The 72,089-nt window shown below is 33.6% G+C and overlaps 4 protein-coding genes across 4 annotated transcripts; 3 read left to right on the forward strand and 1 right to left on the reverse strand.

Annotated features, from left to right (window-relative positions):
• Positions 1-1,987: 1,987 nt before the first annotated feature.
• On the forward strand, positions 1,988-3,475 carry LOC128041709 (uncharacterized). The gene is made up of 3 exons (XM_052632007.1): positions 1,988-2,149; positions 2,207-2,712; positions 2,794-3,475. The coding sequence occupies exons 1-3, from the start codon at positions 1,988-1,990 to the stop codon at positions 3,473-3,475; spliced, it is 1,350 nt and encodes a 449-aa protein (XP_052487967.1).
• Positions 3,476-9,151: 5,676 nt separating this feature from the next.
• LOC105773387 (very-long-chain aldehyde decarbonylase GL1-9) lies at positions 9,152-13,540 on the forward strand. Its single transcript, XM_012595225.2, has 3 exons — positions 9,152-9,321; positions 9,608-9,972; positions 12,661-13,540. The coding sequence occupies exons 2-3, from the start codon at positions 9,742-9,744 to the stop codon at positions 13,201-13,203; spliced, it is 774 nt and encodes a 257-aa protein (XP_012450679.1). The 5' UTR covers positions 9,152-9,321; positions 9,608-9,741; the 3' UTR covers positions 13,204-13,540.
• Positions 13,541-13,673: 133 nt separating this feature from the next.
• On the reverse strand, positions 13,674-15,853 carry LOC105773386 (pentatricopeptide repeat-containing protein At1g34160). The gene has a single exon (XM_012595223.2). It carries the CDS (start codon positions 15,452-15,454, stop codon positions 13,727-13,729), a length of 1,728 nt encoding a protein of 575 aa, XP_012450677.1. The 5' UTR covers positions 15,455-15,853; the 3' UTR covers positions 13,674-13,726.
• Positions 15,854-46,803: 30,950 nt separating this feature from the next.
• On the forward strand, positions 46,804-48,971 carry LOC105772385 (probable WRKY transcription factor 50). Its single transcript, XM_012593656.2, has 3 exons — positions 46,804-47,128; positions 47,217-47,378; positions 48,558-48,971. Exons 1-3 carry the CDS (start codon positions 46,881-46,883, stop codon positions 48,769-48,771), a joined length of 624 nt encoding a protein of 207 aa, XP_012449110.1. The 5' UTR covers positions 46,804-46,880; the 3' UTR covers positions 48,772-48,971.
• The last annotated feature ends 23,118 nt before the right edge of the window (positions 48,972-72,089 follow it).

Here is a 72,089-nt window from a genome sequence, read left to right on the forward strand (position 1 = left end):
TCTTATTTAAGCAAAAGTTTACTATTATCATCATTATATTATTTTAATCCTCCGTTGTTATTTATTTATTCCTTTTTTTTATACTTTCATGTCACATTTATTTATTGTTATCATGCATCTTCCACTTTCTTTATTATTATTTTTATTGATTAATTAACATTAGATTTAATCGATTAGTGCCATTGCTTATTTGTTGTCTCATTATTATAGATATATTGTCATTTCGCTTATTCGTGTTATCATTCCATTGCGTCTTATTCGCTTGAAAATTACGTTTAATATCATTTAAGTTTTGAAATCATTTTATTCAAAAGCTTTCAAGATAACGCAATACTCGGTATTTGGGGTCTGCGAGAAGATTGTGCCCTAACTTATTGGGTTCCAATTTTCCTCGTTCAATCTAAGTAATCGAGTATCCCTTTTTAATCAAAACATATAAATAAAAAGCTCATTCTCGGGGATTCGATACGTTGTGTCCTAACTCATTGGATATGACATTTTGTTTTCTCGAGACGATGATTTTTTAAAAAAAATAAAGGCAATATTCTATATTTAGAATTTTGAGAAATTGTGCCCTAACTTACTGGGTTTCGATTTTTCATCTGACTTAAACATTTGAATATCCTTTTCAAACTTCACTGCATGTGTTTTAAGAATCAAAGGCAAACTTATTCTCGAGGGTTCAACTGTCCTAACTTACGGGATATTGCATATTGTTATCGCAGGACGAGTGAGCCTTTGCTGCATTTCAATTTAATTCAAGCATTTTAAAATTAACATTAATAAAAAAGGTATCGTATTTTAAAATCTTTTCAAATTTTTAACTTTCGACATTAAGACATTAAGTAACCAACTAGGTACCAATTTTGGGCTTATCGAGGGTGCTAATCCTTTCTCGTGCGTAATTGACTCCCGAACCCGTTCTCTGGATTTTGTAGACCGAAAATTATCATTTTAGTAAATTTAACCTTTTATTAAAATGATTAAATTATGAGGTGATCCGATCACACCTAAATAAAAAGGATTGGTGGCGACCCTATTTTCATTTTTTTAAAGTCGACTCTCGTTTTTCAAAATATTAAAAAAATGGTTTCGACAGCTTGACGACTCCGCTGGGAATTGGTTTTGAGAGTCGAGCCATAAATTTGTTATTTTTTGTCTTTTTGTCGAAAAATCAAATCTGTTTTAAATCACGATTTTCCCTTTGCATTCATTGGTTTTTATCATGATATGTTTGCTTGGTTGGTCCATATTTGTTAATAAGTATCTGCATTTTGCATTGCATAAGTTGGTTAATTTTACCCTTCTAAGTAGGAGTGAGAAACTAGTCCTTCGTAAGGTTTTCACCTCCGTATAAGATAGTGGATCGCTTTCAGGATACATCCGTACTTATGCCTTCGTGAGATTTTTATCTCCGTATAGTCATAAGGAAATGTATTCCTCTGAACCAAACTTGGTCCATATGAGCTTATAATAGGTGAGGATCGAGGAATCTGCTGGTTCAGGAACCTTTGCTCTAGAAGCCAAATCTCATATAGTGAACCTTAGGAACTTACCCTAGGTAGAGTTACTCTTGACCCTAGTAGATTCCTGATTAGGAGTTTTTATTTTTCTTTAGTGGTATTGTATGTTTATACATGATACTGACTTTTTGTGTTTTACTCTGATTGCATGACATTACAGTTACATGACATTTCACTATAAAATGCTTTGGTTCGTATTCAGTTACTAGATAGAAAACTTATCATAGAAAAAGGGTTTCTTGATAAATGGAAGATAATGCGGCTGTCCGAACTTGGTCTGAGATGACACAGTGAGGAAAATGTGATAGTTGGGCAAGGGTTATGTATCAGAATTATGGGACTTCACCCGTATTAGCGTAACTCAGAATAGCTTGCAGGAGTTGAAGGAAATTTAGGATTACTGGAATGACGATGTTAGACAGTCATTCTATTCTAATTATGGGGATTTGTCCTATTTGCTTGATATGAAAGTAGACAAGCATCTGTTTCGAGCTCTTGCCCAGTTTTGGAATCCTACCTATAGTTGCTTCACATTCGGGAAAGTTGATTTGGTGTCTATAGTAGAGGAATACATGGCTCTACTTCGGTTTTCGAAGATTCAAGTGGACAGAGTCTACTCGAAAGTTGTAAATATTCTGACCTTTTTGAAGAAGCTGATGAATATAACTGGGATAAGTGAGTAGTGGGTTGCGGCTCGAATCAAGCAAAAGGGGAATAGCAAGTGCATTCCTTGGAAGAATTTGAAAGACCTAATTTTAGCTCAACCAGATACGAAGAAGAGGGTGGATGTCTTTGCTTTGAGTATATATGGTTTGGTTGTCTTCCCTAAAGCTTTGGGTTACATCGATGAAGCAGTCACTGATCTATTCGACCGATTGGATAGAAGTGTTACACCAGTCCCGGTGATTCTGGTAGAAACCTTCAGGTCACTGAATGCATGCCGAAAGGCGGGTGAGGGTAGGTTCATTGGATGTGCGCAGCTCCTACTCACATGGTTTCACCGTCACTTTTGGAAGGTTGATAAGGTTTCATATCGGGTCTTCTCTAAAAATTATTCGCCATTGAAGGAGTTAGCGGCTACACCAATGAGGGACGACGTTTCGGAAGAAAAATGGATGGCAATTCTTCAGAATCTGCAAGAGGATGACATCGAGTGGAGACCTCCATGGCTGCTTCCGGATGAGGTCTTGTATCGATGCAGAGATTTTGATTGGGTTCCTCTGCTAGGAATTTGGGGAGCTGTTGGTTAAGCCCCGTTGCTGGTACTCAGGCAATATAGGTCAAGGAAATTCGTATCTGCAACTCAAGGACTAGCCGAATGTGAGTTCTCATATAAGGATGATGGTTACAAAAAGAAGGTTCGTGAGATGTCCAGTACATGGAATCAGACTCGCCGGATGAAGAGTTTAGCTGTGGGTCTGATGACAACTCACGAGTATAACGAATGGTGGGTTAAGAGAATCAACGATAACGTTCCTAGGCCAAGTTTAGAAAATAGTCAGTCGATAGAGGAACATTTGCATGTCTCTTCTAAGCTGGAGATCATAAAGCAAGATTTTGAAAGAAGAAATGTAGAGTTAGAAAAAAAGATAGAACAAATGGAGGAAGAAAAAATGAATTTGAGATTGGACGTAGATGTTCAGAAACTCGAGGTCGAGAAATTAAGGAAAGGGAAAAATAAGGCCAAAGAAGATTTAGATGACTTGAAGATGGACTATAAGAAGTTGCGTCTGTTAATGAGAACTGATGGGCTTGGAAAGACTTCGGAGCAGTGGCGTGAAGAGACTCGAGAAGAAAGAAACAAGTCAAACAGATGGGAAAGGAAACTCCAAGAGGTTCAAGCACGAAATAAAGTATTAGAAGAAAGCTTGTTAGAGAACCAAATAGAGAAAGGTGAACTAAAAAACAGAGTGGGTGAGTTGGAAAGATCTCTTCGTCAATATAGAAGTTGAAATTTTGTAATAGAGTTGAAAGCAAGTTTAAGAAAGGTTGAAGAGATGAAGAACAGAATAGAGGAGTTAAAAACAGCGTTACGAAATTGTGAGGTTCGAATTGGGTACCTAGAAGTAAATGAGGGTCGTTAGACTGAGCAACTTCATTACTTTCAAAATCAAGTTAGAAACAGGGATCATATTATGGGAGAAGTTGTGGTTCAGATTCGAGAGATAGCTGATTACCTGTAAACTTTGGCAATACAGGCTGATATGTTGAGTGTGAAGTATGAGTTAGAATCAGATCGGGGACAGAAGTTGGCCTTGTTACTTAGAAAGATTAAGGTCTTGAGTATTAGGGCAAAGCTTTATTTGTAGTTCACTTTATGTAAAGAAATTTATTTTCTAATAAAGTTTTTTGAATGAAATTGAGTTAGAATCGACGTCTTTTTGCATTTATTTCATGCATTTGCACTACATTACATCATATGCATTCAAGGCTATTAAAAGATTCTAATTAATTAAAATCATTCCTCAGTTAACCTGGAAACCAACCAGTCAATTAAACACCATTACGGTACACGGGCAAAATCGAAAAATATAGACCAAAGATTGGAAAGGCAAACTTCAATGCATGTGTTTTAAGAATCAAAGGCAAACTTATTCTCAAGGGTTCAACTGTCACATCCTAACTTACGGGATATGGCATATTGTTATGGCAGGACGAGTGGGCTTTTGCTGCATTTCAATTTAATTCAAGCGTTTTAAAATTAACATTAATAAAAAGGGCATCGTATTTTAAAATCTTTTCAAATTTTTAACTTTCGACATTAAGACATTAAGTAACCAACTAGGTACCAATTTTGGGCGTATCGAGGGTGCTAATCCTTCCTCGTATGTGAATCGACTCCGAACCCGCTTCTCGGATTTTGTAGACCAAAATTATCATTTTAGTAAATTTAACCGTTTATTAAAATGATTAAATTATGAGGTGATCCGATCACACCTAAATAAAAAGGATTGGTGGCAACTCCATTTTCATTTTTTTTAAAGTCGACTTTCATTTTTTAAAATATTAAAAAATGGTTTCGACAGTTGCTTCGTATACTAGCTAGCCCATGCCTTAATTTTTGAAGTTTTCAATGTTTTTGTAAAGTGCCATTGATGAATTTTTAAAATTTTAAATATTTGATGATGAAAAATGGATATTTGTTGATAGATTATCATATTTTGTTAAGTGATTTTTGATAAAAATGTCAAATAGGGATTTATTTGTGAAAATGTGAAAATGTGTGGTTAAATGTGTGAATAAATGATAAATATGGGCTGGTATGTGCACTAGGAAAATTCAGCTAGCTTAGGAAGGTATTATTGCATGAATTTTGTGTATTTGTGAAATAGGGACTAAATTGTAAAAATGTGAAACTTTGGGGGGAAAAGTGTAAATGTGCCCAAATGTGTATTTTGGATTAAATTGAATAAAGTAGTGATTGAATAAGCTGAATTTGATATTATATAGATCAAGAAAAATAGAATTCGGACCTAGAGCGGGGAAAACTAAAGTTATCGACTAAACGACTCGATTCGCCATTTTAGCATCCTAGGTAAGTTCTTACGTGACAAACATTGTTACAATTATGCTTTTTAATACTTTGTTATTGCATAAATTGTATATATGAGAATACGATCATGTTTAACGATAAATCGGCTATGTTTAGCACTTAGTATGAAATTTGAGATAGCTTCGGCTATTTATGGCACTTAGTGTGAATTTGAAATAGCTTCGACTATATATGGCACTTAGTGTGCGAGACTGAGATAGCTTCGGCTATGTAAGGCACTTAGTATGCGAGATTATAATAGCTTCAGTTATACGATGGCAAATAGGGTACGAAACATTGAGTGTTCAATAATGTTACGAGAATGTTTAAGTTCGTTATGTATTTGTATAGGTATATACAAGTAAGTAGGAAGTTCAAATAGAAAAGGTTAAGATTTTGCGCATAAGTATATGAATAAGCTTATGGAAGGTTTGATATTATCATGAGTTATACATTAAATTGTTCAAATTGATGATTTTTGTTTTATGAATTGTTGAGTATATTTAGTACGAACTTACTAAGCTTTGTAGATTATCCTATTGCTTTTCTTGTGTTTTATAGATTTTGAAAGCTAGCTCGAGTCCGGGAATCGTTCAGGAACATCGTCACACTATCGATCGCTATTTCAGTACCTTATAAGTTTGTACTTTTGACTTATGGCATGTATAGGCTAGTTTTGATATGGTACATTTCGATTAGTGTATATATATAGCCATGCGAAAATGGCTTAATAACACTGTTAATGTTTGTGAATATTATGCCATGTATGAGCTCATTTTGGAAGTATGTTATATAGTATATAATTGTGTGATAATAAGGATGTCCAAATATGTTTGCCGATTTCTCTTCTTAATGTTCGGATATGGATATTAAGTCATGCTCGAATGTGTTTAAATGCTTAATTATAATTGTCTTAATGGTGACTGATTGATGCTGCCCAATTTGATGTATAAATGTTGTCCAATTTGATGTATAAATGCTGTCCAATTTGATGTATTAATGCTGTCCATTTTGAGCATATTAATGCTGTCCATTTTGCGCATATTAATGTTGTCTAAGTTTGAGGTATAAAGGCTGTCCAAAACAAGGTAGGTTATCTATGTTTGTATTATGTTGCATAGTTAGTAATTTATTAATGAAATATATATACAAAGGGATGTTTTGATATATGCTCGGTATATGATATGTAACGATAAATGTTTGAAAGATGTTTTAAGTATTTGATTGACATAAATTTTTGATTAGATAAAATTAATGAAAAGGTTGAAATTCAAAGCATGAGTTGAAAATGTAATTTTATTAATAAAGTATGATTGATATTTGGTGTGGCTTGTGAATGACCTATGTTTTGACATATAAATTGTTTTGATCATTAGGTGAGATAAATTAGGGTTTAAATATATATATATATATACGTACACATGACGTATATTTATTTTCAGTTATGGTACTTGGTTCATTTTGTTAAGTATGAGATTTTGATATTTAGTAATGCCTCGTAACCCTAATTCGGCGACGAATATGGGTTAGGAGTGTTACATAGGTTATAAGTGGCATGTAGTTAGTGTTTTGATTTCATGTGTATATATTCAAGTTGTGGTATGGTTTTGCTATGTGAATAATGATGTGTTATTTTGCTATGTTGGTACTTTTGGTGATTAAGTATGTACATATTTAATGATGTTTTGTATGTTTTGTTTTGGTATGTGATATGGTGAAATGGTTCAAATATTAGGCATATGTTTTGTGAATGGATCGTAGTTAAATGTGAAATTGAATATGCTTAAATTGAGGTGCCAAATGTGGCATATTGGTTAGACACTTAGGATGTATGAGATAGATGTTGTTTGAGGTATATTTTGATGACTCTTGAACAAGTTTGAGTAATGGTTTAATATTGCTTGTGGAATAAGTGAAATTGAATTAGGTTACTTGTGGAGAAAGTTTTATTTAGGTGCACATGGGCTGATACACAGTTTGACACACAACCGTGTACCATACACGAGTATATAAAACAATTGTATGGTCTGTGTGATTTAAGTTTCAATTGGCACACACGACATCAGTTAGTTACACGGTTTGGGGACACCATCGTGTGCCTCCTTCCACATGGCTTTAGTCCTTACACACGGTTAGTCAACACGGCTATGTCCTATAGCTTCACACGACATTAGGCTGTTACACGACCATGTGACCTATTTTGCATTTTTACCTCACTTTTCTTAAATGTTTCAAATGAGTCCTTACTTTGTTTTAAATTGTCTTATAGCTTCAGTAAACTTGATTTAACACCGTTAGGATATGAATGACATGATTTTGATTGTATGTTTGATAAATAACAATTGTATGGGAATGTATTGCATCGATATAGCATGATTCTGTTTTGTATTGTATAGTAGCATTTCGTAACCCTAATTCGATAATGAAGATGGGTAAGGGGTGTTACATTCATTCTGGAAGGTGTCGTGTGATGTACAAGCAACGTGTTGCAACATAGGGAGCAGTCCACTGACTCCTTGGCTTAAGTTAGGGTCTTACACACTCAACTAGCATGTTAGTCTTCCCTTAGGCTCAAATCAGCCTAAAAGGTCATAAAATACTCCAAATTGCTCACTTTGTTAACAAATTACTCAAAATAGAAACTTAACGAAAACATTACTTATTTGCTAGAAAATGAGCTCACTAAGTATTGAAAATGACCTAATTTACCACAACGAATTATGGCAGATCACTAAGTAATATACTATCTAAAACCCAAAAACAATATCTAAATGAACTTCCCAATCTGTTGTTTTTAACTAATATTTATAGTTTTCATGTATTATGACCTAATTAGGTTGATTACAAACTGATTTACAAATTGAATGAGGTTGTGCGGACGAAAACACCTTTGCAAAATTATTGGGCTCGTCGAGTCAATGTCACGACGTTCCCTAGCCAATGTCACGACTTTGTGGGTAGACTACTCGATCTCTTGGATTCAGGGTGAATGTCATGACTTTGCTATATCGGTGTCGCAACTTTGTGCCTAGTAGCTTGTCCCGTGATTTCTATTGGAAATTTGACTAAGTGTTGAGCCTTGCTTCCAATGTCACAACTTCCCTTTTGAATGTTGCGACATTCATGTCAGTCTACTGACTCCTTCGCTTAGATTGTTGTCTTGCACACTCTATTAACTCGCTAGTTCCTCCTTAGGCCAGAATTGGCTAAAAAATAGCTCAATTTATTCAATTTAAACTAAAAACTAAATTTTTCTAAAAATAAATATAAAAGATATAAAATTACTTAATACAAGCTCCTTAAGTACTGAAAAAAAGCTTAATTTGGCATAATAAATTATGGAATATCATCGTTACCCCAACCCAAATTTCCTTTAAATTTTTTACAAAACCAATGACACGATGCCATGTGTCAAAAAAGTAAAAATTCACTTAAAAATAAAAATAGAATTAAAAATAGTTAAAAATAAAAATCATAAAAATTCAAAAAAACTTAGAAAATTATAAAAAATCTATTTTAAAATTATAAAAATATTTTCAAGATTTTATAAGTATGCAAAATTCCAAAAAATTTTAAAATTTTCATAAAAATTTAAATTTTTTTGTCTAGAATTATATATATTTTAAAAATTACAATTTTATGAAAAATTTTAAGAATTTTAAGGTTTTTTTTTTGGAAATTTTAGGGTTCTTTTGCATTTTATGAAAACTTGAACATATTTTAAAGGAATTTTGAATATTTTTAATAAAAAATACAGTAAAACTCTAGAAAACCTAAAAATTCTAAAATTTTCTAAAAAATTAAAATTAAAAACAAAATTTAAAAATTTTATGAAATTTTTAATTTTTATAATATTAAAAATAAATTATAATTTTCTCCTCGCCTATTCTTTTTTTTTACATAATATCCCTAGAAAATTTAGCATATCTTTGCTATTGTACTTATTACTGTTTAAAAAATTGAAATATCAGTCTATAAAACTAAAATTACTGCGCAATTCGCGTGTAAAAAGATCATGACGTTTCGGAAAAATCATTAAATGATTGATTAATAGTTTATTATAGTGATAAGAACATTTATTTGTTTATACTTTATAGTTGTTTTATACCCATTCTCTCATCATTACTCACAATTATGAGTGTAAAGATGAACTTGTATTCCTACTACAACTCATACTCTTTGGTTGGTTGATTCCATTATTTAGATCTGAATGCATAATCAGCTTTGTTGGAATTTTCAACGCTTCTTGATCAATCTCGATCCCCTGTAAGTCAAAATCATTTCTTTTCTCTTTTTCTCTCTTCAAAATTCTTCACCCTTTCTTCCCATTTTCTGCCCTAATTTTGATTTTTCTTTTTGAAAAACATTAGGGCAATGCAAAGTACTGACCTGGATCACTGGAAAACTTAACATTTTAGAAAATTTGAGTTTTTTTGTGTGAAATTAACTGAAGCAGAATCATGCTAGAAAAGAAAGTTGATTTTTCTAAATTTTGTTTAGTTTCATGTTACAAAATCCTTTTTATTTAAAGGTTTTTGGGTGTTTATTTCAGGGTTGAAACGGTAAATGCAGCTTCAAATTTGTAAAAGTTGAAGTGGGTATTAGCCCAAGGAGAAAAAACAAAAATTATTCGTCCAGAATTTGTTTGGTTTAGTGGATTTGGGATTGACAGAAAAGTAGAAGTAAATGGTGTTTTGGGAAGGATATGTGAGTGATGAAGCAATGGGGACAGTTGCCCCGGTTGTTGTATATTGGTTGTATGCTGGGTTTTATCAACTCTTACCACCTTTGGATAAGTACCGTTTACATACTAGAAAAGAGGAGGAAGAGAAGAATGCCGTGCCTTTCGTTTCAGTTGTTAGGGGTGTTCTATTTCAACAGCTTGTTCAAGCAACTGTTGCTAAATTGCTCTTTCTGGTTAGTCGGAAAATCATGTTATTTTAAATCTTCCTTGACAAACTTTACTCTTCCATATAAGTTTGTCGAATTTATTTCAGAATCAAGAAATCACTTTCTATTCTTGGCTTCTTTGTTATGTAGATGGGGTGGTTTAATTTGTATTACGGTAGATTTTGTGCTTGGCCTTAGCTTTGATGTCAATGTCATAGGAGGAGCCCTTATATCTAGCATGCAGTTATGAGTTAACAATAGCTGTAACATCTTAAAATAGGGAAAAAGAGCTGGTAATTAGTGAATATAATGTCCAAAAAACCAAAAAAGGGTGTATTGTTAAATACTAATTTTGTGAAACATCTTAATATCTGATACGTAATAAACCATAAGACAAAATTCCTGAAGTATCATATTACATGTAACAACATCTTGGTGGTTTTAGAATCAAAATATTCACAAATGCCTCTGCAATAAAAAAGTAAATGGGTAATAAAATCTGTATAGTTTACTTGCAAATTTCACTAATTTTGCCATAGTGTTTGTGGTTCAGAGTAGGCTCAAGCATAGATGCTTCATTTAGTTCAGTCATGACTTTTGCAAATGAAAGTGAGGTGGTGAAAATAGCAGTGCTTCCAAGTAGGTTTGATTGTTCCCTATAGTTTATGAACTCAGTTTATTCCACTCCCCCCTCCTACCTTATGAAATCTACTAGGATAGAGAAGCTTTAGATTTGGTTTTAAGTTTGGAATCAAGTTTGAATACCTTCTTTAGTTGCTTCATTGTTAAAAAGAGTTGGAGGCATGACCAATTGTGGTAAGTGATATTTGACGCAACAAGTCAAATTTGGATAGGATAAAGACCAACGAATTCTATCAGGACTAGGGAAATGAGTACATTGGTCTCAAGGTATCAGAAAAAGACCTAAAAACAGTAGGATTATATATTTTACATGTGGGATTATATATTTTTTAGCGAAGCACATGCAAGGATTGTTAGTCTTTTATTTTTTGAGCGAGTACAATTTGCATTTGCAACGGGTTTGCAGCTGAATAAGGGAAATATTTGAAGCTTGGGTTCATTTCATTTGAGAAATCCATGAGATGTAATGTACAAGGGAAGACAATTTTGTTCACATTGTGTGCTTTTCTTTTCTTTTTTTCCCTTACCCATTTCCCTTCTTCTAGAGGGTAGTGGTAAGGACTGAGTATTTTTTGGGGGGCCTTTATCCTCTAATCTTAGTTCTAGCTTGTCATCCTCAACCTGTTGCGTATAACTACTTTCTAATGACAAAAAAGCTTTTTCTGGTACATGAGGACTTCTCATGGTATCTTATTGCGTGTTTTAATTTAAAATTTAAACATTGAAGTAAAAATTTGTGTATGTTGATGCTATTTCTCCAAATTTGATTCTTGGCTTGTAGAGTTCATGATAATAAGATGTCCTCTAAGTTGCATTTATTTTTCTCCTCATACTGGTGCTGGCATTTTCTTTGAGTTTTAGAATACAATGGAGTTTATATAATTAAGAGGAAAATAGCTAATAACATGATATGTTCCTCTTGCCTTGGTCTTGCTTGTAAACTGTCTAGAATAGCACTTGGCTCAGAGCTCCATCAAGTGTGTCAAATAAGTGGTCATGCATTTTTAATTCACTCATTCGTGATCTGACAGTTTGTTGATTGGATGATTTTTTTTTTTTGGGTAGAGGTGATTGGATGCTTGAAAAGAAAACCATCTCAGTTCCCCTCCATATAACCAACCAAATCTATCTTTTTCTCTCTTGTCCTCATTTTTACTTGCCATATATTTTTCCATTTGTCATGTTCAAGATTTATTAGTAACAACCTGAAACTATCTTTTGCCCTTCTATATTCAGCCATCTTCGTCTCTTCTCTGATCAGCTGAGTAAGCCAAGCTAAAATAGTCAAAATCTAATGTACTGAGTGCCTCTAGTAGCACTGGTCATAGAAGTGGATCCAGGAGACCTTATGTTCCTCCAAGCACCTGGAAAGTCAGAAGGTGGCATGTGTTTGGATTCTTTTGTTTAATAAGTTTGTTAGGTAGTATTATGTCCTAAAAACTGTTTTTTCTTTGTCTCAGTGAGGTTAAGTGAAAAATGTGGCTTATAATCATAATGATCCCCCTTTTTTTTTGTACAATTCTCATTTATTTCATATCACAGTTTTTCAACCAATCACATAGCTGAGCTGGGCTTTAATTTTCTTTTTGAATTCCGACATCTTCGTTTCCTTCCTTGTATTTGAATGTATATTACCTTAGATCTTCTCATATATGTAGTTCCACTGTGTTAGCCGTGAAGTCTATCTATATGGCCTTTTTCTTTGGGAACCAAAGTCTTAACTTCTTTTGTTGCTTTCTCAATGAGATGGGCATCATACATGCTTTCTTCATTTAACTTCTGCCTTGCCTGTAAAATGTTTTTGTTACTGGAAATGTCTGTTTGCTTATAATCTGCAAAAAAAGTAATTTCAGTTGAAAACTATGTTGATTAAATAGCTTTAGCATTTATTAGCGTTTTCTGAGAGGTTGAAGAACCGGTATGACTTAGATAATAGAAGTTTCAATAAGATGATAAGCTTGCTCATGTGTTGAGTACCATTACCTAATTAATATTCTTTTGTTCTTGCAATGGTTATAACTTTTACATGTTGAGTACTTTTACCAGATTAATGTTCTCGTATTCTTGCTGTAGTTGACATCAACGGCAGATGCATCTGGGACCACAATCCAGCCTTCAGTTCCTGTTCAACTTGCGCAATTTATTGTTGCAATGCTTGTCATGGATGCATGGCAGTACTTTGTTCACCGTTTCATGCATCAAAACAAATTTCTGTACCGTCATGTCCACTCCCAACATCATAGGCTGGTTGTTCCCTATGCAATTGGGGCCCTTTACAATCACCCACTTGAGGGTCTCTTGCTCGATACTTTTGGTGGTGCCATCTCTTTCCTTGTCTCTGGAATGACTGCACGAACAGCTGTAGTTTTCTTCTGTTTTGCTGTGATTAAAACTGTGGATGATCATTGTGGGCTATGGTTGCCTGGTAATATTTTCCATATATTTTTCTGGAATAACTCTGCTTATCATGACATCCATCATCAACTCCAAGGCACAAAGTATAACTACTCTCAGCCGTTCTTCGCCAACTGGGATAAGCTACTTGGAACTCATATGCCTTATGATCTTTTGAAGCGACCGGAGGGGGGTTTTGAGGTAAGGCTAAAGAAAGACTAGTCACATTCTGTTGATTTGTCTTGTGTAGTTAGAGGCTCTCGCTTCACACTGTAACAGTTTTTTCCTTGAGGTTGTGCCATTCTTGAGAAGTTGAATTTGTTTTGTTTGAGGCTTTAAGTTCTAGGGATCCGGCATGTCATTGGGTTATTTATTTATTTATAGTTGCTTGACCATGTTCTGTATTGCAATTGTTTCACCAACTAATATTTGCTTTATGTTACCCGGTATTTAAATCTTCATGTTGTGTAATTTGTATGGGACTAGCTGATGAGCTGTTCAAGAGGGCTAGAATTGGTGTATAAGATTATTTTTAAGTACTGATTTCGGGTTGCTCTTAGACTTTATGTTTATTAATGTCCAATTTGATTTGTTTGATATGTGCTTTTGCCTGAGCCAAAGCAAACATGTGATCATTTTCCAGAGAGGTTTAAGCATATGAATGGAACAAACCTTAATTGTTCAAGGCAAGGTGGGAAAAGAAGAATCTGTTAAATTATCAATTAACATTTTGCTAGTGTTGCACTTACCAGTAATCTCGACAAGAACAGAATCCATCTATAAATTTGTGGAACCGAACTCGATCTCTCACGACAATTTGTCGCTTATATAACTTTGATACGAGCTTAATCACAACATGACAATCTCCACATATCCTAAGATTCTTGATCACTCGAATTGGGGTTCCTTCACTCGTACTAATCAAGCCAAAGGCCACTGCCAACTTCTCACTATGATAACACAGTTGGTTCTCCTTCTCCTCCTCCCCTATGTCATGAAGAACAAAACTAGTCTCTGCAACGTAGCCCAACTCTTTAATCTTGAATCTGATCTCATCCAATTTCGCATATATCTCTTTCCACCTGGCATTGCTCTTATCATCGGTGAAAAACTTGTGCCTCAAACCGTCCACCTCTATGTAGCTAAAACCAGGCACCTTTTTCACATCCCTGTTCTTCATAGCATCCCTCACCTTACCAACATCATTCCATCTCTCATGCGCAGCATATATGTTTGATAACAACACAAAATCCCCGCAATTAGTAGACCCCATCTCTACTAGATTCCTCGAAGCAATCTCTGCCATCTCCACATCCTTGTAAATCCGGCAAGCTCCAAGCAAACTCTGCCAAAGCACCACGTCAGGCACCATTGGCATGGAATTGATAATATCATAAGCTTCTTTAAGCCTCCCGGCTCGACCTAGCAAATCAACCATACACCCATAATGCTTTACATTAGGCTCCACTCCATGCTTCCCCATCATATTAAACAATCTCACACCATCCTCCACCAGGCCAGCATGATTACAAGCACATAATACAGTGAGATATGTGACAGCATCTGGTTGCACCCCAGCTCCATCCATTCGCTGAAAAAGTTCCAGCGCTTTACATCCATCTCCGTCCATTGCAAAGGCCATGATCATAGTATTCCATGTAACGAGACACTTTCTACAATCCATGTCATCAAACACACCATACGCCTTATCCACAAATCCGCAATTTGCATACATATCAATAAGCGCATTACAAACTTGCAGGTTCATATCAAACTTTTGGTTCCTTATAAACCCATGAATCTTTAGACCTTCTTTAAAATCTCCCATATGCGAACACGCTGAAAGAACACCAATAACTGTTACCTCATTAGGCTTTAAACCTTCAACTCCCATTCTCTTAAACAAATCTAATGCTTCACTCGCTTGGCTCCCTTGAGCCAACCCGAAAATCAAGGAATTCCACGAGGCGATATCTCTTTGAGGCATTTCATCGAACACTTTCCTAGCATAACTTAGATTGCCAACTTTAGCATACAGATCCAGCAAAGTAGTTCCTAACAAAGCATCCGCCATGAACCCAAAGCGTATGATGTTAGCATGAAGTTGAAGAGACTCCGTAGCAGCCAAGACACGTGCGCAAGCTTTAAGAGTGAAAGAGCAAGTGAGGGCATCCACTCTGAAAGATCCACGTAGCATGGCTCTGTACCATGCGAAAGCGGTGGAGGGTTGAGGGCTTTGCATCAGGCCGCGGATAATGGCATTGAAGTCATTGGTAAAAGGAGTTGGGATTTGGTGGAAAACAGAGATAGCAAAGGAGAGAGAGCCAAAGGGGGCGATGGCACAAAGATCGAGGAGTTTGGAGCGAATGCGGCAGTTGAAGGTGCCGGTTGTGATGAAGTAAGCTTGGAGTTGCTTTATGTGGGAGAAGGACGCGCATCTCTGTACGAGTGACTCAAGAATTGGCCATTCCATGTGGAGTTTGGACCTTCAAATTGTAGTATACTAGTTATCCTGGTATATCTTAGTTGAGAGCTCCTGCTTCTGGAGCGTAGAGTAGAATTTCGGATATTAGTTTCCTTTACCTTGTACAAAGCTATCTTTAACTAGTATAAATATCTTTACTGCTAATAGAAATGCATTGAGGTTTCAATTTCTTTTCCCCTATGGAAAACACAACTCTTGCCCATGATAGCCAGTTGCGGTTTGAATATCACCTTGACCAAAGTGAATCGATTTCTCCGTTGGTGCTCGAAGATGGTACATCAAATCTTATGTTCAGGTCTTGGAAATGATAGGATAAATGGTACTCAGTTGTGAAAAAGTGTTTTGGTTTACTGAATCTTCCAACCAGTTGTTGTAATTAATGATGTAATACAAGTTGGAAGTTGGAACAAGCGAGTATATCAGATTTGAAAAGAGTAGGGCAAAAAAAAAAAAAAACAATATTTGTTAACGAAGTTAAAATTTATTAGTTGTACTTTGTGAATCTTCTATTAAAAAATTATTTTATTTAACAATTAACCTAGTATAATTATTGGCTTAACCCTTATCTTTGCAGCCCAAAATCAAATAATTATTATAAATTACTCTCTCAAATATTTTACTTACAATTAGTGTAAACTGTTCAAAGAATACCTAATACAAGAGTATAAAACTACAAAGTAAACACAACATTTAAAATAAAAAAATTATCCACACAAAATCTCCCTTTTGAATTTCAAAACAAAACCTTCAAGTGAAGCAATATACAAATAAGATATTATCTCTAAGTTAATCTGACGAGCTTATGCTCTAAGAAAAATAAACATAAAAAAAAGACTCCCTTTTTCAAATTCAATAAGGGTTAAAAAATAAATAATTGACATAAATAAAATCAAGTGAAACATGAAACAATGATCATTGATTCGAGTCATAACAAAAACATAAAGCTGAAAAACAAGCTCAAGTTTGAAAGTCCACTCGTGTCGATCCGAATTCGAGAAATTTCGAGCTCGTAATAGATTCGAGCCTAAGAAAGCTTGAGACCAAGAAAATCCAAGCTAGGTAGAACTCAAGCTCGAAAGCTTGAGTCTGTAAGAATTTGAGCTCCAGACCAATCTAGCCCGAGTCCAAAATAAATCCGACCTAAAACCTGAAAAAGCCAAAATATATAACTGAACAAAATGATTAATATAATTATATGATATTACTTAAAATAAAAATAAATGATAATTATAACACCCCAAACTTGACCTAAACGTTATGGTCGAATCTGGAGATGTTATGAACAAAAGTTAGAAATCCGTCTTTTCCTTTAACAATATCGTACCTCTTTGTTTTAAAGAATATGTCGTCATAATCATTACTGAAAACCATTGATCGTATACTCTTTCAAATAAAACAATAATTTATAGTGGAAGTTTAAAAGTCGTTATATTTTGAAAACCAAGTTTATTTTCTCGAAAGCGTTTGATCTCATTAAACAGTTGTTTTTGTAAATTGTTTTGTCAAGCGTCGCAAGGAATCTCAAATCAAATCCAAAAATAAAACCCAAAAGTCTAGACAGTCCCAAAATCACATATCTCTCAAAACCAAACAAAAAAAAAGGTAAACTTTTAAAGTAAATGAAATTTACGGACAAGTGGTCACAACTAAGCCTCCGTTGCACTGACCCGCCTAAGTCTATGGGTTACCTGAATAGAATAGACAGACAGAAAGTGAGTTTTAAAAACTCAGTGTGTAACTCAACGGAAACATAAATTTAGATTTTATCGCATGACAGAACAGATACACACATAAATCCTTAATAGAATCAGATTATCAACAGAATCATATAGATACAGATATACAAAGTTTTACCCCCTTCCTCTACACACCAACTCCGACCATCCCAACACACCACGTGGGGTGTAAAACACCCACCCATCCCTACACACCACATAGTGTCTATATGACACTTTTCAGAATAATCATAGTCGTGCTGCCAGTATATTGGTGAAATATTGCCTCACAGAATACTTCCTCCACATATCCCGCCTCATAGTCAAATACAACAGAGTACCAGATAAATCAGAATTATCAAATACCAAATACTAGAATTATTACATCAAACATGCTCTTATAACATATAATAGACATGTATATACACAACAAATCATAAATTTTGGGCATTACAACACGTACATTTAGGTATTGCATATGATAAATATCATACAAACAGTTTATCAAATCTCATGCTTCAAGGCTTATCTAAGCCCATACCAACCCCACAGTAGGCCCAAAGTCGATCGAAATGACATGTACGACCCTAGAGAAAAATTCTAAAATTTGGGCCCACATGCCCATGTGGGCCCACACGACCTGGGTCACGACCCACACGTCCGAATGGCTTGCCCATGTGGGCTCACACGCCTGTGTGGCCTACACACCCAAATTGGCCAAGCTCGTGTCGCCCACACAGCCACACACACCCGTCACACGGCAGGCACACGCCCGTATGGCGTCAACAGGCCAAATTTTTGGCTTTCGCTAATCGACATTGTCTCGTGTTTTTGTTACACACCTGGTTCGATTTTGATATGGAAACAACTATGAGAGCACTAGTACCTAAAAATCGACAATAAACGTTCCAATTAGCCATGTTTCCTTAATTAACTGAAGTAATATTGTAACACCCCTAACCCGTAACCGTTGCCAAATTAAGGTTACGAGGCATTACTAAATAAGACACAATTCAACACAAACATTTATCACCTTTCATGCACCAATGAATAACTATACATTTGTAACATTAATAAACTCAGATGTCCACGAATAATTTATACTAGATTCGAAAAATATAAATTATTAAAACCAATGCACCTCAAATGTTTAATCAAACTAACTAAACATATTTTACTTATTATAAAATATCATAACAAATTACATGTACATTATAATTCCATTAGTCAAACTTATGATTATATAGTAAAGCATTTGGACATTTACATAAACATCAATCATATGTCACTTTCATATACTCAACTTGCAACAATACATTCATTATATAAAACTTATCCGCTTGTGCATGTTTAAACCACAACTAACCGTATCACTTCATAACATTAACTAATACCAATATAATTTATTTATAAGCTTTGTACATGTACATATTAGTTTAAGTTTAACTATACTACACGGTAAAATGAGCAAAATTTTACAAGTACATACAAGCCTATATGATTACAATTTCTGCACATGTGCATATTAAAACTAATTAAATCATACTACACCACTTAATAAGCCTTCACATATGCGACATTGTAACATTACAGCATAGCCTAACATCCCTTTAATGTTAACCTATTATACGCACCTTACCTTAAAAAAAAGCCATTTCAATACACAAACACCACATTAATACTATCCTATTCCATTTACTAATTAATAATTATACCAATTCACCTGTTATGTACATTAGTATATCAATCTAAATCAAACTACCCCATACGGCTTAATAGACAAAATAATATAACCATAATCATGCATTACCACATGACCGAATTTCAATTGTCTCAATAGCTAATTCATGCACCACTCACTTGACTAACATTAGTCATTTTCTCCATATCAATGCCAAATCAAACATGTTAAATTTGATATACTATGCATCATACTAAAATGTCATTTACAAAGCCAATTTGATTTTCATCTATTTGGCTAGTAAGATAATTATATAAAAAGAAATTTATATCAATTTCATAACCAAATAGTCATAATAACTAAACACATTATACTTGACTATATAACCAACAAATCAACTATAAGTCATGATCATTCTTGTCTCCAAATCCACACCAACAAATTCAATTACACAAGTAACGGTTTATTCATAACTTAACTCATCCAACTAATCTACAACCGAAAACACATTCATCAAATGCAATGACATTAACTCAACTGATTTATAAGTCCATAAAACACAATCAACTTTAACCATTTTCGCATGGCTATGTATACACAAATTCAAAAATACAAACACATTAAAACTAGCCTATACATGCCACATGTTCAAAGTTTCAAACTTCAATAATATCGAAAGATAGTCAACAGTGTGACGATGATCCTTGATAGTCCTCCAGCTCATAACTAGCTTCCAAAATCTATAAAACAACGAAGTACAAAACACACAGTAAACTTGGATAGCTTAGTAAGTCATAAGCAAAAAAACCAGCAATTGAACTATTGCATTATAAATTCAACTTATCCGAATATAGACTATCTCATATACACATAAAAAAACCCCTTTTATCATGCATAATTATATCATTATCTAAAATTCAATACTTACCTTATTTCCAAAAACACATAATTTCACACGTACCTGAACTATTTATCCCGATATCACATTCGATTTTATCTCAACATTTCCTGCTAAACCATTCGGAATCAATAAGGATTCTTAGATGGCTCAAAGAGCTCATACAATGCCTATGTCCTAAACGAGGTCTTATATGTAATCCAATATCGATGCCATTGTCCCAAACAGAGTCTTACACGAAATCTTATACGATGCCAATGTCCCAAACATAGTCTTACACGTAAATCTCAAATCGATGCCAACATCCCAAACGTGGTCTTACACGATATCATATATTAGAATTCTTGAGGTTCGTACGGCTCTCAGATGTCGTAAATTAATCGAATTAAGCTCGTAATTAATCATCCTATGCTAAATTCAATTCGGCATTGTAGGATACATACATATAATTCAATTCAGCTATGTCTATAATAAATACATTCAATTTAACACTGTTTATTCACTTACGAACTTACCTTGGATGAAGACGAACGAAACGGGACAACTATTCGATAACTTTTGATTTCCCCCGTTCCAAATCTGATTTCTTCTTTTCTTGATCTAATTCAATAAAAATTTGACTTGTTTAATCATATATTTATTCAAATTTATTCAAAAACACATAACTGGGCAAATTTCATTTTAGCCCCTAACATTTCACATTTTCTCGATTTAGTCCCTATTTCAAAACAACTTAAAACATTCAAAATTTCAACATACTATAGCTAGGCCGAATCTACCTTAGGTCCCTAGCAACCCAATTCTATCATTTATTTCACATTTTGACCCCCCAATTTACAAAATTCACAATTTAATCCTTAATACACAGTTTTACTAAAAATCACTTAATTAAACATAACAATCTAACAACATATATTTATTTTTCATCATCAAACACAAAAATCATCAAGCTATCAACAATGGCAAATCTCAAATTCATCATCAATTCTGAAAATTAAAGCATAGGCTTGCTAAAACACGAAGCAACGATCTCAAAAACGTAAAAATTATCAAAAATCGATCAAATAACATACCTTAATCAAAGATAGCAATGGCCGAACCTAGCTTACTTCTTTTCTTTCTTTTTCTTTTAAAGTTTCGGCAACAAGGATGAATGAATCATCCATTATCATGTTTTATTTTCTTATCACATATTAATGTACTTTTTTTACTATTTTAACCTTAATAAAATCATAATATAAGTCACATGAATCATGGACATAAATGTCCACTAACCTTATAATGGCATAATAACCTTTTAAGGACTTCCCATAAATCAAATCATAACAAATTAGCATATTAACAATGAGAATGCCATTTTTACTTTTTATGCGATTTAGCCCTTTTCACAAATTAAGCACACAAACGGATAAATTAAATCACGAAAATTTCACACATATCAATTCATATACTATAAGCACGAAAAATAATATTAAAATATTTTTCTGACTAGAATTTGTGGTCCCAAAACCACTATCTGACTAGGGTCTAAACCAGGCTGTTACAAATATACTTAACCACAACGAAAAACTAAAACGTTCTAAAATGATCCTAACGCTGCAAATCTGCAAAGGGGGAGTTTCGATCCTCACGACTCACAGCTGCCAACAACCCAAGAATAGAATCAACAAAAAGATAAAATCAATTCACAACTTCAAAATTATCTCTAACTCGTATGAAACCTCATAAGCTCCACTTACCAAGCCGCACAAAGAAACCGGGGATTCGAAATGCAACAAAAAAACAAAGAATTGTGACAAAACCCAAAGGAAAAGGAAAAGAGGAAAATGGCAGAGATAACAGGAAGGAAACGTTAGAAAGAGAAGAATTTTGGGGAAAAAAATAAAACAATATACCCAACTACCTAACAACCCAATCCCTTAGAATTTGACCCACTAACCCCATCCAACCATTTCAGAGTATCAATTCCATCCAACTTCTACTACATAACCGACACACACTCACAAAAGTAAAAATTATCATCCTTCACTCACACGGGGTTTTAAACACAAGACCCTAATGCAAGCTAACACCTTACCACTTGAACCAGTAGGCTCATTCTGATATGAATTGACCGAAAGTATAATAAAAGCCCAACCACTAGGGACAAGGCTAGGAACACAAAAATAGCAGAATTTTCAAAAGTGAGACTCGAACCCAAGACCTCAAACACACACTCAAATCACTTAACCACTGAAACAGATACTCATTTATGAAAAAATTTAGAAAAAAAAGTTTAATAATTCAGGGCGTTACAACTCTACCCCCTAAAAGAAATTTTGACCTCGAAATTTACCTGATCCAAACAGATAAGGATATTGTTAACGGATCAAGTTCTCAGGTTCCCATGTGGCTTCCTCAATGCCATGATTTTACCATAAAACCTTCACTAATGGAATAGATTTCCTCCTCAAAACTTTCACATCTTGCTCCAGAATCTAAATTGGCTTCTCCTTAAAGGTCAAATCCGATTTAACCTCGATCTCCTTATCGGGAACAATATGATATGAGTTCGATCGATATCGCCTCAACATGGAGACGTGAAACACATCATGGATACGGTCTAACTCTAGTGGCAACTCTAACTGATAAGCAACCGGTCCTACACGCTTTAGAATTTGATACGGCCCAATGAACCTAGGGCTCAACTTGCCTTTACGTCCAAACCGTAAAATTTTCTTCCATGGAGATACCTTAAGGAATACGTAATCACCCACGGAGTACTCAATATCCCTCATTTTTAGATCTGCATAGAACTTCCGTCTACCAGAAGCTACCTTAAGATGATCTCGAATCAATCTAACTTTGTCTTTAGTATTAGAAACCAACTCAAGACCCAAAACCCATTGTTCACCCAACTCAGTCCAACACAGTGGGGTACAACACTTACGACCATATAGAGCCTCATAAGGTGTCATTTAAATGCTAGACTAAAAACTATTATTGTAGGCGAACTCAGCTAACGATAGAAAATCCTCCCAATTACCTCAGAAATTAATTTTGCAACTCCGAAGCATATCCTCCAGTATTTGAATCACCCTCTCAAATTGTCCATCTATCTGAGGATGGAACATATTACTGAAATCTAACCTTGAACCCATAGCCTCATAAAGCTTTCTTTAGAACCGGAAAGTAAAACTAGGATCTCTATATAAAATTATCAAAACCAAAACCCTATGAAGTCTCACAATCTCTGAAATGTATAGCTTGGCCAACTTTTGAAGAGAATAATCTGTCTGAACATAAATGAAGTGGGCAGACTTGGTCAACCGATCTACGATGACCTATACAGAATCCTTCTTAGTAGGTGTTAAGTGCAACCCACTAATGAAGTTCATAGTCACATGTTCGCATTTTCATAAGAGAATCTTAACGGGTTGTAGCAAACCGAAGGCAATTGATGCTCATCCTTAACTTGCTGGTGTGTCAGGCAACGAGAAACAAAATTTGTTACCTCTTGTTTCAACCCCGACCACTAATACAGCTCACGAAGATCTCGATACATCTTATTTCTACCAGGATGCATAACATATGGACTACTGTGCGCTTCTCTCAAAATAGACTGTCTCAGATCAAAGTTGTTCAGCACACAAACCCATCCTCGAAAACACAGAACCCCATCACTATTCAACCCAAATCAGACGTACTACCATCCTCTATCTAATGAAAACGTAGAACCGAAGATTCATCCCATGATTGTTTATCTCTAATCTGATCAATCCAAATCAGCTTAACTTGCAACTCGGCTAGCAGACTCCCATCATCAAACAGATTTAGGCGAGTAAACATCACCCTCAAATCAGACATTGCTTTACGACTAAGAGTGTCGACCACCACATTGGCCTTACCAGGATGATACTCTATAGTGCAGTCGTAATCCTTGAACAGCTCAATCCATCTACGCTGCCTAAAATTCAACTCATTTTGAGTAAAGAGGTACTTAAGGCTTTTGTGATCGGTGTAGATGATACACCTCTCACCATACAAATAGTGCCTCTAAATCTTTAAGTCAAAAACCACGACAGCTAACTCGAGATCATGCGTTGGATAGTTTCCCCCGTGTGACTTAAGCTATCGGGACGCATAAGCCATAACCTTACCATCCTGCATCAGAACACATCCCAAACCAACATGTGCTGCATCACTATATACTATGAACTCCTTACCAGATTCAAGCTATATCAGAACAGGAGCCTGAGTAAAAATAGATTGGAGCTTCTCAAAGCTCGATTGCTGTTCATCAATCCAGAAAAAGGGGCGTTTTTTCGCAATAGCTTAGTCAGAGGAGCTGTAATTAACGAGAACCCCTCGACAAACCTACGGTAGTAGCCCGCAAGACCCAAAAAACTGTGGATCTTAAAAAAGTTCTTAAGCTATTTCCAATCAAGTACAACTTCAATCTTTCTAGGATCAACTCGGATCCCTTTAGTAGAAACCACATGCCCCAGAAACGTTACTTCCCTCAACCACAAGTTCTTAAGCTATTTACACTTGCTCAACTTATCATAGAGCTATTTCTCTTGAAATATCTGAAGAACTGCTCTAAGATGCTCATCATGATCATCTTCAGTTTTAGAGTACACCAGAATGTCACCAATAAAAATCACGACGAACTGATTCAAGTACGGATAGAAAACCCGATTCATCAGATCTATGAATGCAGTCAGAGCATTCGTTAAATCAAATGGCATGACTAGAAACTCGTAGTGCCCATAACGAGTCCTAAAAGCTGTCTTGTGAATATCAACTTCTTTAACCCTAAGTTGATGATACCAAGAACGGAAATCTATTTTTGAAAATACCAAAGCCCCATGAAACTAATCAAACAGGTCGTCGATCATTGGAAGTGGGAACTTATTCTTCACAGTATGCTTATTCAACTATCAGTAGTCGATGCACATTCTCATGGTACCATATTTCTTCTTTACAAAAAAATTGGTGCCCCCACAAAGACAAAATAGGATGGATGAATCCACGATCCAAAAGATCCTATAGCTAAACCTTTAGGTCCATAAGCTCCTTCGGTGCCATACGATAAGGAGCGATAGACATCGAAGCTGTACTCGGTAAAAGTTTAATATCGAACTTAACTTCTTGATTCGAAGGTAACCCGATAATTTCTCGGGGAAAACATCTAGAAATTCCTTAACTGTTTTGATGTTCCCAATAGAAGAGTCCACGGAAGTTGAAACACTTACATAAGCCATATACGCTTTACACCATTTTCGAACCAATTTTTCGGCCACAAGAGCGGAGATCACATTGGATCAATAATCCCGATGATCGTCGGTCATAACCACCTCCATATCACTCTTAGACCTCATAACCACCCTCTTAGTAGCACAATCTAGACTGACTCGATGCTCCACAAGCCAGTCCATACCCAAAATCAATTCAAATTCTTCGAATGGTAGCTCCATCAGATTAGCTGAAAACACAACCCTTTGTACTTCCAATGGTATATTCCTATACAGTCTATTTACCTGAACATATTGACCTAATGAACTAAGCATAAAAATCTCACCAGAAGTACTCTCAACCGAAATCCCCAAAATTTTAAAGACAGAACTAGCTACGTAGTAGTGTGTTGAGCCTATACTTATCAGTGCAAAATAAGAAATGTACCCGTAATCACATCAGCAACGTCCCTATCCTTACGATGTTGAGTACCATATACCAGCGTAGGTTGCCTCGCCTCAGCCTGATTAGCACCTCTGCCCAGTGCTCTTTGTTCTCTACCCATACCATTACCATCCCTGGTCGGACCATGGCCCCTAGGTGGCTGTTGAACTGCCCTTTGAGGCTGAACAAAACCCAAATCTGGAGTTTGCATTTGATCAGAACGCTGTGGGCAATTCCTAATATAGTGCTCCATTGACCCACATCGTAAACACGCCCCCAACCTCCTCCAACACTCGCTCGGATGGCATCTACCACAGTCACTGCACGGTTGAGCCACAGTAGGAGTAACTGGAACTCCAACTTTAGAAGGCCCATCAGGTTTGGCCTATTTTTTCGACCTCTGAATAGAATTAGAGGGCTCTGAATCCCTCTTATTCTTACCTATCTCACGATCCCTATTTTGGAGCTCAACGCGCTTAACCTCTTCGGCGATCTTCTACTTGTCTACCAAAACGACGAACTCTTGCTCCCTTTACGAAGCTATCAAAACTCTCAGACTGTCTCTCAGACCATCCTCAAAGTGAACACATTCTTCATATTCAGACACCACCATCCCTCGAGCGTAATGGCTCAATCTCAGAAATTTGGCCTCATACTCGACCACTGTCTTATCCCCCTGAGTGCGGTTCATGAACTCGTGCTTGCGAGCATCCATATAACTCGCCCCCACATATTTCCTTTGGAAGGCAATCTTAAAATATTCTCAATTAACTCGATTCGACTGAGTACCCTCCTCAATCGATAACCACCACTGGTATGCCTCATCGTGAAGCAGAGATACTGCACCCTTCAGTTTTTGCTCAGGAGTGCAATAAATATCATTCATTATCCTTTCTGTTGTCCCCAACAAATATTCGGCCACAGTCAGGACAACTCTAGTGACACCTCTAAATAGCTCAGCACTATTAGACAGGAGTCGTTCATTTACCGACCCACAGCTCCCAAAACTAGAATGGGGCCCAACGACCCTCTCTAACACTCTTAGCATGGCTTGAGACAATGCGTCGTCCCCAGTCGAGCAGCTTTGAGATCTAGCCTCAATTGTAGGCGTAGCCGGTGTCTCGCTCGTATCCAAATTAGGCATACTGCCCATCAAGGATGACTCAGCTTGAGTCCCTCTACGGCGCCTGCCACGCCCACGAGTACCATTACCACGTGTTCCGCGAGCGCTCATCATAGTCAATGTTTTATGTATTAGTTTCAGTGTCTATTAGAAGGTGTTTTGTGCTCAAATATTTATCAGATGTGTTCAGGAATTTTAGAAGTTTCAGTCCCTAACTAACTCAGTGTAGTTTCAGAGATTCATAGTTTTCTGACTACAGTATTTCTAAGTTTAGAAGTACTTTTAGGATCAGAGCCGAAGGCTCGGTGTACCACATACTTACTTTTCAAATTGCAAGAAATAAACTTTTGCTTGAAAACTAATTTTTTTTACAAAATTTTGAACCCAAAATTTTAAAGCCTGAGTTTCGCAACATGGCTCTAATACCACTAAAAGTAACACCCCAAACTCGACCTAAACGTTATGGCCGAATCTGGAGATGTTACAAAGAAAAGTTAAAAATTTGTCTTTTCCTTTAAAAACACCGTACCTCTTTATTGTAATGTATATGTCGTTATACTCATTAGTGAAAACCATCAATTGTATACTCTTTCAAATAAAACAACAATTTGTAGCGAAAGTTTAAAATTCATTATATTTTGAAAATCGAGTTTATTTTCTCGAAAGCGTTTAATCACATTAAACAGTTACTTTTGTAAGTTTTTTTGTCGAGCGTAGCAAGGAATCTCAAATCAAATCCAAAAATAAAACCCAAAAGTCTAGAGAGTCCCAAAATTATAAAACTTTCAAAACAAAACAAAGGTACACTTTTAAAGTAAATGAAATTTACGGGCAAGTGGTCACAACTGAGCCTCCGTCGCACCAACTCGCCTAAGTTTGTGGGTTACCTGAACAAAACAGACAGACAGATAGATAGAAAGTGAGTTTTAAAAACTCAGTGTGTAACTTAACGGAAACATAAACTCAGATTTTATCGCATAACAAAACAAATACAAACATAAATCCTTAACAGAATCAGATTATCAATAGAATCATATAGATATACAAAGTCCTACCCCCATCCTCTACACACCAACTCCGAATATGCCACAAGGGCTCCACAGAATATGCCGCAAAGACGTCATAGATTATGCCACAAAGGCATCACCGAATATGCCACAAAGGCATTACAGGATACACCACAAAAGGCATTTTAGAATACGCTACAAAGGCTCTGTTTGGATGCCACCAAGGCACCACATGAACTGCCATGTTTACGATATAGATTTGCCTAAACTCACCATCACATGAGGTTTTCCCATCATCACCCTGGAACACACATAAACTCCAATAGATAAATACGGCTCGTCCATCCTTTCCAGAATATGACATGGCCAGGACCATGGTCTTTTTTCAGATTTGTGATACAAGAATTCATGTTTACTATCTCGACGGACATCGTCGAATACCAACGCGAGGTCAAATGTCGTATCACATAATTTCTTGTAACCTTCCAAACCCGGCCCAGTTGTTATGGTCGAATTCGAAAAGCTACATTGGCCATCGAAATGGCCCAAAAAAACTTTCTTGGTTTTCAAACATACCTTTTAAAATATTTGTGTAAATCGTCCAAAACTAGTGAAATCAAATATTTAACTTAATCTCGCAAAAATATGAAAATTATAGAAATCAATGATTTCGGTATTTTATTTGTAAAAGTTTGATCGCTATTCAAAATTTTCATAATTTCATATTTCAAAATCATTCATTTTTTATTCAAAACTAAAGAACTTGGTTTTTGTCATTATTCGGAAAAAACATGTTAACTTCGGACATCAAATGTCTTTAGAAATCTCGCTTATAAATATTAGTAATTTTGAAAAATAAGTCTAATTTTTTGAAACTTGTTTCTCATAATTACAATGAAAAATGTAATATTGACATATTTTTATAAGAATCACAACAAATTTTTTTACTAAAACCATAGTTTGTTAAAATCAATATTTCATGTAAATTCGATAAAACATCAATAGACAATTTCAATCCTTAAAAAAACAAGTCATTTTTTTCTAAAACTCATTTTCATTGTTGAAGTAGAAAAGAGTGATTTTGTCAAGTTTAAATAAAACCAAGTTTCATGCATAATCTTATCAAATACTAATTTATGTAGGTTTTAAAACGTAATGTCATGCAATCAATTCATGCAAATCAGAATGAAAATCCCCAAATTAATGTCCCATTCCACAGTCCATACTCAAACTTATTAAATTCCCAAAATAACAAAACATCAAAATAAATTTTAATTACTTTAATTTAAAAAGAATTTCGAGAAACTCCTCCAAACGTCGTCATTGAATCCTAACCTTGGGGTTATCTGTAAAATCAGAAAACTAAAAGGGGTGAGCTATATAGCTCAGTGTGAGTCTTAAATCAAGTATTAAGTAGGAATTTAGTATAGAAATCAAAATATTATAGCGAATTTTTATAGCTTAATTCCATAGAATCTTAACTTTGGTAAAAACCAGTAATTAAAACATACATTTCATAAAAATAACAAAATTTATATATAACAACACAATTTCACAGATTGCAGTATGCATGAGGATGTCAATGTTGAGCTTTTCAAAACCGGTGCAAGTTTTTCAGAAAACGTTCCTACCCATCTTCGCTACACTCCATAATCGAGTTCCATAGAACTCATCCATCCAAACACTCTAATATATATGTGGGCGAAGCCGCCAAATTTGCAGACAAGTTGCCAATAATGTGGACAAGCCAACAGTAATGCAAATAAACTGTCAGTATTGCAGATAAACTACCAGTAATGCAGATGAGCTGCTAGTATTGTGGACAAGCCACCAGTAATGTAGATAAAATGCCAGTACTTCTTCCTTACACATGTCCCAACCCCATGCATGTGATATGGCCACAATGAACTACTTTGTTACAAAATATCACATTAGGCATGAGAATCATGCTCATCGAATCATTTGACATATAGTATCACATAGGTATGTTTTGACATGCAATTCACGTATTATCTCGATGTATCAAAACATCACATTTTTAACAGTCATGTAAAATAAATTATGCCATAATATCACATAACATGTGAATGAGAACAACATACTTTTCAAATCAGCGATAAACATAACCACACAACATACTTTTCACAAGCTAGTTGGTTTGGAGTCACTTACTTGGTATGATACATATTGATAGGTTTAATCTCCCTTTTTGGAATGTTTAAAGTATTCGAATAATGAAAATCCAATAATAATATTTATTCAAACATTAGAATTAATGTGTATCAATTTTTATTTAGATTAGACCCACACCTGACATAGAAGATCCAACGTAACACTAGACTCTTTCGAACACCCACACTTGGATCTAACTAAAACAATCACATATCTGAGTATATAACGATGATCCATCATTAGAATGTTATGTTAATTATTCCTTTTAATAAGAAACCATTTAATCTAGATTTCCAAACCCACACTTATGCTATTACGATTAATTTCAATGTCATGATTCACTTCCAAAGCAAGGGGTGATCCTGAGTTGATAGCAACTGGTCCTTCAATCATGTGAATATTATGATTTGTTAATATTGACACAAAAAAATATCTAATAATCACTATTATAAACATCCCTTAATAATAAGAATGGGAAACAAATGATGATTATCCCAAATCATCCTATACCTCCGTTGTAATACTTATGTCGGAGATATTATTCACTTTCACAATTTCTAACGATCTAAAGTGGTCGTTTGGTTCATCAATAAAACATTGTACAAGGTATTAGATCTAAAAAAAGATGTCAATAACTTATATGTATATATATACATTCGATGAATGACGGAAAAATGATGGAAGAAACGTGACAAAATCGACTAGTAACACCTTATTTACGCTTGTTTTGTCCAAAAATGAGTTGAATCAATTTGATCTAATGAAATCGAGAAAAATGGATGATAGGATGAAATTTTTGGTTTAGCAATAATAAAATTCCAGCAAGGTTTTCAAAATAAATAATATACGTAAATGTGGAGCAAAAATCACTTGGTTGAGAAGTAGAGAGAAAAAGAGAAGGAAAATTAATCATGGTGGTGGTGCAGTGATGGTGAGGTGGTGGTGTGGCGGTGGTGTGGTTAATTAATGGTGGTGAAAGGTGGAATAGAAGTGGAGAAAAAGAGGTGAAATGGTGGATCAAAGAAGAGGAAAATGGAAGACAAAGGAGAAGCAAGGGATAAGCAATGGAGGAATTAGTCAAGACAAGAGGAGGAGACACCAAAATGAGAGAAAATGAGAGTGGTAGGCTCTTTTGGTGTGATAGACTGTTCAAGCTTAGTAAAAGGGAGAAAATGGAAATTTTGGGGGACAAAGGCATGAAAGGTGGATCATGGGAAACATCTGGAGTGAAAAAGGGGCTAAAGGAGAAAAGTTGACTAGTTAAAGGAGGAATTAGTCAAGAAAAGAGTAGGAGACACCAAAATGAGAGAAAATGAGGGTGGTAGGCTCTTTTGGTGTGGTGGACGGTTATGGAAGCTTTGACTAAGGTTTTATGAGCAAAAAATTTAATAAAAACAATGGAGATGTGGGTAATTGAACATAAGACCTTAAGTAAACTAATTAAGCTCTTAACCATTAGACTAACTCACTTACTTGTTAACATTCTAACATAATTTATTTTAAAAACATGATGTGACCTTTGCTAAGGTTTGAAGCAAAATTGCACCACATAGAAAATAATGTAAGGGAAGGGATTCAAATATAGATCAGTAAGGAAATCTCCACCATTACTTGATCACTAGACTTGATACTTATTTATCATCAAATGAGTAAAAGATCATCTAAAAAAATTCGAGCGTAACTACTTTCGGTTCATTAACCCAATTTCTACTAACCTAGTTTTTAGGATGTGACATTTCCCAACACTTTTTCAAACCTCCATTTCTCCAACATTTTTAATCATGCATCATACATATAACATAAGTACACATTCATCTAGACTTTACTCATATCGATAACAGAGTCATGCTTCTTTACATACTTGTCACACATAGGCATAATCTTGCAACAAAATATACGTACCATATACGAACATACAGTTACTTCACAAGACCACATTTACTTATGCATACAACACATCACACACTTAAACTCATGTAGATACTATACAAGGATCACACATATACATTCAACAGTCACTCAAGGACTCATGCACTGTTATTGGAGCATCAACTATAATAAAACTTTCTAGAATGACTTGTAAGAGTCGAGACTAGGGACTCACTTGAAAACTCACCTTCACTTTAACTTAGAGTTTATGTTCCAATGATCCTACACGAACCGGTAGTAACTACTACCTAAAAGGTTATGGAACTTCTATGAAAATCTCATTTACAGACAGTTTACTAACATCTCAATTACATATAACCCTCATGTCGGGCCTCCTATTTACAACCTACTATTAATATGCCTATTAACATTCTTACACTTTCAAAATCATAACATGTAGATCTATCAGGCTTAACAGGAGGCTGAAAAATCCATTGACTAATGAAAAGACCTTAGCTTCTAGTTTAACGAAGAAGAAGAGAATATTTAGTCTTAAGGAAAACCAGAGCGTAGAACGGAATGAAGAAAAATCATTTAAATATTCTTTTCTTAACATATATATACTTAGTTCCTCTTAGTGAAATTTGACAAGTTTCGAATGCATATAGAAATTTTCCCTTAATTTCCCTGCAAAAATAGGGAAAAAATATAAAAAATAATATGAAGTAGATGAAGTTTGACCAGTCAATCCATTTAGTTGACTCCCAACCCATCACATTATAGAACCCACTTTGTACAATGTTTAAACAAACCGAGCGTACCATACCTTTGGCAGTAACCCTCATAAGGCTTGCTCTTCGATTGGCGTACTTTTCTTCAATTGTAAAACATCCCGAGATGAAAACCTCAAATTTTAAGTGGGTGGAAAACCTAAAATTCTACGCGGGTGGATACATTATACACCAGGATTTAAATTGTCAAAATTCTAAGAAGTGGTGGACTATACTACAATAATATGCCTAAATAAGTAACTTTCAAATTTATTCTCCTTTCTTTCAGATCTGCCAATTTTGGGGTATGACGCTTCAAGCTCTTATGGCATACTCTTCTGACACGCCTCTGTCCACTCGATTTTTCCTTTCTTCCTTAGAAGCAGCATAAGAGGTGTCGCCAACATGGCGAATTCTTTTATAAATTGCTTGTAGTAACCCGCCAAACCTGTTAAATCGAAAAAACTACATACTTCAGTGACGTTCCTTGGAGGATTCCAATGAAGCACAAATTTGATCTTATCAGGGTCTACCTTCATGCCTTCTGCAGAAATAACGTGACCGAGGAAATGAACTTCACTAGCCAAAATTCACACTTACTAAATTTGACGTATAACTTGTTTTCTCGCAAGGTTCTTAACACAATCTCCAAGTGTTTTTCATGCTTTGCTACGTTTTTAGAGTAGACCAAAATATCATTGATCAAGATGACTACAAAATAGTCCAATTAGGGTTGAAAGATTCTATTCATCAGATCTATGAATACTATTGGCGCATTCGTTAATCCAAATGACATCACTAAGAACTCATAATGTCCATAGCATGAACAAAACGTAATTTTCGAAACATCATCACCCTTAATCTTCACCTGATAATAATAGCGAAACCACAAGTCAATTTTAGATAAGACAGTGGCTCCACTTAATTGGTTGAACAAGTCTTCTATCTAAGGTAACAAATACTTATTTTTCACATTGAATTTGTTTAGTTGGCGGTAATCGATGTACATGCGGAGATTCCTATCCTCCTTTTTCACGAATAATATTGGCACGCCCCAAGGTGAGACACTTGGTCGAATAAATCCTTTATCCAAAAGATCTTGCAAATGCTTCTTTAGTTCCTTTAACTCCAATGGTGCCATCCTATATGTGGCAAAACATATGGGCGCAGTACTAGGTTCTACTTCAATTGAGAACTTTACCTCTTAATCTAGCAGCATGCCTAGGAGTTCCTTTAAAAATACCTTAGGAAACTCCTTCACAATCAGAACTTGGTTAATGTTCTTCCTTGCCTCAAACGAATCTGATATACACTAGGCAGGCTTCTGCGCCCTTAACTATTAGCTTTCTGGTAGATACCGTCGAAATTACACTACCCACCATACTGGTCTGCCCGCTAGGTAGTAACAATTCCTTTCCTTTTATAGTTAAAAGATGTACACCTCTGGCTCGACAGTCTACCACGGCGTTATGTCTGATTAACCAATCCAGCCCAAGGATAGCATCGAACTCATGAAAACTTAGTAGCAATAAGTCTGTCAAAAAAATGTGTTCGTCAAAAGTCAACGGACAATCTTTAATTACTCTGCTAACTACTGTACTTTGACTAAGGAGGTTGGTTACCAACATATTTGTTTCAGAAGGAACAACTTCTAAACTCATACCCTCCATGACCATTGTGCATATGTATGAATGGGTTGACCCAGGGTCTATTAATGCATGAAAGCTATGTCCCAGAAAGAAAATTTACCCATGATAACCTCAATTAAGTATGCATCTTCTTTAGCCTTCATTACATAGGCTCTGGCAAACACTCCTGAGGTGGGCTTGGTGTAGTTCTTCCTTAAAGCCCTTTGAACTGATTCCAAATTTCCCTCTATTTCAGATCTCACTTCCTACTGAGTACTTTGAGCCCCATGCACATATTGTTTTGAGACGGCATCAGCCTTCGAGGGGTAGTCTCTAATCTGATGGTCCAATTATCTATACGAATAATAGGCCCCCTATTGTTTCCAATATTTGTCCCAGTGATTCCTACCACAGTGTTAACATATAGGGTGCATCATCATCCTGGACCCTCCCATGCTTGCTATGGAGGTGGCTTGTCATGCACCATCCTCTCTTCGGAAGCTCGAGCGATGAAAATTCATTTTGGTGTAGAGAAGCTTCTATCTTTTAGTTTCTTAAAAATTTTCAATGGTGGTGGACTAGATATTCATGCTTTATTCTTTCCCTACCTAGACCCTTATTCCTTTCTTGAATAATAGTTTCTATCTTCTAAGCGCTGAACGTCATGGCTGCTAAACTCTAAACTTCTAAAGTGCCTTCAGGGCACGAATCTCATCCCTCAAGCCCCATTCAAATTTATCGTACAAAGCTTTTTCAGTTTGGAACATGTCTCGCACGTAATCACTAAGTCTTACAAATTCTCGTTCATATTCTATTACCGACATTTGTCCTTGCTTGATATACAGAAACTCCTTCTTTATTTGCTTGACACACATCTGGTTAATGTACTTCTCTCTGAACTTCATTAAAAATAACTCCCAATCTATCTATTATTCAAGGGTCACACTTATTAGTGTTCCCACCACTGATACACCTCTCCTTCCAGCAAGGAAACAGAGCACAAGAGACTATCCATCGGCGTACATTTCAGCTTTGCAATCACTCTACCTATGTGAGATAGCCACTGTTCCGCTACGGTGAGATCATCACCCTTATCACTAGAAATTCTTTAGCACCACGTTTACATATCTTCCTCACGAGATCTCCCTTAAACTGAGTTGTAGCCAGTGACGGAGGTCCAGAAGGTACTGGCTATACCACTTTAGGCTGAGGTCGTTGGGGTGATTGAGGTACTTGGGTTTTCCCCATAAATTTATCAAACCATTGACCCATCATTGTGAAGAAAGCATCATGAAAAGAACTTTTGGTTGTGCCTGAATCAACTGCAGGACCTTGTCCTTACGCTAGAGGTACATGGCTCTCAATAACTTCGCCCATCGCTTCTCTTGAGCTTTCAAACATATTTCTTAGCTACAACAAAACTTAAGTAAATCAAAAGTACACGAACGAAGCTAGAGATATATCATGCATGACGGGATGTGACTTAGCCTTTTATTTTTTGAGAATCGACTAACCTAGGCTTTGATACCAAAAATTTGTAACACCCCTTAGCCCATCAGGAAGTCATAGCGTGTACCCAACAACCACTTAAGTTGTCTGATGGATCGGGACCCTACTGACAGATTCAAATCCTTTGACTTGTATTAAAACATTGAGAAAACAGTTATAATGATTCTGCTTTTTGATAAAATTGTTATTCTTCGCTCATTTGGTAATGCATCTTTAAGGAAAGTAATAGGAATTAATAAAAACAACCTATTAATCAATCCTTGCCATCAAAAGTGTAATGCCCTGAACCCGATCCTTAAGGAGGATCTAAGAATGGTGCGTCACTACTTTAAAAGACTATCTCCTCAAAACCATGTTGGGAGAAAACCGCCACTTAATCACAACATTACTAATATGCATATATATATGTTTTTAAGAGATTCGAAGCATCGATAAATCGAAGTTAAATAAATTTGGGCTTTACATAAAACGTAATAACTTTATTGAATTTTCTTCAGATCTATGGCTTTAAAAGCATAAGCTCAAATATACAAAATTTATTCTTTAAAAAGACATCATCACGACAACATCCCCATGCCATACATAATACAAAATACTTAGAAATCTCACAGTGGTGATTTATCCTCTAACATGGTCTTTGGAGGTTCCTTTACTTCATCAGCAGGCCTGAGAAGGAAATGTAACTAAGTAAGTTTGAAGAACTTAGTGAGTTTCTAAAGGTTAACAAATCAATAATCATATAAAATTCAAGTAAGCATTTCCATCTCAGCACAGTCACACAATTCGCCAATTGTCGAATACTTAACACAAATAGGCAATACGCCAGACTATGCCCATACAGTCATACAGACAACCTTCTTCTTATTAGCCGAAACCTTAGTCGATATTCAGAGTCATACCATTGTTTCATTTCTTTTCCTTTTTCATGCACTGCCAACCTGGTTTGCAATAACACTTGACTTGCTAAAGGCTACACATCCGCTTTCATGTATCACGATCTGCCAGTTCAATGCTCATTTCATTGAAGGCATCGCCATGAATTCATTTCCTTTTCTTTTTCCTTTTAGACGAATTGGTTCATTTCATAAGAAAAAATATGTGGAAGGGGTAATTGCTTAACACGAAGAAAGGCCCTTATACCTTTAACATGAACATGCCAAAACAGACTATTGACAAAAACTTTTGTCTCTCTTGCACAAACATTTTGTTTTCACAGGATAGGTATACTTACCTTAAACCAAACATAAATGCAAGCGTACACACATATAGAGTAAGAACGAACTCACCAGTGCAGCTAGGTTACAAACATGACCTTTGCCCTTATCTCGAGGGCCTTCGAGAGTATCTTGAGCTATAATATAAAAAGTTAACCTTTTTAAATTGTTTTAACAGAAAACTATGCAAGTTATAAGAACATTAATAGGAAAACCAAAATCTAGAAGTTTCTTTACACTTTAAACTAACCCTAAAACATAAAAATCCTAAGGCATCGTAAGCAACCATGAAATAACTTGAGTTACATCTATTTTTACCAGGTGCTAACGAAGATGGAGTTGGTTGAGTACAGTTGACCCAAATCTTCTAGCAAGCCTTAGGTCTAGGGTTTTCGAGAGAAAAATGCAGAGAAAGTTTTGGGAAGAAAATATGGTTGTCAAAGAAAGCATAAACTTGCTTAGAAAGTCAAGGCTGGATTTATACAGAAATACACAGAAGGTAAACCTAGTGGGCACGTTAAATTACCCTGTTACCCTTCCTTCGGTACCCGTGACTAAGTACTATCTCATCATAAATGTGTGTCCTGACATCTACAGTAACTTGTCCCATTTTAACTAGTTTTCATTAGGCTAACTAATTTGTTCAATCAAAATAATAATATAATAATATAGTAAGCGGTTCCTCCAGACTTTGGACTTAACATAACTCTAAAAGCTTAACTTTAAGGATTTAACATATTCATCAACCGCTGGGGTGGTGTATACTCTAGAAGAGAGTCTGCCAAACCACCAAGCTCGCCTAACAAAGACTTTGCCTGAAGGCACATTCATTGATTTCATATACTTAGCCAGGTTTAATACTTTACTCACTCAAAACTTATTCTACATACTTTACTTCTATAAACAAAGCTCAAACACTAGGGCTTCAATGGGTGGGGTGATACAAAAGGCAAATACACTTGAGAAAAGATAGATTTGTAAACTACAATTCAGGGGAGCTTAGTGTACACTCATTACAATCAGGGATAATTTCACTTTATATGACAAAACAATACAATTGCAATGTAAAAGAAAAAGTTAAATACAAAACGTAGGTGTACACCATCCACCAATCAATCATGCATGATACAAAATAAACAAGTGGATCACTTGTAGGTGCAACTCTAACGTAGTCCCCTTCTACGAATCTTCCTTTATTAATCAATTTCCTAAGTGAAAAATGTAACGGAGTAAGTTCAATTGAACTTAGTGAACTCTAGAGTAGTTTTCTGATAACGACACTTCGTTAAAAAAATGCACACAGTATCCCTGGCAAGCACATGCTGCCAACTTATATGCACTTCTTAGAGTCATGTATGTTTACCTATAATCCAACCTCATGCCAGTCTTGAGCCCATTTTCAGAATCCAGAATCGTATATCAGCCAAATCATATTTGTTTTCCCATTCCTTGTTAGATTTAACATGTGTTTTCCTGCAAGGTCGGATTGTGATCTGTCAATCTAGTTTGCAATAAAGTTTCCCTATTGGAGGTATCACAAATAAAGCTTTTTTTCACATTTTCACATATCACAAATAGTCTGGCATTAGGCTCACACATGAGGTGGTTATTTTTAACTCGACCATGGCCATGCTCATACACACAACATGAACTTATTACACACTCATCAATACAAGACATATTGACCCATCTTCATTAGGGACAACTTACCTTTCATAACCCACATATTATACAATTTTCATAACTTAAAGGAAACAAGAAGGAACTCACCAAAAACTTTAGGATACAGGCTACTACATTGGTCCTTTGCCTTGATTGCTTGAGCCTTTGCTAGCTTCTTGAGCTAAATAAGAAACAATCATAATTATTAGACCATTTAGTGATCGCTAATGTTAGTTTACAATGATACCAAAGACAATTTATCGATACATGGTAACATGTATTGGTGCTTTTTGAAAAGGTATCGATACTTTTTGTAATTGATTGAAAACAAATTGTCAATTTGGTATTGATTTTAGAATGGATATCGATATTTAGAAAACTATTGATACCAAGCCAAAAAGCAATACTAACTTGTTTAAAAACGGGTTTAACATGATTGAAAATGCTTAACTCAATTGAAACCATTTTAACTTGATTTTATCATTTTCCAATTTTGTTCAACTTTAACTTTTATTCAAAAACACTTTAATTTGTTATAGTAAAACATATTATCAAGTAAAGCTTGGTTTAGCCCAATTCATGAGCATATTTGCTTAATATAATAAATATATGCTAATACTCAAATACAGTCACCTTTCCTTAGTAGAAGTTTAAAAATTCTCTCTTCTTTTTCTCAATAAAAAGTTTGTTAATATACTTCTCACGAAACTTCCCCAGAAAGAACTTTCAATTCACTTGCTCACTATGAGTGATGCTCTTCATTATATGCCTTCATTGGTAAGCCTCATCTTCCAGCAAATAGACTGCGCAACAAAGATTTTTTGGTAGAGTACACTGTAGTTCCTCCGTTACTCGGCACACTCGATATAGCTAATTTTCAGCCACTACTGGATCATCGGCCTTTCTTCCTTTAAATTCCTTAGCCCTTACTTACAAATTTCTTTTATTGGATCATTTCAAGGTACGGTAGTAGTTGGAATAGGGGGTGGGAGTCAAAGGTCGAGCAACCTCGTGTTATGGTTGAGGAGGGGATGTTGGAGCAGCACCTACAAAATATTCGAACCACTGCCCTGTCATTTCAAGTAGAGCTTCACGTGCTTCGACTCTAGTGGCTCCTCGAATCGTTGAGGGACTAGGGCCACCAGATTGAGGTGGAGCATTGCTTTCTGTCTCTTTACGAACCACATCATGCAAATTTGTAAACATCAGATTAGCTACACAATACAATTTCAATTTAGCAATACAACAAGGGACTAAGCCAAAAACATGTAACATGCATATCAATGTTTATTGCTACATTTGATCTTCTAAGAATCGGCTAAAGTGAAGCTCTAATACTAATAAAATTGTAGCACCCCCAATCCACTGAGTAGACTAGCAAACGATGGTGTTACCAAAAAATTGAAAACATCACGCAATATCACAACAAAGGTGTTTCACTCATTAAGCCATTTAATATATAGCGAACAAGTTTTAAAATGCCGCTTGGCGGATTATTGTTGATATGGCATATACCCAAGGTAGAAATATAAGAGTACACCAAAAACATAGATAACATTAAAGTTTGAATTTTTGGCGAAGTGCCAATAACAGCCAGCTTATACAAAATACTATATGAAGGTACAACCCGAATTCACTTTATACAAATTTTAAACAAAAGAGGCTGAAAATACGAGCCACCCCGATATATGCATGTTACAAATTAAGCAAATGAATTGCTCAAAATTGAGTTAGCAATCTAGTTGAATCCCTTTAAAAAATCCACAACCACCCTAAAAGACCTCAAATAGAAGTTCCGTAAATAAACCACTCTCATGCAAGTAAGTTCAGAACATAGTAAGTTCCGTAAATAAACCACCCTAAAAAACCTAAAATAGCTAAGTAAGTTCAGAACATAGTGAGTTTCGTAAATAAACAATAACTATCCTTAGGAGGAATAAACCACTCTCATGCGAATGCATGCCACAACTAAGTATAGCTCCCTAACAAATACTAACTGTATCTAAACACAATTCACAAGCTAACTCAGTTTATGAATAAGTTTATGCATTGACGAATACTATCCGCATTTAAGTACAATTTCATGTAAGTATAGTTTACTATCGATTTTTAATACATTCAAGTACAATTCACATGTGGTATATTTACAGACATTTATACACCTTTCCTTGTGCTAGCCTTAGATCCTATCAAAGCTCCAAAGAGCTAATGTACCATCTCTATGATATGGCTTCGTAGAACCAATGTTCCATCTAAACCTCTACAAATCTCCTTGTTAATTTGAACACATACGTATTCCCCCGCAAAGCTAGGGTCCTTCACCAATCTCGGTTTGCATTCACATACCCTACCAAAAGTAAAATGTATCCATATCATATTCTCTGTTTACTAATCCCATCACAACAACACTTCATCAAACCTCCATTAGCCCCTTTCCACCTTTCTGGATACTAAGCTTTTGCACCAAGGATGGGATATCTATTTCAATCATTCATGCACATTTATGTAGGTTTCGTATTTATATTTTGTTAACACAAGAATGCACATGTAATTTCTAATATAATACTAACTTTACCTGGAAAGATAACATTAATTTTAAGCTAGTTCATTATTTATTAAAAGCAAAAGTGGAAGGAACTCACCAGAAACTCCTAGGAAAGTTTTATCAACTCAACAGGTTCTTTCCCCTTCTTACTCAGGCCTTGTTCCACTTCTTTAGCTAAATATAATCAAGCATTTCTGTTAAATACAAAAATAACCGAGATTGTTACGTAAAAATAAGAATCGACAACATGTAACAATGTAACCAGAGTAAAGTTTCCTTCCTTCCAAAACATTCAATGAAAAATTATATATATATGACTTCTACCACTCTTACATTTCCTAATACTCGAACTAAAGGAGGACTTAAGAGATTACTAGTGATTGGCTCCAAAGGCAGTTTCTAAATAGGTTATGACCGTAGGTTCTTCCTTCAAGCAACGAAGAACACTTTTAATTTTCTTCAAAGATAACAAAGAAAAAACAGAAAAGAAAAATTAAAGTCTTTCCTCTTTTATACATTTATTTTAATATAAGATTAAGCTTTTCCCATTCTAAACAAGATCCTTAATCACCTTACATGCACACACGATTCCACTAATTAAGCACAACCATCGAGATTCTCCAGGTGTCATGCATAATGACACGTTTCTTTCCTAAGGTTTGAAACTTAATTGGTATGTGTACCACTGACCATGGTTAATAATCGAATGCTTAACTTCACAACAACTAAACTTGTCACTAACGTGTTTTTACACAAGTAAACTCACCAAAATGCAAGAGCTTGCCAAACGCAAAATGAGAGTCTGCAAGATGGTGGAAAATAACGAAACGGTTTGCCAGAGGGTGCGCCAAAATAAAACCAATCTAATTTCACTATTTAGGTGGGCTCTCATAGAAAATCCTACTAAAATCAGTTGATCAACCATCCAAAATATAGATTAAAAAATCTGAGGTGTGACAAAGAGATAAGTAGTTCCTTCTGACTAGTTAGGTTAGTTAGAGGTTGAAAGCTAATAACTAGGTTAGCTACTAGTTGATTAAAACCCTAGAACGAGATTTAACTATGAACACTGAAACAAGTTAGTCTTTTGAATAGCATAATCGAGAGATTCAATGTTGACTTTTTTTGTTATTTTGCATGTTCTATTTTTAAACCATCTTTTCTTCATGATGAATCGTAATATGATTTTGATTTAGTACTAGATAGACTTATTAGTGTAGGAATTAATTACTGTTTAACCAAGTCTCCCTTAGGTACGCTCCTCGAAGTACTTTTGTACCCCGTTGTACAAACTATATTACAACCTGACCTGTATACTTATGAACACTGCCTTATTTCGTATATTTTGTTGCAGTATTCTCACTTTCAGTGTTCACACATTGATAGGCAGCCGCCACCTCTCTCTCCTAGTTCAACTAGGGGATTGGTTTTTTTTAATTAAATAGGCATTAAATGCATTATACTAATTCAACTAGGGTTTCCCTTCCTCTCTCTATAAATAGGTGGCACCGGTAGGGTTAAAAATACTATAAGTTACACACAACTTTTGAGATATTATGATTCTACCCAAAAATAGTGAGAACTTATTTCTAAGTATAAATTTTACTTTCCGAGAATAACAATTCTACCAATTTATATAAGAGAGAGATTTACTTTCCTATTGAAAGAATGAAAATTAATTCTAGTTCTGTGTTTGATTCATAATTGTTTGAGCCCACACTCGAAGCAGTTCATGGTATGAGAATAGTGGAGAAGACCATTTAGTTAAAAGCTGGGAACATCTAGGATCTGTCTCGCTCAAAGCACAAGTATTATTTTGGGAAAAAGTTTATTACTGTAAATATCACAAATCGACTGGGTTTTCAAAATTTTTATTTTTTTACGATGCAAGAAAACCGTTATTGAATCGAATTTTTTCCATCACTTGTACTTAGGTCATTGATGGTACTACTGCACTTTTTTGTTAAAAATGAACTTTCTATAGCTCAAAATTAATCTTAGACACCTCTGAACACCCACAAATCGATTTAAAATTACTTAAACAAAATTTCAAAACTCTAAAATTGATCTATTTTCTATAATTTTATAAAAATGTTTTAATATTTATTTTCTTAAAGAAAGTTAATTATTTTGTTCCAAAAAAATTCTGATGGCATCTCTCATCGGTACTAATTGTCGGGACGGGTGAGGACTGTTATAGTATGCATATGGATATGGAAGAATATATGAATATGTTTGAAGTGGTATATATGTGATTACGAAGGTGTTATGAATGAAATTGAATTGCTAAATAAATTTTCCCTTGTAATTTTAGAAAACAAGTTAGGATACAATTGGCTTGCCAATAGGGATTAGATACAGAGTTTCATTTTTGGGCTTGGAGTTATGTTTTGGCCTGGAACTCTGTCTTAACTCGGAGTTCTGTACTTATGGGTGTTATGTGTGGTTTTGGAGTTATGTGATGATACCTGTTGTTTTGATCCATTAAACATTGGTCGAGCATGTTATTCAGACTACTGGTTCATACACTACCTCTTTGCAGATCTTGATATTTAGAGTCTTAATTCCTTCTGGTTTTGCACATATTACGTGCACCTTTAGTTAGCCTCTGGACCTTGCATTCACGTGCAATTTCTGAAGCCTTTGGGCTTAGCACTTTAATGCCCTCGACGTTGTGGAGATTAACATTTGGTGCTCTTTAGTGTTTGGATAAATCTTGTGTATCCCAGTTGTCTTCTACTAGTGTTTACTAAAGGCTAAATGCTATAAAAAAGAAAGAGAATATAAAATGTGAGAATAATGAGCTAAATATGAATTTTGACACAAATTCTAAAGGATTTAATGGCTTGCTATAATGCTCTTATAAAATATGAGTTAATATTGAAAAACTAGGCTTTATTGAATTGGAAAAATGAATAATGATCGTTTGACTGATCTAGTTAGAATAATTTGATTCATGAAGTGTATCAAATGAGAATTTGAACTATGTTTAATGTAGATTTTATTTATGTTGTAAATTTGCAATGAATGACAAAGCCTTAATATGGATTGACCCTCATAAGACCCAAAGGTAAGTTGAGTATCTTCCTTATTTAATTACTAAAGCATTTATGCTTAACATGATGTTGTTTCTTACACATAGATTTATTTGTGGATAACGAGAAGTCGTCATCGCTCGAGAGGTTTCATCACCTTAGAAAATTTTCAAAATTATATATTAAAACTTTGAATATTTTCTCGTATAATTTGGCATGTACAAAGATTGATTTTAGTTAATATTAAGCTTATAAATTTGAATTTTTATTCGATGGAGTCTCTGTTATGTTGGAGATTTCAATTTAAGTTTTAATACATTGTAATAGTCATTTATGTTCTTCGGATTACAAATTTTGACTGATATGAATTTTGAAAATGGATCAAAGTGTTTTAGAACTCATGAATATGATTTATTGATGTTTGAAGTAAGTTAGAGAATGGATTTTTTTTAATGTTTTCAAGCATTCTTGAGCCTTATTTTGTGCTTGCATGTAAATGATATGGTTTTGGGACGATCTTGATGTGTTTTCATCTTGCTTTCAATGTCCCTTGCCTTAAGTCTCGAGACTTGCATGTTTTAGACTTAATTTTTACTCTAAGGGTCCAAGGTCTCGAGACTTCTTGATGTGATTCCGATCACATCATGTGACTCGACAAGAAGGACTCGAGATTGGCCTAAGCTTGAAGGGCCCAAATGCAAGATGAAATTGTTCAAAACCCATGCAACATTTGTATGCGGGCTTTTTTTGAGGCCAAACCGTCCATCTCATTTTATTTATAATTCCACCGCTTTTATTATTTCTTATTTAGTATGAGACGTTAATATGTGTCTTACATGTTTTTAATGTTGTTAGCTTTTAGTTAATTTAGTTGTTAGTTTTAATTACGTGTTAAATGCATCTTGAAAACTAGTGATAAATATATCTCATTTTATTACATGTTTAACATGTGTGAAGTGTGTCATTAATTAAGTTTTTTTCAATTTAATTAGTTTGCATTTAGTTATGTCATGCATTATATTTATGTGTCTCATATATTAATTATGTTTAAACATGAGTTTGAGTTATATATTCATATTTACATGCACATGGAGTGTTTGTCATCTTATGATTTGTTTTAATCATATGATATAAATATGCATGAATTATTTTAGCATGATTGAGTCAAGTGTTTTGTTTGTGTCACATGTTCATAAATAAATGTGTGTGTGTTTATAATAAGCTGATTTCTATTATAAATACATGTGTTTTTAGTTAAATGTTTTAGCTGAATAAGAATATGAAAAGTTGCAAATGTTTAATGTCTATTTACTTATGTTGTAAGTGACTGTTCATTAGACCAAGGAATGACTTTTCAAGCCTGATCCGTTTTATGCACTCAAAGTATATTATGGTGCCATTAAAAGAGATGAATGCCAAGCATTATAACATTCGGTCATAAGGAAAATGAAGGGACAATAAACAACAGATTTAAGGAACATTAAGCCTTCATCAAGTGAAGAGACATGACTTTTTAGCTATACATGAATCAAGTGAAAAGACATGACTCTTTGGCTGTCCACCACAAGTTTTGAACCGAGTTTAAATGTTTCTGTTAATAGCTAGTTGAATGTCCACTTTGAAAGGTCACTTATAGGTTTATATAAAGCTAGTGATTGAACATTTGTAAGGTTACACACAATATTTTTGAATTAAAACATTACTTTGTAAGAATTTTCTCTTTGGTTCTTAACCGAATTATATCGAACTTATCAAACTTTCTAAGTTTGTGGCGTTCAAATTGTCTTATCACTCTGTTCACCATCCGGAGGTGTGGTGACTTCACTTATACCAAGGTTCTAGTAGATTTGTGAGTTATGCGGGTCTTAGCTTTAATATAGCTAAGGTTCTTTAGCTGCTACTACTACGGGTCAAGATTTCCATCCGTTGAACCATTTCAAGTCGATCCAACCCAATCGAGCCATCTTCCGAACCATCCAAATTTGGGAAATCGCATCACTTCTACCCTAAGTCTCAAGACTTACAAACATTAGACCTAGAAAGCTACAATAATGCAATGAAGTCTTGAGACTTAGACTCTAAGTCTTGAGACTTGCAGCCGCTACACTTACATAACTTAATTTTTGATCATTTTGCGACCCGAAACCCCACGTTATGTTTTTGACATGTCCAAACTTTTGAAAAATGTTTCAAAATGGTTTTAAAAATATACTCGTTTCTTGAAAAAAAATAAACTAAAAATTATAATGTAATCATATTATTACCTAGTTTTATGAAGTTTTTTTTTATAATTTCATATTCTTTTAGTTATTCTAATTTTTTTATATTTTACATTATAAATTAATTAAAGCATCTTATTATTTAAAAAAGTTCATTATGCATAAAAATTAAATCAAGTAAATAAAAATGGAACAAAAAAATAAATAAAATTAGTCAAAATTACGTTTTTATTTATACAATGCCTAGAACTAGGCATAACCCTTCTCCAATCCTTAAATAGGAGTATAAATGTATTTCAATACACTTGAATTCATGTCCTCCTAGATCAACAATAATATCAATACTAACTGAGTTAAGACTAACTAAAATTATGTTAAATTCGAATAAATTTTTATTAAAATGAAAGAAATTTTATTATTTATTTTGCATGCACTGAGTGATTGGAATTGGGAGACACAATCTAGACAATGCAGCTCAAAGTCTAAGTCACGTGGCAGTACGAAAACTACGCAGGGGAGACTAACGTTTCAAGTTAAAAGTTTCAACTAGGAAGCTCCCTTGAAAAAAACCTATTTTTTTCAAAAAATAAAATTTCCTTTTTTTAAAAGAATTAATAATTTCATCTCTCTCGTTTTAAAGCTAACTGAAACAAAGAAATTTCCAACTCATTTCAGGATTGAAGAAAATTTCCCCTCCAATCACGTCATGTTCAACTCCATCTTCCTAACACCACCAAACAACCCACAAAACTCGACCCCTATTTGCGCTCCCACCATGGAAATTACCTCACACACTCATCACCTTCACTTGGACGACCATTTTCTAGTTGATCCTGAACAATCCAATTGCAAGGAAACTTCTACTTTCATTTCATCACATGGGAAGACTTCCGCCGATGGCAGCTGCTGGGAAGTTCCAGGATGCAACTCATTTGCTTATCAGTACATCCAACCGTAAAAACCTTCCTTCCTTGTAATTAATCTTATAATCTATTCTTGTATATTATACTTTTTCTTTACTTTTATTTTCTTTCTTGCGTAGAAATTATGATGATAAGGGTTCTGCAAACACAGAGGATATCAACGGGGATGGTTTAAGGTTTAAAATTGCCTTCCGAACCAAATCTGATATTGAGATAATGGATGATGGGTACAGATGGAGAAAATATGGGAAGAAGAAGGTTAAGAATAACCCTAATCCAAGGTAATTAATTAATTAAATCATATATCTGACATGATTTTGTGTTGTGTATACACGCACCCCTCCTTTAGGCTACATATAGCTTCAAGCTTTTGTGAGCATTTATAGAGTTGAAATTAATGGATAGATAACAAACTTCTTGGTTATAAGGAACAAGTACTCTTCATGGGTCCTCTCAGCACCATCATCATCCTCATCATGTTTGCTAGAAAATTCCTTGAAAACCAAAAAATATTAGTACAAGATCATGGAGGAAACTAAACTCCTATGAGGATCTTCTATATATGCGATACACGTTGAGGGCTGTTGTTAATTATTTCCGTTTGGCTGATATCCTCTTTCAGCTCTCAACTACGTTCTTAATTCGAAGGCTTGAAAAATAAAATCTGAAAAGTGACTATATATATATATATATATATATATATATATATATTCAGATGAAAAAAATAGTGCTTTTGATCTTCTAGTAAGAGTAAGGGTTTTGCTTATGAGTACCTTTGTTACATCACTTGATAAGTTATCATTTGTGATGATATTTGACATTAAATGCAGTAATTAATAGTTATTTGATGAATTCAATATATAAATCTAATATTAGTAGCATAAATTTGAAAATTTGAAATTGAATTTCATTTGTATAAATACATTATATTGATAAATTTGATTTAATATATAAGATGATTATTTATTTAAAAGATAAATGTTACAATTTCTTATGTATTTTTTCATGATAAAACTATGTTTAAGAATTTTATAATACAATCTTGAATATTTATAGCTGGGAATTTCAAATTCACAAATATATAAACATTCTAAAATTTGAATCTATTTTCTAAATCTAAATTTACCTAAGTTGTACATTTCTTTCATTGGGTTCAAGTTTAGTAAAAGTTAAAAATGCTTTCTTGTAGCTTAATTATACATGCTTTTGTAGTTTATTAAATTAGTATATAATTATAAGCAATCACTTGCTCCATTATTACTTTAAAGTTGGAGAGAGGGTGGGTAATATAAAACTTCAACTCTCGTCTTTAGTGCTAACATGCAACAACTTTGTGGCTCCAACTATAGCTGTATTAGCTAAGCAATTAGTCTATGAGTTTGAATTCCAACATTTGTAACTCGTTCTCTTAATTTTTTATAGCGGATTGAGAACCTTGCTGATGATGGTGAAAAGTGCAGGAACTATTATCAGTGCTCAAGCGAAGGATGCAAGGTGAAAAAAAGGGTGGAAAGGGAAAGAGAAGATCCAAGGTTTGTAATAACTACTTACGTGGGGAAGCATAACCATGAAACCCTTTCACCTTCTCCTTTATCTTCTGCTTTCGATATCTCCCCTTCTTCTCACTCAACCACTTCACTTCCACACACGCTTCAAATTCTTCATCAACCTTAGCTACCTACATTTCATTCCATCTATATAATTTTCACTTGATTCGTACTTTTGTTACTATATACTAGTCCACTTTACTCTCGTCTCTCTTTACTTCATATTCCCTACTTAACTAAGTTCGGTAAGGAAATCTAATTACGAACATTGTGTGTATTGGTGCAAACAACTTTTATAATTAATTAATAGATCCTCTTTCGTGTGTATTCATGATTATATTTATCCATCTTTATCTATAATCTATATATATATAAAAGCGTGAGTTTGGAAAAACTTTTGAACCCATAAAATAGCTTTTATTTTCCATCATATTACTAAATTCTCATTAAAAATAATTATAATATTTAATTTAGAATTATTAATTAAAAAGTTGAAATAAAATAGAAGATGTGGTAAATATACATTTACAAATAGGTGAGCATTTGATACACTGCTAGTGTACTATTTTTATTCCACAAGCAAGATTAAAAAAATGACATCTCTCTTTTCTTAAATATCTCTATATTAGCTCAAATAATCAAATCAAAACTGCCGTGAAAGTAAATTGACATTTAAAATTTTTGTGGATGCTAAAGAGAAATGATGGAAAAATAAACACAAGAATTTAGAGTGGTTTGACCTAAATTGCCTACTCCATTACCTTAACTTTCCACTATTAAGAATTTTTCCAAATTCATTAATTTGACAACCTTTGAAGACAATGTTTAACCTTAAAAACTTCCTTAACGTTTCTACCCAAACCTTAATATACAAACCCTCTCAAAGAGATACAAAAAAACAAACAAAAAAATAATCCTTATAAGATCAATGTGTTTGCAAATTAAGCTCAATTACAATGAAAACACTTGAGCAAATAGAATGGAAATAAAGCTCACAAGTTTATGAAAAAACAGTATTGAAATATTTGGCACAAATGTTGTTTTGATTGATCTTTAAGCTTGAATATTCTCTCTTGTTGTTGTAGGACCTTTAGAAGCGGGTATTTATACCCTCTAATTCATTTCAACCATTGTGGTTGTTGAGAAAATAAATAGAGTCGTTGGGATGAAAATACCAGACCATTAAATTCACCTACAACAAAAAGTATCGATACTTTTCTATGAGTATTGATACTAGTAGCATTTAATGTCTAATGCAGTGATCGTTAAAGTTAGTTTCCAACGATACCAAGAATGATTTAATGATACCTGATAAAAGGTATCGATATATTTTTTATGGGTATCGATATTTTTTTTCACTGTTCGAGAAATTATAAAACATAATGCAAAAATGGTACCGATATAAAGTAAGGTATTGATATATTTCTAAAAGTATCGATACTTATTGTTTTTGTTCAATTTTTATTTAAGTTAGAGAGCGCTTTTGGTATCGATAAAAATTATGGTGGTATCGATACATTTTGAAAAATATCAATACTTTTGTAGGAGCATTTTCCAATTGATTTAAAATTGTTTCAATCAAGTTCAAGAGTTTAAAATTTTTTGAACTTTGTCTAAAATTTCGAGTGTTCAAAATATTTTCTAAGATGTTTGGAAGTCTTTAAATAATTTTTATGTTTTGAATTTTATTAATTCTTTGTTCTAAAACAAATTTTATTTAAAAACAATTTTGTTTGTTATATCAAAATGATTTATCAAATAAAGCTAATTTAACAATATCTCCTTTTGATATAACAAAATAGTTTGATAAATTTGTTTTTGAATTTGTTACTCCCTTTTAAATATCAATTTGAATCAATGACTTGATTTTTATGAAATTTTGAAACAATGATTTGAAAACAAAATTAGTCACTTGATGTTGGCATTAAAAGATTAATCATAGAAATAATCAACCAAATACCAATAATTTACCTTTCTCTTCTCTTCTCCCTTTTGTTATATCAAAAGTCACCAAATAAAGCTTAAGAGAGATGTTTTATTAGTTCAAGAATAGTAATTTAAAAAGATGAAGACATAAAGCTAACATTGAGAATAAACATGATAATATCCCAAAGTAAAGTAGGACAATAGAAAAGTGCATTAACAAATTAAAAGATGCATAATGCAAGTGTATGAATAATTTAAACTAAGAATCCCTAGGTGGCGAAGGAGGATCCAATGGAGGAAAGCGAGCTAGAAGTTGAGCCATTTGCTTCTCCAAAGTCCCTATCCTAGAGCCTAGGCTACCAACATTACTATTAACACGTTCAAATGCATCATCTACTTGACTGGGGAAACCTCGAAACTCCTCACTCAAGGAAGTAATGGCACCAAGGATGTGGCAAACATGTCACCGGAGAGAGGTGGAGCAAATGGTTGAGCAGATGAAGAAGTAGAACTACATCTCCTTTTAAGACATGATCTCTAATGAAATGATGTCTAATTTCAATATGCTTAGGTCTAAAATATTGGATGAGAGTTTTAGTGAGACAAATAGCACTAGTATTGTCACACCTGATAGGAATGGTATCTATATCAGTTCCATAGTCCATAAGTTGTTGTCTCATCTATAAAACTTGAGCACAATAACTACTGGAAGAAATATATTTCATTTCAATGGTGGACAATTCAACATTATTTTGTTTCTTTGAAATCCATGATATAAGCATGTTGTCTAGGAATTGACAAGTATCGGAGGTGCTCTTCCTATCTAGTTTGCAACCTCCAAAATCCACATCCGATAATGCATGAAAAATAAAGGATGAGTCTCTAGGATACCAAAGACCTAAATTAGGAGTGTTTCTAAATTATTTAAAATTCTCTTAAGGGCTTGTAAATGTGATTCATTAAGAAATTATTGTTATCTAGCGCACAAGCAAACACTAAACATAATATTCAGTCTACTTGCGATAAGATAAAGCAAAGAACCTATAATAGACCTATATAATTTTAAATCAACACATTTACCTTTTTCATCTTTGTTAAGCTTAGTAAAAGAGCTCATGGGTGTAGCTTGTGGTTTGAGATTGTTCATCCCAAACTTTTTGAGCATTTCCCTTGTGTACTTGGCTTGGTTGATGAAGATGTCATATTTCCTTTGCTAGATTTTGAGTCCCAAAAAGAATTTTAGTTCTCCCATCATGATCATCTCAAATTCACATTGCATTAGCTTAGAAAATTTTTGACAAGTAAATCATTAGTAGAATCAAACACAATATCATAACATATATTTGAACTACTAATAAATTATTGTCTTTTATTTTAATAAAAAGTGTTGTGTCAACATTCCCTTTAATAAAACCTTTTTCAACAAGAAAATTTGATAATCTTTCATACCAAGCTCTAGGAGCTTGTTTCAAACCATATAAAGCTTTCGAAAGTTTGAAAACATAATTTGGGAATTTTGGATCTTCAAAACTAGGTGTTTGTTCAACATACACTTCTTCATTTATAAAATCATTTTAAAATAACTTTTACATCCATTTGATATAATTTAAAGTCATTAAAGCATGCAAAAGCTAAAAGCATCCTAATGGCTTCCATTCTAGCTATGGGAGCATATGTTTCATCATAATCTATACCTTCCTCTTAGTTGTAACCTTGAGCAACAAACTTATCCTTGTTCCTTATTATGTTTCCACTCTCATCTAGCTTATTTCAAAAAACCCACTTAGTACCTATAGTAGATTTTTCACTAGGCCTTTCAACTAGGGTCCATAATTTACTTCTCTCAAATTAATTTAATTCTTCTTGTATAGCCAATATCCAATATTCATCATTTAATGTTTCTTTGATATTTTTAGGCTCAATACATGAAATAATATACATGAAATAAATGCAATGTAACCTCCCAAAACTGGCCTAGACGTTATGGTTAGATTGAGAAGGCTACATTAGCCACCGAAATGGCTAAGCTAACTTACGTTACTTTTGAAGACTTTAAATAAACTCATTTTAGAAAAAAATGTAGTTGTACTTTAAGTAATTAGCTTAAAAGCATTCATTCATTGGGTCGTGTATGCTTAGGATTCATTTTATTGTTGACAGTGTTGTTTTAGAAAAATCATTTGCTTGTCGCTTTTCTTTATAAAAAAATCGAAGATAAATTAATGCAACAGAAAAACCATTTTTCAAATCATTTTGAAAATTAGTTTCCTTATCGATTTATTTTTCAAAAACGGTTCCTTTGCAATGCAGCAGAAACTAGGGAACAATATCAAATTTTACTTAAGCCCGATATCATGCATTATCTAGTTATTATGCTTGAGTAATCCATGAATGCAAAAATCCCCAAAAGAAAAGTTACCAAACCACAGACCAGGAATAATTAAAAATTACAAGTCAAAACCAATAAAGACTTAATAATACTTATTAATAATAGTCCAAGGTCCAAGGTGATTCTTCAAGTGCCGAGCCCGGTCCTAATTTCGAGGTTTACCTAAAAAGTTAAACACTATTGGGGGTGAGCTTATGAAAAGCTCAGTGTGAGTCGAACAATTGTTTAAACAAACATAAATATTGAATATAGTGAAACAGATTATCTTTAACAGAAGAAAACAAAACCATCATAGGAATTTCATATCGTTACATAGCCATTATCAAATTGATGTCAAACAGTGTATGAGCATAGGTCATCATTCATTAGAGTGACAATCATTAATTTCGATACCATTCAATACAACAAAATATAATACGTAGCATAAATCAATAACATTCGAATATGTCATGCACATGATGCAATGCAGATTCCTACCCATACCATCCGCTACGCACCATGAGTTCCCCAGAACCAGTCATCCAAACTCCAAAACATTATGGGTTTAAGCCCGTTGTGGTTAAAACCACTGATAACAATCTGCAAAAAATTTTACCAGTAAGAATGCAGACAAGCTGCTAGTAAAAATGCGATAAATCGCCATTCCCTCGGTACTCCTGGTGCAGTGCACTGACTACGAATAATGCGGACTTAATATGTCGTCGGTACTCCACGGAACTCCTCTGTCAACCACAAAATCCCAACCCAATGCATATGCAATATTTCACCCAATCTCATACATAATCATATCTCAATACTTTTCACATTCATTTGACATGCTCAGCATGTCCTCAATAATCACATACTTTCAATAAATAGAAATAGTGTTCCAATCATTCAAATTACAATTATGTTGGTATCAATCAATATCATTCAATTTCACATACTTTACGAATTTTCATTGTGCATAAATAACACCCTTTTCAGTACACAATATAACAAATATCTCATGCGTTTAAATCATACATAAGCTTAATATATCAACACATTATATCATTCAGTCAAACATTCTCATATCTCATAACTCAAATATGCAATTACAAACTCAATCAAACATTCATACTATCAAACTAGCAAATTTGCCAACATGTCAATCTTTTAGGGCTCGAAACATACATGGTTCGACCACTCACAAAATCAATAATTTGGCTATTAAGTTAATCCAATCAACAAGCTAATTTATCAAAGATAACATGATATTAAACATTTTCAAACAATTTATGAGTTTAGGACCCACATCTTATTTTTCGCTTCCTCGCAGCACACTAACGAATCATTTAATTTTCCTTAATAATTCATTGTATCATGCGAACAATACGTACAATCGTTCTTCGCCTTCACGGATGATTTGGGGTGTTTGGGTCAGCATCTAATTTAATAATATACTGGAAAATCAGTAGCTAAGTAATGACTAAATTCCTTCATTTAATCAATTCACAACCTTTACCCAATAACTATGTCGAAATAACAAACTAATTATCCTTAATTGCACTTACGATTCACGATTTATGGGATCCAATTGGCTAATTGATCAAGAACGTTTCTCCCTAATTAACATGTGATTAAAAGCTGATTACAAGGGTTCAAGAAAACAATTTAATGTTGGAAAAATATGGGCAAGACCCAAGAAACAAAACAGCCCCCTTTCTTGCACATAGGCGCACGCACCACCACCCATGGTGACCAAAATTGGGGATGAATTTTAAAATGGTTTGAGATCTCATTAAAAGTTGAAAAAATAACTTTGAAACCATTTAAAATCCACCAAATTCATGATCTGGAAATTTTGGTTTTTAATTGACAAGATTAATCAAGAAATTGGAGACAAAAGAGATCTTAATCAAGAAATTGGAGACAAAAGAGATCTTACTCAAGCTAGTTGAGAGAAACGACAATGGCACTTTTTTGGCAATGTTCGGGATCGATCGTGGGGTTCAAGATTTAAATTTTGGGGCTAATTTAGATGAGGATAAATCGCAGGAATAGAGTAAAAGAGGTGGTGCACAATCTTGATGCAAAAAGAAGAAGAAAGAGATGGTAAAATGGGAAGTGTAGGCAACAACATTAATGAAAGAAAAGAAAAAAATAAAATCAAAGAGAAAGAGAGGGAGAGGAGGAGATGAACGGCTAAAGTAATGAGGAGGTGGGTTAAAGGCTGATTATTTGTGAAAAATTAACATTTATACCTAGAGTTACAAGGCTTGGGTGGCACACACATTAAAAAAACAATAGATTTTACAAAATTTAATTATTTCACAAGGGAAAAGATTTGAACTTGGGACCTCATTTAATTTCCATGCTTTCTCATATTTATTTTAACCATTAGGATTTTTCTCATTCTTGAAATAATTTTGCAATATTTATTTTAAAAACAAGGCATGTCACATACTAGGGTTTAAGGCAAAATTTGCAAAATAATAAAAATGATGCGAGAGAAGGGATTTGAACTTGGGTTTTAAGAAACGCTTCACTAAAACTTATCCAACAAACTAATACCTAGTTTTTTTCCTAGAAAACATAGTTTCAAAAATTAGGGCATGACCACTCTCTCTCGATTTACAAACCCAATTCTACTAACCCTCGATTTTTGGGATGTTACATACAATATAATTACATGTATTTCTAATAGAATATCAAATGGTTACCTTTTTGGATGGATATCCCAAAATCTTACCATCCTTCACATAGTTGAACTCTCTTGGATGAGTGACTTTCCTCTCCTCTATTATAAGCTCCTTTAGAGCATCTTGAGTTTGTTCTTTTATCTTCTCACTTGATGATTGATCAAATTTATTATCATGGTGAAAATTTTTTGCATCATCATCATCAATACAAGAATCCTTTCTCGGAGAAAGGTTAGAGTCATAAAAAACATGTATAGACTCTTCTACTACTAAAGTTATTTTGTTAAACACTCGAAAAGCTTTAGAATTTAAAGAGTAACCAAGAAAAAATCCTTCATCACTTTTTGCATCAAATTTACCAAGATTGTCTTTGTTATTATTTAAAACAAGACACTTGCATCCAAAAGGATGAAAATAGCTAATGTTAGGTTTTTTTTTTTTTTTGAAGAGTTCAGATGGAATTTTCTTTAAAATAGACATAATCATTACTCTATTAACAATATATCAAGCAGTTTTTTTGTCTTCTGCCCAAAAATATTTTAGTAAATTGTTTTCACAAAGCATGATTCTAACTATTTCTTTTAAAGTTCCATTTTTCCTCTCAACAACTCCAATTTGTTGAGGGGTTCTAAGTGCAGAAAAATTACGACTAATTTTATTTGAGTTGTAAAAATTTTCAAAACCAAGATTTTGAAATTCGGTTCCATGGTCACTTCTAACACTAGTGATAGAGTATTTCCTATCCTATGTTCTACAAGCATAATCTTATTAGATACAATGTCAATTACTTTACATCCATTAGACTCAAAAATGACATTGAGACATTTATTACACTATTTACTAATACTTAGTAGATTATGCTTAAGATCGTTGACATAAAAAATATTTTCAATAAGAACTGAAGAGTTTTTACCAATAGAGCCAATTCATTCTATATTTACTTTGGAGTTGTCACCAAATGTAACTTCTCCTCAACTTTTTGGCTTCAAATTGATAAAGTGGCTCTTTTCACTGGTTATGTGCTTTGAGCATTCACTATCAAGGTATCATATGTTTTTACTAGAATTGCCCACCTTGAAGCAATGCTCCTCTTCCTACAAACATAGAATTAAAATTTGATTTTTGGTACCCAAATTCTTTTGGATCCATAAGTATTAGTTCTTATAATTTTAGCTTATTTAGGTATCCATTTTGAAAGGATGTCCTTATCTTGAGTATATATGAGTCCTTTAGGGACCCACACGCTTTTAATTATTTTTCTTTTGTAAAAACTTGGGCAACCTCTATATTTATAGAAATTAAAGCTAGTTTTAACAAACTTCTGTTTTGAGCTTTCTCCTCTTAGAAATATTTTTGGTAAAACTTTGTTAGAGTGAGCTTTTTCACTTTTAAGCAACTCAAGTTGCTTTTAATGATCATCATGAACTTTAGAAAGTAAATTATGCAAGTCAAAAAAAATTTTCTCAAAATCATTTATAATAACTTGTATATCATTTATTTTACTTTCAATTTCATGCTTGACTTTGAAGAGTAAATTATTTTCACCTTTTAGTTTTGAAATAGTTTTACTATATTTTGAAATCATTAATTCAAGCTCCAAGCCTAATTCATCATAGGCATCTTGCAACTCATCAAAAGAATAAGAATTTAAAATAGATGATTTAGAAGTTACCCTAGGATCACCAATGTCTATAGGGTAAAGGTTGGCTACTTCTTGATCTTCATTATTGAATGAATCCTTACCACTCTAAGTAGCAACATGATCATTGAGCTTTTGTTTGTTTGACTCCTTTTTCTTTCATCGGGGACAATTAAACTTGATATGCCCCGATTTCTTGCATTCATAGCATATGATAGGGTCCTTCTCCTTGGTAGATTCAAACTTAGGTCTTTCCTTCTTTTGGAATTTTCTCCCCCTATTGGACCTCATAAACTTCTTGAATCTCCTAACAAGCATGGTCATCTCTTTGTCCTTAACTGCCTCTTCACTTGATTCAATATCTTCAATGGTGGTGGATTTGAGAGCAACACCAACCTTTTTCTTCTCATTCTTAGCTTCTTCTACCCCTTCATTGTACCTCATCTCATATGTGAGCAAAAAACCGATGAGCTCATCCAATGTCAAAGTTTCTAAATTATTTGTTTCTTTAATAGCAGTCACTTTGGCTTCCTATGATTTTGACAAGCTTCAAATTATTTTTCTTACAACTTTTTCAGTAGGATAGGTCTTCCCATAGGATTTTAACCCATTGATAATGATGGTGAATCTATCAGAATAGCTTTGATATCGTCCCCAGGCTTCATCTTGAAGGTCTCGTAATTGAGAGTGAGGATTCCCATCTTTGACTTCTTCACTTGGCTAGTTCCCTCATTAGTTACCTTAAGTTTATCCCATATCTCCTTGGCATTCAAACATGACGATAATCTACAATACTCATCGAGACCAAGTACACAAAAAAGAGTGTGTAGAACATTGGCATTGAGTTGAATACTCCTTTTATCTTTTTCGTTCCATTTTTTTCTTACTCTTTGGAACTAAGAGCTATTTTTCTTACTTGAATGGTATTAAAGGTTCATCTATGATAATGTTCCAAACCACAAGATCATTTGCTTGGATGCATAGCATCATCCTTATCTTCCATTACAAATAATTTGTACCATTGAAATAAGGAGGCCTGAAAACAGATTAAGACTCACCAAGAAAAATTGAGTCGAAAGTAGACGTCATTGTAGGAATTAAGTTGATGATTGTTGAGCTTCCTCAAGGATCTTCTCTTTGGTTGTTAAACTGTCCAAAAGAGACTAACTCTAATACCAATTGTTAGCTCAAATAATCAAACTGAAATTTCCAATAAGGGGTAAATTGGCTTTTAAAAATTTTGTGGATGCTAGAGAGAAAGGATAGAGAAATAAACACAATAATTTAGAGTGATTCGGCCCCAATTGCCTACTCCACTAACTTGGCTTTCCACCACTAAGGATTTTCTCAAATTTATTAATTTGACAACATTTGAGGACAATGTTTAACCTTACAAACTCCCTTAAAGTTTTTACATAAGCATTAAGATACAAACCCTCTCAAAGAGATACAAAGAAGCAAACAGAAAAATAATCCTTACAAGATCAATGTGTTTGCAAATTAAGCTCATTTACAATGAAAACACATGAGCAAATAGAATGGAAATAAAGATCACAAGTGTATGAAAGAAAAGTATTGAAATATTTGGCACAAAGGTTGTTTTGATTGATCTTTAAGCTTGAATATTCTCTCTTGTTGTTGTAGCTCTCTTGTTGGTGTAGGACATTTAGAAGCTGGTATTTATACCCTCTAATTTATTTCCAACCGTTGTGGTTGTTGACAAAATAAATAGAGTTGTTGGGGATAAAAAAACCAGATCATTAAATTCACCTGCAACAAAAGGTATCGATACTTTTTCTACGAGTATCAATACTAGTAGCATTTAATGTCTGATTCAGTGACCGTTAAAGTTAGTTTCCAATGATACCACGAATGATTTATCGATACCTGAGAAAATGTATCGATATATTTTTATTGATATTGATACTTTTTGTCATTGTTCGAAAACTTATAAAAGCATAATGCAAAAATGGTATCGATATAAAGTAAGGTATTGATAAAATTCAATAGGTATCGATATATTTCTAAAGTATCGATACCTATTTTTTTCAATTCTTTTTTCAAGTCAGAGAACAGTTTTGGCATTGATAAAAATAAGGTATTGATAAAAATTATGGTGGTATTGATACATTTTGGAAAATATCAGTTCTTTTTGTAGGGAGCATTTTTTTCAATTGATTTAAAATTGTTTTAATCAAGTTTAAGAGTTTAAAATTGTTTATGAATTGTCCAAAATATTTTTAAGTGTTCAAAACATTTTCAAAGATGTTTGGAACTCTTGAAATATTTTTTATGTTTTGAATTTTATTAATTCTTTGTTCTAAAACAAATTTTAATTTAAAAATATTTTTATTTGTTATATCAAAATAATTTATCAAATAAAACTAATTTAACAATATATTTTTTAATATTTTACTACACCCCTATAGGACATTTGCCAACCCCCTAACCTTGCTTGCAGAGTCTAAATACTCCATTGGCAGTGTACAAAATATTTTCCCTTTAAAATAATTATACTTTAATAGAAATTGTTATAATTATACATTTAAAAATATTAGAATTTAAATTAAAATTATTAGTTGAAAGTTTTGTGCTATTTGTGATATGGAGTTATTATTTGAATATACCTCTAAGCATAATATATAGGAAAAAGATGTGATAATTATAAATTTATAATTATTAGTTTAAAAAATTTTAACTAAAAAGTTGTGTTAATTTTATTGATGTAAAATATAGTTACTACTTTATTAGAATTCTAAGCATAATAATTATGACTTAATTAATATTAGAGTCAATTATGTTAATTGGTTATTATTTTGAATAATGTATGTTGCATTAATTACATAAAGTAAAACTATATTGTATGTTGAATATGTTAAAAAAATGTTTAAATTATTAAATAGCATTTACTTTCCATCATATTACTAAAATCACATTTAAAAATAAAAAGTTGAAATCAAAATAGAAGTTGTGATAATTATACATTTAAAAATATTTATAATTTAATAGAAGTTGTGATAATTGCACAATTAAAATAATTATAATTTATTTTACAATTATTAATTAAAAAGCTTGTGTTAGTTTTAAAACAGAGTTATTACTTCAATGAAATTCTAAGTATAAAATATAGGAAAAATTTGTGATAATTATAATTATAATTATAGGAAAAACCATATATTTGGTAACAAGAAAATCGTTGGAATATGTATGACTTTTTAGTCCTCAAAGTCATTGCTATATATATGAAAACTATTTTATACATGTAAGGGTATAATAAAAAATTAAATATTAAAAATGATATGTTCCAATGTATGAATTTTTAAAGCTTAATTTTAGATTTAATATGTTATCAAGACCGAATACTTTGCCTATACACTAAAAGAAAACAAATTAAAAGAAAATTCTTTTTTCCACAAAACAAACACCTTATAGAAGAAAGGAATAATCATATAATTCTATATATTTTCCTAATTTAAAAAATGAGATTTTTCTGAAATTTTTATTTTTTATTTTTTAAAAGACGAGTATATTTTTAATTCTGAAAATTTTATATAACTTCCCATTTTTATTTGTTAAATTTTTTGATATTTTTCGGAATTTATTTGATATTTATTTGTATTTCATTCTTTTTCGAATTTTATGTATTTTAGAAATAAAATAAATATTTTTAATTATGAGAATTTTACATAATTCTATTTTTATGATTAAAATAGAAATTTTCTAAATTTTTGCTATTTTTATTTCTCATTTTTCTATTTTTCCTTAATTTATTTTAAGAAAATAGGAATCAGGTGACGTGATGCACTATTAACATCGTTAATGGCTGGGGTAAAGTGATAAAAGAGTTGGAAACTTCAAGTATAAAACTGTAAAAAAAATTCTTTAAATATCAAAGTGATAATTAAATTAGGTTCAACTTTGAGGGCCAAATAGTACATTAACTCTTGACCATTCAACCAAAACATATTTAAATGTGAGTTAACATCATGCATAAACATTATTAAATCATTACAAATGAAAATTGAGCTCGAGTGGGCCTTAAAACATCAATTGGAAGCCCAAAATACAAAATCTGGGAGCTAGGTCTTAATACTTAAGCTAATGTATTGATACATGGTCGCATGTTTCGAGACTTGCCACCCTTAAAGCAAACTTTAGCTAATGACTTTAAATATATCCACATACACCTAAAATGCATACTTAACCCAATTTATTCATAATGTGTAAAGACACAAACCCAAAAATAAAAAATAAAAAAAGGCACAAAGTCATACAATCATGCCTACCAAACATGTTAGACACTACACCAAAGCAATACCAACAAGTTTAACATACTAAAATAAATGTAAAACATATCAGTTCAGGATAAAAAATACATTAAATCAAAATTTGACCCTTTTAAGTAATTTAAAGATACTGGAACTAATATACAATTCCATTAAAAGTCACAACATTTAAACCAAGTGCATTATAAGAACCAATGGTATTAATAATGTGTCATAATGGCAACATAACCATAAGCAACATGAACTCCTTATAAAATGTTACCGATTAATACTAAAATTTTTTAGGGTTATTTTAAGAATTTTTGGTTAATAATATGTGCCATAATTCCATTAGGAAAGTTTGTAACTTAATAGGTTATCAATTAATACTAAAATTTTAAGTATTTTCTTTTAGGAATTTTGGTAAATCTTTAGATATTTCAATGAATTGTTAAATATTTTGATAAATCTTTAAAAAATAGTAAAACTTTTGAATTATTGATAAATCTTTAGAAATTTTGATAAATCGTCTTAGAAATTTTAGTAAATGATTAGATGTGTTGATCGAGTATGGGACACTGATGGAATCCTTAGAAATATTGCCAAGTCGTTAGCTTTTTTGAAAAAAAAAATTTAAGAAAGTTTGGTAAACTATTAAAAATTGTGGTAAAGGATTAGTTGCGTTGATCGAGTATGAGATATTTATGAAATCATTAAATGTAACACCTCTTACCCGTGTTCCTTACCGAAACAGAGTATGAGGTATTACTAGAACTCAAACACTTATAGTTTTTTTTTAAATTTCGGCAGCATTTCTGCTTAGTTTTACATAAAACCCCCTGCAAATTTCCAAAGACAATTTCAAACAACTTCAATATTTCCAACCAATTACAGTTATATGTTCAGACATAATTTATCCATTAATAAACACCAACATATTAAACCAAACAATACTATATATATACATATTTATACCACATTACATAAAGTCATCTATACATGCCATGTTTCAAAAGTGTTGATTGCCCAAATACCCAAAAGTTGATGATAGTGTGGGTGATGTTCTGACTTCGTCCAATTTCCGGGCTGATCGATGTCACTATAATCAAGGGAAAATAAAGAAGAGTACTCATATAGCTTAGTAAGTAAACTCATGAAAAATAAATAAATTTCTCACATGATTACAAAGTAAACATAATTTTAACCACACAAAAATTTCATTGTTTGCTCAACTTCCAGCAAGCTATTTTTCTGCATCACAGTCACCAATTTATTTTTATCTGGATCTATAGGGCTCCAAATTAAGTTCCGTAAATTTTCCCCAAAACTAGACTCGTATACCTTTCTTCTATAAAATTTTCAGAATTTTTGGCTTTGCCAATTAGTACAGTTTATTCTCTAAATATTCCCCTATTTCACTGCCCGATAGTTCTGACCTCTCCTTACTAAAATTTACTTATCTCTCTGTAAAAAATTCAAATAATGTTTTCGTTTCTTTCTCTTAAAAAGAGACTCATTAAGGAATTCAATCATGTAAATTTCAAGCCATAATTATTTTTTTACAATTTTTGGTGATTTTCCAAAGTTGGAATAGGGGATTTCAAAATCAATCCAACCCTGTCTCAGTAAAATTTAAATGTCCCCAAATATACAACTCCTTTGCTTGCTCTGTTCCTTTCATATGAAAATAGACTCATTCAGCTTAAATTTCATATATTATTAAGCCTCTAATTCATTTTCCACCATTTATGGTGATTTTTCAAAATTTCCCAACTGTTGTTATACAAAACAGTTTTATATTTAAATTTGCTCTTTTGAAGTTTTGGTATTTCCTTTCACCTTACACATGGGTTGATTAAGTATCAAACTCAATATTCCTCACATAACCTTGTCCACCATATATAAATACTCACCTTTCCAATTTTCCCGTTGAACACTTAGAATGTTATCTGTTATCGGTGGATTCAGCACTTAGCAATCACCAATGATTCGGGGAATCAGCACTTAGCAACCCCTTTTCACATTCAAAAATACGGTGGAATCAGCACTTAGCAACCACCAATGAATCGGGGAATCAGCACTTAGCAACCCCTTTCACATTTAAGATACGGTGGGATCAACACTTAGCAACCACCAATGATTCGGGGAATTAGCACTTAGCAACCCCTTGGGGGAATCAGCACTTAGCAACCCCCTTCACATTTAAAATATGGTGGAAGTAGCACTTAGCACCACCAATGAATCGGGGAATCAGCACTTAGCAACCCCCTTTATATTCAATGTACTCTGGCCTATTCCGAGTGTGCAATTGAAAACCGTGTTTGTCAACACTTTACCACCTTTCCCAACTTAACCACATTTTTAGGATCTTCGTCAATTAATTATTTTATTTTCAATTAAATCTCAACAAATATTAAATAATATCAAAACAATGCATTAACTCACATGTTTACTTACCTCGGTGCAAAATATCGTAATTTTGCAATTTACTCCACTATCTTCTCTTTTCCCCGTTTGAGGTAGTCTTCTCATCTTTCTTGATCTATAATAGCAAATATAACTCATTTAATGTTCACATTTATTAAAATAGTCCTTCACCAAAATTTTTGGAAAATTACAATTTTGCCCCCAAACTTTTGCATATTTACACTGTTGTCCCTAAGCTCGGAAATTAATCTTCATCTCTTATTGTTATGTTTTATGACACGCTGAACATTTTTCCCTTCTATGGCAACATCAAATTCTCACTCTAACACACACTTTTGAACATTAATTATTTTTACCGATTATGTCAATTTACCCGTTTTTACTTAAAATCGCTTAGCAAAAGTTGTTTAATATAATTTCTAGCTTCATATTCTACCATAAAACAGCAAAATAAACACATTTCACCTATGGGAATTTTTCCAAATATGAACCCTAACATGAATTATTGATAAAATAAGCTAAACCGAGCTACGAGGATTTCAAAAATGCGAAGAACATTAAAAACGGAGCTAGGATGCACTTACTATGAGCTTGAGAAAATGAAGAAACCCTAGCTATGGAGTCCTTCTAAATTTGGCAGCAAGCTATGGAGAAGATGATGATTTTTGCCATCTTTTTCCCTTTTTATTCTTTTTATTTCCAAATGACTAAAATGCCCCCATTTTAAAAAAAAAATCTATTTCACCCATTTCTTAAGTCTATTTTTGTCCATCAATTAACTAATGGTCTAATTATCATATAAGGACCCCAAATTTATAATTTCATAACAATTAGACACTTCTAACATGTAGAACTCAACTTTTGCACTTTTTATAGTTTAGTTCTTTTGACTAAATTAAGTGCCCAAACGTCGAAATTTTCGAACGAAATTTTCACAAAAGTTTTCTGTGAAATTGTAGACCATAAAAATATAATGATGATCATATCTTCCCTCGTCGGATTTGTGGTCCTGAAACCACTGTTCTGACTAGGCCCAGAATCGGGCTGTTACATTAGAAATTTGGGTAAATCGTTAGAAATAATAGTAAATCTTTAAATATATTGGTAAAAGCTTAGAAATTTTGGAAAATTCTAAAAAAATAAATTATTAGAAATTTTGGTAAATGATTAAATGTGTTGATCTAGTATGAGACCCTAGGGAAATCCTTAGATATATTGGTAATTCCATAGGAATTTTGGTAAATCATCATAAATATTGGTAAATCATTATAATACCTTCCTCTAGTTGGACTCTACTCTTGATCGTAACCTAGATACCTCGCCATATCAATGAATGATATCATTTCTATTTATATTTCCTTACTCTCTCACACCCTGCATATAGGGTATTTGATGGTCTCTAATTTACTTGGTTGTATGTCTGTTTACCTTTATGTACCACTCTGGTAGCTTTCTTGTCTTTTCCACTCAAGGGTTCTTAGGACATACCTTCATTGACGGACTTCTATGGTAGGACCAGTCCTCGGCAGTCTCCCACTTTCCATATTATAGCCCCAAAAGACTCATTGACATTTCCGTATTGTGTTGTATTGCAACAGACTTCGCTACTTTAGCGAACCCATTCTCGTTCCATCCTTTTGGTATCAGTGGTGGAATTACTTCCAGTAATCCTCTTTATGCACGAGACTAATTTGGAACCTCACTTATCCTATGTGATGAATAGCTAACTTATCGTCCTAGCAGGCTATTGCTCATCAGATTAAACGAGTCTACTTCCCCTCTTACGTAAGTTCTCCCTTCGGAGCTAGCTTCATGGCATGTTTCCATAAAGGACTATCCTCAAAGAGGAATAGTCTTGAAAAACGCATTGCACCCATGACGAAATCATTATCGTAAGAGTGAAATTTTCATCCTTTCCATGAGATCTGCCTCTCATGTACAACTCATTTAAGCTACCCCTGGTGGCTCTTCATGATAGATCTTTTCTTGCGATCCTTGAATACTTTTCCCCTCTTACTTTCCCATAGTTAGGTCAGCTTTTACGTGGCCTATCTTCCTCTAATTCTTGTCCAGTCCTTGCACATGCCTAGTCGGCTTTCAGAACTATCCTTGTCGCTTTAAACATTTTTGTTAGAATCCACATGATTCGCTTGCCATTCATATGCTTTCTTTTAACTCTTCTTCCACTTGCGTTCTTTCTCATACTTGACGCACTTACATTATATCTCTCGCTTGAGGTCCTAACAGACTTTCCGTGTCTGTCTCCTTACGGGCTCTATGGATTGCCATAGCCAAGCTATGGTCTTATACCCTTCTCACCTCATTTCTCACAACCAACAGACTTACCCTGTGTTTACTCTCCCGACATACTTAACTCGTATATATTGTCCCGACTGACTTTATTTGTGTTTATTGTCCTAGTAGACTATCTTTGTTCTGTGTTTATAGTCCCACCAGACTATTTCTGTTCTATGTTTACTGTAACACCCCTAGCCTGTATTCGTTATCGGATTAGGGCTATAGACCATTACTGAAAAATAACATCATCCGATGAACATTTATTTATCATAATCAAATCACAACATAAATCATAGCAATAATATCCAAACTCATGCATATAGTCCCTTTTACGAGCCATCGAGGCCTTAAAAAGACATTAGAAATGAATCGAGACTAAATCAGAAACATATGGGATTTTTCAGAAAAAGATACTTTTTTTTTCAAACTGTAGGGGTCACATGGTCATGTGGCTAGGCCGTATGACTCACACGACTGAGAGACATGCTCGTGTCTCTGGCCGTGTGGACATTCGAAGTAGGGACACACGGTTGTGTCCGAGCTCGTGTAACTCACTAACTTGGGTAACACTGCCAAGCCACTCGCCCGTGTGCTAGGCTGTGTACCCTATGAAATGGCCTCACGTGCCCATGTGCCAAGTCGTGTGCTAGGTCGTGTAACATCCTAACTTGAAATCCTTAGTAAGCTATAGGGGACACACGGTCGTGTCTTCTGGCTGTGTGTCACACATGGTTGAGACACACGCCCGTGTCTCTGGCCGTGTGGACAAGAATTAGGCTATTTTCAAGCCAATTCTTTCACCCAAAATGTGCACACTTGTGCAACTTAAATATACCTAATTCAAGCTTCAAAAGTGTACTTAAAATGTGTATAATCAAGCTAAAACCACATGATACCAATTCATACAACCAATATGCCCTAAGGCACCTCAATTTACATGTCGTTAAGCATATTCAAACACAAATATAATCTAGTCATTATCAACTTAACATTTGCAACCTAAATTCCATATCATTTCATACTACATTTGCCACATTCAAACATACCCAAATGGCCATTCATTACATGTATTCAATTGATCAATCCAACACATGCCACTCAAGTACCAAAATGTCAAATTATCAACCATCATAAGACTATATATATATACAAGCCAACATGGCAACTAAATTCATTATCCAAAATACCATATTTACAAGCCAAACATAATGGCTATTTCATCAAGCATAGACACCTATACATGCCATTATAACCATGAGTCAAAATCATCAAAATCTACTGATAAAGCCGATGGATAGTGTGATAAATCTCCAATGACTTTCCAACCCAAACGAGCTTCTGATTAAATACAATACATAGAAAATGAACACAAAGTAAGCATGTTATGCTTAGTAAGCTCGTAACATATAATCTATACTTGTCAACACAATACACAATCTTAAAATACATATGTACCAATTCAACATGAGAAATAAATTATTCATAAGCTTAAATCATATGAATTCATACTTTTCATTGTCATGAAAACACATATTTCCTACCTTCCATAGTAATAAAGTAAATTGCATCGAAAACTCCTACCGAAGCACACACGAAGTAAAATCACGATGGTTGTTACCACCACTTTTCATACTTTGATAGTCGAAGCTATCCCTTTCCATATTTTGATAGCTGAAGCCATCCCTTTTCATAATTTGATAGTCGAAGCTATTCCTTTTCATAATTCGATAGCTGAAGCCATCCCTTTTCATAATTTGATAGTCGAGTCATCCCTTTTCATAATTCGATGGTCATCACCATCCCTTTTCATAATTTGATAGCCGAAGATATCCCTTTCCATATTTTGATAGCCAAAGCCACTCCTTTTCATTGATTGATAACCGTCGATACGCCGTTCTATTTTTCCATCGAGACACAATTTGATATTATAAAAAAAATAGCATTTAAAACATAGTTTAAAATGCTATTTAAACATTCAAACTTACCTCGATGATAAAATGTAGAAATGGAATCGGTTAATCCGAAGCTTTCTCTTTACCTCGATCTAGAGTCGTACGAAGTCTATCTTGATCTAAATGAATAAATTCAATCAATTTAATAACCATTATATTCAATTCAATCCAAATTCACATTTTTGCAAAATTACCCTTTTCTCCCTAATGTTTTAATTTTTTTACAATTTAGTCCTTAAGCTCATAAAATAAAATTCATGCAATTTCACCCCTACCCAAGCCTAGCCAAATTTCATACAAACTCATAGCAGCCCACACATTTCATTATTTCATAAATTAAACCATGAATATTTCATATTTTTTAATTTAACCCCAAAATGACAATTTCATCAAAATCACTTTACATAAATTGTTTAACTAACAAAAACCATTTATTTTCTTCCATCAAACATCATAAGCAATACATATACATTCATGGTAAAACCCTAAAAATTTAAAAATTTTGCAAATTAATCCCCGGGCTAGCTAGATTAAGCTACAACGACTCCAAAAACATAAAAATCATTAAAAACAGAACAAAAATGCACTGACATGCATAGAAGGACTATGGCCGAACCTTGGAAGGTCTTTAATGACTTCCTTCGGTGCTAATTTCAGTTGAAGAAGAAAGAAAGAAAGATGATATATTTCTTTTACTTATTTTATTATATGATATTTTCTTAATTTACCAAATTAACCTTAAGTAATAACCTTTAAAACCATTAAAAAGATGTCCATCTTTGTCCACTAATTATATTAATGGTCTAATTACATTTAAGGCCACTCATATTCCAATTTCATAAAAATTTGACACATTTTACTTAAAGAACTCAAATTTTTACCTTTTGCAATTTAGTCCTTTTTATCAAATTAAGCATGCAAATGATAAAATTTCTTAACGAAATTTTTATACGACACTAATAATATGTTGTAGACATTAAAATAATAAAATAAATATTTTCACGTCATATTTGTGGTCCCAAAACCACTGTTCTGATTTCATTAAAAATGGGCTATTACATTTACTATCCCAGCAGACTTAACCCGTGTTTACTATCTCGTCGAACTTAATCTGTGTTTACTTTCCCAGTGGACTATCTCTGTGGATGCCATGGAGTCTTTCATCCATGGTCTTACATCTATTTTCCATCCTGGTGTACTATCATATGATGTCGTGGAGTCTTTCATCCATGGTCTTACTCATTATACCTGATTGCCATAGCATCTTTCATCTATAGTATTACACCATATATTTATACCTTGTACCATGTTTCCATAGCATCTTTCATCCATGGTCTTACACTACGTACCACATACTAGACTATCATAGCATCTTTCATCTATGGTCTTACACCATATACCATCATCATGGTGTTGCCCTGAAGGACCAGTTGATACCTCCATCGCGGTAAATACCTTTCCATGATTTTATTTCTTGAATCCTCCTCTCATTACCTCCATCACACCAACTAACCTTAATGCTTGAACATCGCAGTGTTCCCTCCGCAAGGTCTGGAGCTTCGTCCAAGGCGATATCTAACAAAATAACTCCCCATTTCTTTTTCTAACTTCATCTATCCCATAGAGGTTTTTCCCACAGTTTTCATACAAAGTATGCACATGGCATACTATAACCATTTTATGCTTAGTATCATGCATATACGAATATTCATGTTTATGTAAACATGTCATAATCAAACAACATAGATCATAACAGCATGTATGGAGTCTGGAACTCACTTGATGCTTTATCGTTTCCATAGCTTAGCCTTCTCGAATTCCAGAGCTTCCATTATCCTTGTAGCTAAGCATTTCAACCAAAATCATGGGTTAAACTCAATATTCTGAACTTAACCCCATACATGCAAAACCCTCAAAATTGTTATCAAGTTCATAACTTTATTTACCTATTCTTACGTACATAGAGAGGCTAAGAATCTTACCAGTTTGCTAGTTTCCCTACTTTTTCATCTCCATCCTTATGAAGTCTGTTCCATGTAGGACCTTCCATGGCTATTCATTCTTCAACCTACCAAAGAAGATGAAGAACGAAAGAAAATGAGAAAGAATTAAAAAGAAAATCATCCCTAGGAAGCCATGTCCTGACTATTTATAACCCTTCTCACGCTATTACCACTTTACGAGAATCGTCTATAGCTAATTATTATGTCTCCCACTAAGGAGCCGACGGGTTTGTAAGCAGAAAAATATATAGGATTTTTCCTAAATAATTCATCACCTTTTTACTTAAAATTATTGTTAAAACCAAGTAATTGTTTAATAAATTAATGAAATATGTGAAAATATGAAATTAGAACATAGAAATTATTAAAATGTGATATTATGTTTTATTATATAGTTTTCATGCATAAAATGACTTATTTTATATTAATTTAAGCATATTATATTTTTAAGCTATGAAGTATGCCATGCATGATTAAATTAAATATAATGTTATATTTTAATAATTCATTAATAAAATTGGGTTTAATTAATTAAGTAAATTGATTAATTAAAGTGGTTAAATTAATTCATTTGGTCCTCTAAACTATCTGCTATTTTTGACAGGTCTGAGAGTTTTCTTCTAATTACAAAACCGTCCAAAGTGGGGACCAAGTCAACCCAATTTTTGGCTGCACATGGCGGATTATAAACCAATTTTTGGTTTAATTATACAAGGCCCTTGAAGAGTTGAAGAAATTAGAGATTTACCTGAAGATTTGTTGGAGACCGAGTCTTAGTTCTGAGTTGTTGTGGCATTCAAATTGACCAAAAATTAAGGAAAAATCAGCCACATTTCCTCAACTCATGGCCAGCCACTCTTGGAGGAGGTTTCAAAAGATGGACACTCATAATTTTAGCAAACTAGCTCCCTTGCCTCACCTATAAATAAGAGCTCATTTCTCACTTCATCCCTCATCCCTTTCATCTTTCATCCTCTCTCTCAACTCTCTTAGCTCTCACGCCTATCATCATCCTTGCAAAAGGATTTTAGCAAATTAGCCTCTTAAAGAGCCCTTGGTTGGCCACCTTGGAGAACCATCAGCAAAGGAGCAACCCAAAGAAGCGAATGAGCCTCGTCAGCCAGAATCTTGGGTGACAGCCACTCTGAATTGGGTTTAATCTTTCTTTTCTTTAATTTGATATAAAGATGTTTGCTATGTGTTCTTTGTTCTTGTTTACAACAATGATAGCTTAATTTTATTTAAGCTACGATGATTATTTTGATTAAATAATATTTATTTGATTCATGCTTATAATGTTTGTGCCTCAATCGATCATGTTTTCAATTAAAATGAAGTCTGTATTTCGTTCATACGTGATTGAAATGCATCTAAATTAGCTGAGCGATCCTAACCAGACGATGGCTAATGGACACATAATTGAAATGTGCATGCGCAATTTAGATCCTAACCCGATTAAATTGTAGGTTCCATAAAAACCCTAACCAAGCTCTGTTATCTGCATAGTTTTTAGATTTGTGTGATTAAATTGTTTCAAACCTAACACGTCCCTGTTACCTCACACAAATGCTAAGAAAACCTTAGTAAATAAGGATCAGTAAAATGCGTATTTACTAAGTAAAGGATTCTGAAAGAACCTAATTTGGTTTCCAAACTCATGAAAGATCGAGTTGCCATGGAATGTTTTTCTGAATATTATTAAGCATGATGATAATAAATTAAGTTTAATTAAAGTAATTTTCCTAGTTTATTTATGTTATAATTGTTGCAAATTGTGTTAAATTTTGCTAAAATCTATTTCATTCATAAAGTCTGCATATTAGGATAATTTACATTAGGGATCATTGCATCTAGTTTATACCACTTCTCAACTATATTTTGTT

The sequence above is a fragment of the Gossypium raimondii genome, chromosome 6, assembly GCF_025698545.1.
Source record: "Gossypium raimondii isolate GPD5lz chromosome 6, ASM2569854v1, whole genome shotgun sequence".
In the NCBI taxonomy this organism is placed as follows: domain Eukaryota; kingdom Viridiplantae; phylum Streptophyta; class Magnoliopsida; order Malvales; family Malvaceae; genus Gossypium; species Gossypium raimondii.

Coding starts and splice junctions, on each gene's coding strand:
- LOC128041709 (XM_052632007.1), top strand. CDS start 1,988: ATGAAAGTAGACAAGCATCTGTTTCGAGCTCTTGCCCAGTTTTGGAAT. Junction 2,150..2,206: donor ACAGAGTCTACTCGAAAGTT/GTAAATATTCTG, acceptor ATAAGTGAGTAG/TGGGTTGCGGCTCGAATCAA. Junction 2,713..2,793: donor CTGCTTCCGGATGAGGTCTT/GTATCGATGCAG, acceptor GCTGGTACTCAG/GCAATATAGGTCAAGGAAAT.
- LOC105773387 (XM_012595225.2), top strand. CDS start 9,742: ATGGTGTTTTGGGAAGGATATGTGAGTGATGAAGCAATGGGGACAGTT. Junction 9,973..12,660: donor TTGCTAAATTGCTCTTTCTG/GTTAGTCGGAAA, acceptor TTCTTGCTGTAG/TTGACATCAACGGCAGATGC.
- LOC105773386 (XM_012595223.2), bottom strand. CDS start 15,454: ATGGAATGGCCAATTCTTGAGTCACTCGTACAGAGATGCGCGTCCTTC.
- LOC105772385 (XM_012593656.2), top strand. CDS start 46,881: ATGTTCAACTCCATCTTCCTAACACCACCAAACAACCCACAAAACTCG. Junction 47,129..47,216: donor GCTTATCAGTACATCCAACC/GTAAAAACCTTC, acceptor TTTCTTGCGTAG/AAATTATGATGATAAGGGTT. Junction 47,379..48,557: donor AAGAATAACCCTAATCCAAG/GTAATTAATTAA, acceptor TGAAAAGTGCAG/GAACTATTATCAGTGCTCAA.